Source organism: Mauremys mutica, chromosome 19 (assembly GCF_020497125.1).
Source record: "Mauremys mutica isolate MM-2020 ecotype Southern chromosome 19, ASM2049712v1, whole genome shotgun sequence".
Classification (NCBI taxonomy): domain Eukaryota; kingdom Metazoa; phylum Chordata; order Testudines; family Geoemydidae; genus Mauremys; species Mauremys mutica.
The window spans coordinates 18,870,465-18,931,412 of NC_059090.1; the positions used below are offsets into that span (position 1 = coordinate 18,870,465).

The following is a 60,948-nucleotide window of genomic DNA, read 5'->3' on the forward strand; positions in this document are numbered from 1 at the left end:
GTTTAGCAGACCAAAAAGAGATCTTATTGAGTTCATAGTAAATACTCTTGTTAGACTGTTTAAACTTCTGTGTGTGTATCGATGGAGGAACGTCCACTTTCCTTTTCAGTTCTAGTCTGTGGGGTGGATGTGGGAGCTGTGTCAATTTGGCTTCGCTTGTCATCTCAGCAGTTGGTGGGAAGAAAGGCCTTATAATGCCTATGTAAGTTAGCCGGGAGGCTTTTTAAAAAGGTTTTAATTCAAAAAGTGTATTCCCATCTTGGGCCTGCATGGCAAATCATACAACCTGGGCCTTGATGTTTGCTCTAGAAATGCCCACACCACTGCCCTCAGATCAGCCTACATGGATCAGCTAAACTCACAGCAACTTAATCTAGTCTGAAACTTATTAAATGGTTCCCCTAAATTTATTTTTTTTTTGTAGGAGGAAGGATCTCCTGGTCTCGGTTGGTTGGTGGTGGTGTGATCCAGATCTTAGTTGCTGCCACTGAGATTAACTTCCTTAGGCCAACGGGTCTCTGTTCCAAAATGGACTAGAAATTTTTTAATGTAGTGATTGACACCAGAATCTGAGACTTGATTTGGCATGTCTTTATCCAGACAACACTGCCTTAACTCAGGTCTTTCCCTAAAGTAACCTAGTCATCTGGAAGACTTGTAGATGATCACTGTCTCCATCAGCTACAGTGAAAATTCTCCAGGAATAGCTTCTGTGTTCCAAATCTCTCTCCTCTCTTAGCTGTTTTGTGAGGGGAAACTTGGGAACATATTCTCTGAAGACAGAATGTCGTTCTCTCCAATAGGGTCAGCAGTGTTGTCTTAGTGTGTAGTAACTCCTAGTTCAAACTGCAAGAAGGTTCTTCTGGATCATCCTAGGGTGGTGTCCCCTCCCCTTCAATTTTCCCCCTTCCTCCCCCTCCCCCCCCACCCCCCCAAAAAAAACCCCTCCAAAAACACCTGTGGTGGCTTCTGCAAAACTTGGTGCTTGCAGTAAGAGCCTATTGATTGGTGGTTAATATGGGCAAAACTTCTAGAATGGAGTGAATTCTGTTGTAGGGCAAGGTGACTCCTAACTCTCAAGATGAACCAAGCTGATTGTTGAAAGTAACATGCCACTGCTTTTTGTTTGCTGTATTGGGAGAGGGGAGAAAGTGTTGCTATTAATTGTGAAATGACTCAATGACCCAGGCTGACTTTTTCCTGAAGTAAAAGTCCTTGTGTCTGTAGACTGTGCAAAATCCAAAGTATACCTAACTTTGTAATATTGATAGAACCATGTTGTAACTAGACAAGATGTGGTGTCATAATTTATTTCATGTTGACAGAAAACTTCCAATCTGGGGGTGAGGTGCCTTGGACTAACCAGGGCACTTTGGCCACTTTTGTCTATACAGAACTCCACTTTTGATTCTAAAAAGGAGAATGTGTTTGTTTTCCAAGCATGAGTCTGATGTGAACCTGTTCACACTCTTCTGTGGAGCAAGAGATGTTCCCTTCATAACTGCAATTGCTCAAATACCTTTTTATTTTTCAAACATTAAAGGTGAATTGACACATTTAAAAAGCTTCTAGTTTCTTTTCATACCAGACTTACAAAGTAAAAACAACACTTCCATACTTAGCAGAGCAAACTACAGAATGCTTAGGGCAGAAGTCTCCAAAGGCATGGCAATCCAAATTGGCTACGTTATTTGTAACATTTAATGTTAACTGTTTCTCCATATCTACTGAACTCTGTAGATCAGGCAACACTTAATACTGTTTGTATGGTTGAGTCTCCAGCTCATCAAATTAGCTGCTGACCATAAGCTGTTGCTTTCTGAAGTGAGTTTGTACCCTCTTCCAGAATGTCACTTGGCTAGTCCTGAGATAACCTCATTAGGCTGAGGATCCTAACTGGATGCTGGCTGTCAGTGGTATTCCAGACATGCTAGCTGTCGAATCACTTAATGACAATCCTAAACTGCTCTGCCGCAGACTACATTGATGCAGCAACCAAAGCTTTCATTAGCTACTACAACTAGTCAAGCCTTATGGAGCATTAACCCTTCCAAACTAGTCCTGGCTCCTTCTTGGGTTTACTTGTTAGATAAATAGGCTCTAAAGGACCATTGAACTTTTTCTGTGCTACCTCCTCTGTCCAAAAAGGTAATCCAAGTAGTGAGAGGTGTTAGACTCTTAAATTTAAAGATTTAATGAGCTGTCTTGTAACTTAAAGCCAGTGGTTGCCTGGAGGAATTGGCTTTAAAACAAACACTCCACATTTACGGGGTGGAAAGGGGGAAAACAAGAATATTAAGTTGCTTTTAAAATATGGCTCTTAAGCCTTGCACTTCTATCAGCATGATTCTATGCTGGAGCTTCTGGCCCTCTTACTGTGGGGGATCCATCTTCAAGGTCTCATATACAAACCCCCCTCCACTATCCCATTGGAGGTCACACAACATGCTTGTGGCACCTACATTACTTTCTTATGGAAGAAATTGCTGTATCTTATGCCCTGGAAATAAGGAGAAGCAGTCCTCTATGGAGCACCTGTAGACTTCAGTGTGAAAAGTTCCCCTTCTTAAACTAGTGTAGAACTGCTCTAAAGGCACTGAGATAGAGAACTCTTGACTAATGCAAGGGTGTAACTACTCCTTACGCTGGAGGATTGACACACCACCAATCAATCTTGCCTGTCACAAGGTGGGATGCTCACTTGAGGTAGCTAGAAGTGATTCATTCTCTCTCTCTCTCTCCCCCCATCCCCCCTTCAACATGTGCTGCTCATCTTGGAATGGCCTAAATGCCCCTTCCCAGGTGGAAGGATGGTCCTCTACAGGGAAGTACAGCCATGTGAATCTAGACACCTGTGTTCCAGAGCCTGCCTGGTCACACACTTCTGACATAATTTTAAGATAAACAGTTTACCCCTCAATTGCAAAAGGAGGAGAATACTTCGGCTGTCAGGGCTGCTGGGAGGTTCAATGATGCTGGGTAGCCCAAGAAAGTGCTTTTTCTGGAGGGTTTCCAAACTAACTGCACTGGGCTTTACTCCCGTGACTTTGTGTGGGGGAGACTAAAAGCCAAAGCAGGTGCTCCTAGCCCACGTGCTACTCTTATCTGACCTATGAATGTCACTTGAATGAGCAGTTGCATGCTGTCCAAATCTGCCAGGAAAGGAAAACCTCCAGGGTTAGACTCTAATCTACAAAACAAAAAAACACCAGTAATTGGGTTTTTTTTTAAATCCCAATTCAGTATTTAGCTATACAATCTTCCTACTGGAAATCAAGAGACTTTAATAGGTATATCAACTCCTTTAAAAAATTAATTTGGGGGAGAAAGTGGGTTTATCTAAACCTACTTCACATCAAACTCAGGGGTCCCCCACTTGCACATATTATTAAATAGCAAAGGAAAGAATCCTATTGATTTAAAGGACTTTGGCTCAGGCCTTCATTGGAGGAGGTAGTGAAAGTGATGAATAAAACCTGGTTCAACCACCCAGCCCACTTTATGTGGTTATGTGACCTCCATGACAGGTTCTGATCCTGCTCACTCTCAGCTTTCACTTTAAACAATTAACTCTGGTTCTTACACTTTCAAAGAACTTTCAGAAACATAGGCTGCCTCTAAACCAGGGGTCGGCAACCTTTCAGAAGTGGGGTGCCAAGTCTTCATTTATTCACTCATTGAAGGTTTCGCATGCCAGTAATACTTTTTAATGTTTTTAGAAGATCTCTTTCTATAAGTCCGTAATATATCACTAAACTATTGTATGTAAAGTAAATAAGGTTTTTAAAATGTTTAAGAAGCTTCATTTAAAATTAAATTAAAATGCAGAGCCCCCAGACAGTGTGAGTGCCACTGAAAATCAGCTTGCGTGCCACAGGTTGCCTGCCCCTGCACTAAACTAAAGCAGTGATTTTCCCCCAGGGCATCAGACTTCCTGAAGCTATAGTTCTGTGAGGTGTGAAGTCACCTCACTGGGATGTCAACTTTCTAGCTTCCTGATAACACTTTCAAGCTCTGACTTTTTGTCAGTGCTGCGTACCTGCTGCCCTCATTGCTTTCAGCTAGAATTTGGGTACTCTGCACCTTTGGCAATCTGGCCCTTAATGTTAATTATTTCAGTGCTGATTAATTCCTCAGATGGAGTGGGGAAGAGGCACTTGCTGCAGGGGCAGAGATTCAAAGGAGAAGTGATATAGGGAAGGGGGAAAAGAAGAGAAGAAAAGGGCAGAAATAGTGATGGTCAGTCATAGACCTGAGCAGATTTTCCCACTCAGTGATGGCCAATATTTAAGTCCCTTAACATCCAGGGTCATAAGGGACAGAGGATAATAATGAAGGGTCAGATTACAATAGCCTAAGCACTGAGCAGTGCTGTACTCGGGTGTCCTGTTGACGCCTGGTGCAGGGTGCAATTCAGTATCACAGGCTAGCCCCAGAGCACTGCTGCTGCTTTTCATACCAAAGTTGTTCTTTGGTAGAACATAGGTAATACTATCAATAAACTACTGGCACCCAGTCCTGGTCAGTCTCACGTAGAGGGGAAGAGAACTCATACCTGGGAGTGTTACCTTTGTAAACAAAGAACATTTATGGAGGGTGATGGGGGGTGGGAAGCGGGTTAATAACATTTTTTGGGGAAAGCAGGGGATTGGAAAGCATATTTCTCTATCTTTGCTTTGCAAATCTTTTGGGAGCCGGACATGCTGTGTACTGATATCAATGTTGTATCCCTCCCTGTTCTCTTGGATGTTACAGCTTTTGTTTTTTGTATTTAGGACCAGATTCTGATACCTTTACTCAAGTTGAGTAATAATAATGCCTAGATGGTAGATATAGTCCATAGATCTCAAAGGGAGGAAAATATCATCTCCATTTTCCAGGAGTTGACAACAATCCACATTAAACAAAATTCAGAATGGTTCTCCCCTCAGGGCAGTGTCCAGCTGAGGATGAATCGTAAGTCACTACCAACTAAACATGTAATTGTTTATCACCAGGTCACTGGATTGAAGCCAGCCTAGCTCATTAGTGACCTCAAATGTCCTGCCCAGCTGATGACTGTGCCATGGTCGGTATGGAAGTGGGAGGTCTCGGTCCAGTGTTAAGCAGAAAGCTATCCATGGGGCAATGAGAAGCAGAGAGAGGCTAAGGATGCAATAAGCAGGGCTAGCTAACTACCCACTCATCTGTGAAGATGCTCTTTCCAGGTTAGGAGGAAGGCATATGGGTAGGGCAGTGTGTCTGCGCCACTCTGCCCATGCTCTGCCTGTTTTGATGACCAGGGGCTTCAGACTCTGGGACCGTCAAGTCTTTACATTTTACCAGCACTAGCCCATGTTACCCTAAAAGGGGGAAAGTCAATTTTCTTCCTAAGAGCAGAAATACACCCTAGCTTGTCTCTTGAAATCTGTCTCCTTTATGGCCCTTATCACCATAATGTCTGAGTTACCATGGATAGCATCAACAGTGCCTTTTTTAAACTGGATTTGGCTTCCTTTAGCACTCAGTTAACACAGCTCTAGGCTCATGTTTAACTGCAGGAGTCACTTTCCTATTCTGTGCACACTTTGCAACCTGTACAGCTCTGGTGGCAGCAGGTACAGTCCCATGGAAGCCAGAGGAGCAGCTGCCTGTTACACGAATGGGCTTGAATTTGACCCGCTCTTATGCTCAAAGGACAATTTTATATCCATCTCTCATGTTGCTCACCAACTTTTGGTTGGGATGGAGATTCTCCTTCAGCGACTTCCTAAATCTCCTCTTGCACTTTTATGTGAGCAGGGCTGTGTGTGTGGCAGGGGGTGGTCATCACCATGCCCAGGGAGTTATCAAATCCTTAAAGGCATGTAGGCAACTAACTCCCATTGGTTACAATTGGATGTCATTTGAATGGGAATTTGGTGCCTAAATACTGCTGAGGATCTGGGCCTACGTGCTTAAAAGCTCACCTATGGAGCTTACACTAATTAGCCTTAAACTTACCTAGCACCTCCGCGCTCCAGAGCACTTTACAAACCAAACGTCCTAACGCTCCTGCGCAGCAGGTACTATTATTATCCCCATTTTACAGGTGGGAAAAGTGAGCGACGGGAGTAACTTGCTGAAGAGACTTGGTGTCGGTACTTGGATTAGGATCCAGGAATCTCAGGGAGCCGGTCTGGCTTTCAGTTCCGCTAGGCCACACCTCTGTCTGTCAGACTATGACCTTTTATACGTTTGTCTCATTTAGGCCGTCAGCTTCTTAAACGGCCTCATCACCAGAAATATGTTGACATATGTGATCACTCACCATTAAGCTGAGCCACTTTTTGGGTTAGGGGGAAGGGATGTCCTGGCATGTTTTTACCATTCAGCTGGCTTCCAGCGCACAGATATACTCAGTGGAGAGGGTCAATGTCGAGATCAGTAAAGCCCAGGATTTAAGCTACATTTTCCTCTACGTTTTGGTTGCCGGGTTCATGTAGCTCTCCAGACACATCCTAGCTCTGGTTATCCTGCTGCCATGGAAACCTTGAGACAGGTGAGCACAGCCTGGACTCCTGGTTATAGAGAGTCGTGTGGCCTCTTGAAGGCTGTTAGCCAGGCTGCTGCAGAGCTTAGGAGCTGTGCAGAGTGCACTGAAAATGTGGGCTACGTATTGAACACGGTAACAAAGAGATTTGGTTCCCTGTGCTTTGGATAATTGAGGCTTGTGCGGATAGTGCCTGTGTTTTGCTTCGCCACCTTGCAAAGGGGAAAATATAAAAAAGCCCCCCATGCTGTGTATTTTCAGCTAAAACAAATCAGAGCAGCCTGTTGTCCCGAGCCCTTGAGCATTGCAAGGGGCATCAACACAGCCCTTGCTCAGGACATGGATTGCCGCTTCAGGCTTCCCAAGTTCACACGCTAAGCAGCAGTTTGCCTAGCAGAAGCTAGCATGTGTCCCAAGAGTCTCCCTTGTTGGGCAAAAAGCCTAGATCCCAGTACCAGATTGCAAATTTGAAGCAGTTTCAGTAACGTGGGGCTAACAGGAGGAGGATCCCAGAGGATCTGAGCATCTCCCCAGCTCCTATTTCTTGGTCCATCATAGACCTCCATATAATATGCATTGTAACCTTACTGACCTGGTTACACGTCTTCCCCTGTCAGCCCCTGCTTCCCACCAGCCTCATGAAAACTTTATCCCTGGGTGCAGCTGCTATGCTCCTTACTTCTTCCCCTGCTATGGCATCCTTCCATTTCCTTTATTGCCTCCAATGGAGGCAAGTCACAGTGGCAGATTTACAGCTGCTACTCAGCTATCCAGATTACAGATCACCTGCCTTCCTATATCATCTGCTTGGCCCTGCACCCCAGCTCACCCCCTAAGCTGCAGCATTACAGGAACGTCCCCACATTTTTCTTCCCACTTCCATACTATTCAGAAAGGACTAAAAAAAATCAAGTATAAACTATATAAAAATGGCCCTGTTGTAGCATCCTTTTGGAATGTAAATGTGTGTGTGGCCTTTTGTTTTGCCTCTAACTTTCCTCCCTCTCACTTGTCTTTGAATGGAATGATTTCAGGAGTGGGAGGAGCTCCCTAAGAGTTGCTATGTGTCCTGACACTGTTTATGACCCATCAAAATATCCCAGGAATTCACCATGGCAATTCCTAGCTTCCATTCTTCCTGAACTTCCTCGGCTTCATTTAAAGCCAGTTCCTGGTGCCACAGTGTATAATTAGAACAGTCAGCATTTATGCCGTGCTTTCAGTCCTGAAAGCACTTTGCAAGCATTCTTCAAGCAGTCTATTTATTCTTATGATCTATACAAGTAAATTCCAACCCCCTCTTCCCGGTCTTGTATAGGCAGTTGCTGTTGTAGAATCATAGATTTGTAGGACTGGAAGCGAGCTCAAGAGGTCATCTAGTCCAGTCCCCTGCACTCATGGCAGGAGGACTAAGTATTATCTAGACCATCCCTGACAGATGTTTGTCTAATAGACAATAGGAAGCGTTTTCTAGACATTCGAGCAGAATGCTGGGAACTAAGAACCCAAAGTCAGAGATGACGAATAGCTAGTAGATCTTCCTGTGCCAGGTTAGCTTCTGAGCTCTAATTCTTGCATTGACACCAACGCCTCTTGTAGCCTGGGAAATGTCTCTGAACCTTTGCTATTATTGTTGTCAGTCCTACCAGCCTCAGGGCCCCATTGAGCTAGTGCTATATGTGGGGAGAAACAGTCCCCGCTCCAAAGGATAAACAATCTGTGTAGACAAAACAGGCCCAGAGAGGCTGAGTGAGTTGCTCATGATCCTGTTACAGCTCTGGAGGAGAAATTGGTATTAGAATCCAGGTCTCCTTGGTTCCACTCTATTGTTCAGTTCACCTGACCAATACTGCCTCAATTTCCCCATCTGTAAAATGGAGCTAGTGGCCCTTAGCTACCTTATTGTGGTGTTGTGAGGTCTACACACACAAGTTGTACTGCTTTAACTATGCTGGTATATCTCATGTGGTAAAACTTCCCTGGTGTGCCCACAGTTATATTGGTATAAATATGCTTTATTCTGGTATAGCCATTAGTAGGAGAAGCGAATAACCTATATGGCACCTTTTTCTTGCTGTAACTGTGTCCACATTATGTGGGAGGTTGTACCAGTTTAAAAGTGTTTGTATAAAAAAAAAATCACGCCCCTCCCCCCCCCAGCCAAAATTGTTAAACTGGTATGAAAAGCATGTGCAGACCAGGCCATGGTTAGCATTCCAAATTCTGCCCCCATTTATACTAGTATAAATGAAGAGGAACTCTGCTGGCTTCAGTGGAGTGACTCTGGATTGATGCTGGTGTTCAAAAGAGAAGAATATGGCCCAACCTTGGCAAAGTACTTTGAAGATGCAAAGTGAGACAAAACATCAAGTATCACTATTAATAACTATAGGTAGTAATCACTGTTCCGTGCCAGCCACCCTCGAAATGATCCTTCCAATAAAAAGACTCTGCAAAGTCAAAACTAAATTAAATTGCAAACATTGGCTCTTTGTAACTAAATATCAAGGTTAAGCAGATTTATGCCAAGTCATGATAATATAAATGGAAGTAGTTTAGCTGGTAACGTGGGATGTTTCAAGATGATGCTAAATAAACAGAGATCTAACATGATTCTCCATAAACAGGAGCAGAGGAGTGGAAATTCCATGTTAAAGAGATGTTTTGCACTTGGCATGATGTTAAGCATTTGATTACACTTTTTAATAAATGGAATACTTAATATCATGCCCAGCTAGTCAGAACACTACAGGTCTGGTCTGTTACCCAGTCAGCTAGCCCTGATGTATCTAAGGGTATGTCCAGACTACCCACCAGATCGGTGGTTAGTGATTGATCTATCGGGGATCGATACATCGCGTCTCGTCTAGACGCGATATATCGATCCCTGAACACGATCCCGTCGACTCCGGAACTCCACCAGGGCAAGCGGCAGAAGCGGAGTCGACGGGGGAGCCGCGGCCGTCGATCCCGCGCCGTGAGGACGGGAGGTCAGTCGAAATAAGACACGTTGACTTCACTACGCTATTCCCGTAGCTGAAGTTGCGTATCTTCAATCGACATACCCTCCCCCCCGCCCAGTGTAGACCAGGCTCTCCCATAGCTCCAACAAGCCCTCTCTCAGAACTCCAGCCATGGGGTGTTCTGGATCCACTGGTTACCTCTTCAAAGAGGCACATGGTAGATGTAGCACAAACTTTGCACAGCATTCCGAAACCCCATTGCTCTTTCTTTAATAGCACAAGAACTGCAGAGTTTAAACTAGTAAGAAACTGTACACGTTTCCCTGCTTCAATTTCCTCACCACTCTGGAGCATTCTTTGGGCTGTGATCTGGGTCCACTGGGTGTGTCCAGGACCCCTCTGCTGCAGCTCATGCCTTGACTTCTGGGCCACAGAGCCTCTCTCTCCTGCTAGATCAGCTTGCTTCCTCTGACTTCAGTTGGTCTTCAGCTAAACCAGCCCCGCCCCTGCTACAAAAACTGTCTGTTTCTTCCTCTCCTGCCCAAAGATTTTCCATGTGGCTCTCTGAGTCTTCCCCATTGTGAGTCCTTTTTAAACCTCCTGTTTTGTCACCTCAGTCTTTTTATCTTGATTGGGAATTTTCCATTCTCCGAACGCCAGCAGACAAGTAGGATAAAACTGGTTTTCCTAGCTTCTGCTAACCGACAGTTCCAAGATGCTTCCACCTGAGTAGGTGGTCACTGAGGTCTAATGACCTCCCGTTGTACCTGGTCTGGGAGGGACGTGATACAGCCTTTGTCAGCCTATGATAGAACCACACAGAGAGCTATTCAATGATATTGCAATTTTCATAAGAATAACTTCACAGTATCAATAAGCTGTACAGATGGATTCCCCAAATCGTCACATCACGTGACCTGGGTTTGATGGATTAACATCTAGAGCCACTGGTTTTCACATTGCAAAACTACCCCCAGAATTGGACATTTTAAAAGAGAGGCCAAGATAGATGCATCAGAGGAACTGAAGGCTTCAGTCAACCTCTAGTGATGATTCCCTCCACCACAGGGCCGCAGCACGCCGGCAGGAAGGCAGCGCAAGAGAGTTGGAAAGGCCACATGCATTTTTGTAAACAATAATTAGCATTAAAGGAGAAAATATTTTGTGACTCGGCAGATGCTCAAAGCCGAGCCATTGTTTTCATGGTTCTGATTGTACTTCAGCAGAAGTGACACAAATGCGAGGCAAGAACAGCCTGGGCCATCTGAAGATATTATATTACATACAATAATTTATAGAAAATCATTAAACAATTAAATCTGGCAGATCTCTGAGCAAACAAAAAGCAGCCTGCAGTTTGTATGATAAACAGGGCAATTCCATTTTTTTCTTGGCCGTCTTCTTGGAATCTAACTTGAATCCTTATTTCAGAATAACTATAATTATCTTTAATTCCCATTATTGTTTAACATTTTTTAACATTTACAAGCGCAAACTGTTACAGTTTTCCATGCAGATACAATCAGAAGCCAGGGCTCGCAATGAAAGCAATTAAAATGCTGCAATCATTACAAATATGTGTGTATGTTCAAATGCGTGTGTATTTTCAATCTGCATAACTTGCCAGTATGTAGGCTAGAAATTCAGATAAGTTTAGCATTTATTTAGAAATTCAGCAAAGCTGGTATTTCTTACCATCTCCAGTGATTTGCAGCTATGGCTCTTTTTGGAAGGGCAAGAAGGGGGAAAAAACACTTTCTGTCTTACATCCTTGGAGAATACATAGCAAAGATAAAATTATACACATGAATTATGCATATGAACGATGATTTCACTTCTGCTTTTGCTAGGGATTAGATCATGTTTGGTGTTAATCCTTTGTGAATATCTATATGTTCTGCAGCCATCTGAACATCCTCTCTGAATGCTACCAGCTCACAGTAATTTCAGTGGTAATGGCTGAAAACTGCCACATTTCACTGGTAATGCCTTTTGTGTGGGCAATAACCTCAGATGGAATTTCAGATCTTGGAAATCAAAAGTATTATTAAAGGTGACATCCTGTGTTCCCTAACTGATTTCAGATCTAGAGCAAGTGATTTTGCTGCCTCAGTGTGAGATACTCCTTCCTAACAAACCAATCCACCAACAAAAATACATGCAATAGATAGAAAAAGATTTAGCAATAATAATAATAATATTAATTAATTAATAATAACAACAATAACAACAACGCAAGTCTTTGCTATTTTATATAGATGCTTGGGAAAAACTATTCAACCCTTCAGGCAGATACTTCCTACGCCTGTGTAGCTTTGAAAAATCTCAGCCTCAAAGTCAGAAAGATGGCTAGTACACAAGAAAGTCAAAAGCCAAGGAAAGTTAATGTTACTGCCGCCTCTTCTGGGAAGCAAGATCAGTGGTAATGAGAAATATGCCAGCATAACCTGGATTATACAAAGATAAAGCCCAGCAAAGAGGATGCTAAAGGAAACCCATCAGATTAAAGCACATGCAACATAAATGTAAAGTATTTATGCAACAGAGTACAGTTCAGACCCAACAGCTTTTACTGACATAACTCAGGTAAACATATAGTCTAGAGCAGTGGTTCTCAACCTATTTACCACTGCAGGCCACATATGCAGCTCTCTATCTGTCATTTGGGCCACAGCCGCACAATATATTTACTACCTGTATGGCCCTGAGACTGTCACATGGGCCGCAGCTGCAGGAGCGGCGCCAGGGTTTTTGGCACCCTAGGCGCAGGGCTGGCTCTACCCATTTCGCCGCCGGTCCCGCAGCTCCGGTGGACCTGCCGCAGGCGTTCCTGTGGAGGGTCCGCTGGTCCCGGGGCTCCGGTGGACCTGCCGCAGGCGTTCCTGTGGATGCTTCACCGGAGCCGCGGGACCAGCAGACCCTCCACGGGCACGCCTGCGGGAGGTCCACCGGAGCCGCCTGCTGCCCTCCCGGCAAAATGCCGCCCCCCCCAAATCCTGGCGCCCTAGGCAACTGCCTAGGTCGCCTATATGGAAGCGCCGGCCCTGCGCAGCTGTCTGCTGATTGGTAGGGTGACCGTATTTCCCTCTGCTGAATATGGGACACCTGGTAAAATGACTCATATTCAAGCGAGTTCAACAGCAATCAGTCGTACAAACGTTCAAATTAACATCAAGTTGACTGAGCCCCAGTTAAAAAGAAATACTGCGTAGTTGGATTCTTTTTATTTACCTTCTTATCTTTAAGGCTTTAGTGTTCACATGGGGAAGGGTAACACAAACACACCCCTACTCACTCACTCACTCACACACACACGGAGGGGTAACACACACACACTCCTGTATACCTCTCTCACACGGGGGAATGAGCGACCGACCTGACCCTCCCTGCCTGGCTCTCTCCACCCTCCGTAGCTGGCTGGGCCCCCAGGACGGACCCCGTGTCTTCCTGAGGCAACACTTGAGGGGGGGATGCAGGGTCCCATGCTCCTCCTCCCCTGATTTCTGCCAGGATTCATACCAGAACGTGGCCAGCAGCAGCCTTTCAACACTGTGCGGGAGGGAAGGGACAGAATCTGCTTCCGGCTGCTGGGGAGCAGGAGGAGGGGAAGGGATGACCTGGCCTGTGTTTTTGCAGAGCTCATCTCTTCCCACCCTGCACTGCTCCTGTGTGGCTGGAAGCAGCTTGTCCCTTCCTGCCCGCACTGTGTCGAAAGGCAGCTAAACACCTCCACCGACATAACCCAGGCGCCTCCTGTCCTGTCCCCCGGCTACAGCGCGGGCAGGAAGGGGTTAAGACGTAAGGCTGCATTGTGCGCCAGGGCCCAGGGAACCTGACTGCAGGGCCTGGCCAGAGAGGTGGCTCAGCAGGGGAGGGGACAGAGGGGACAGAGCAGCTCTGCACTCCCTGGGGGCAGGACCCGGGGAGGGGCGTGGAGACTAAGGTGACCAGACAGCAAGTGTGAAAAATCGGGACAGGAGGTGGGGGGTAATAGGCACCTATAGAAGAAAAAGACCCAAAAATCGGGACTGTCCCTATAAAATAGGGACATCTGGTCACCCTAGGAGAGGGTGCTAATCCCCTGCCCTGGGGGCTGCTGTGGAGCCTGCAGGTTCGGGGCGTGAACAAGCTGGAAATTGCTTTCCCCCACCACTCCAGAGCTTAGCTGAGGGGCAGAGAGACTTTCCCCATGCCAGCGCTGTGCCGGGCTTTAGCACATGCCGGGCTCGGCTCCTCCTGGCCAACACCCTGGGCCAGAGGGTTTTGGGCTTTCCCGGGACGCCGGCCCAGCCAGAGGCAATGGGGGAAGGAAGGAGCCTGCCAGCCAGGCTGTTGGTGAGCTGAGCGTGCAAACCGGAGTCTGGTTCTCCACACTGCGCTGGGACTGGGACGTGCCCCGCTGGGGGGATATAGAGGAGCAGCTGGGTTGGCGGGGTGAAGGGGCAAAGCAGGGGGAGGACAATGAAAGGGGAAGCATGTAAACGGTCCCACCACCAGCCTTGCACACCCATCCCCATTGTTAGCTAGTGGATCCCCCCCATTCACCGCTGGCGGGCGGGTGGCTGCCGAGCAGGGATCCGGCCTCCAGTACTGATGGGGCGAGACAGAAAATATGGGACAATTTGCCCGTTTTGAAGAAATAGTTGGGACACCTGAAGGAGGGCTGAAGTATGGGACTGACCCTTTAAAACCAGGACATCTGGTCACCCTACTGATTGGGCTGCGGGTTGAGCACCGCTGGAGCATGTACCTATAGAGATGATGTTTGCTTATGTTTCTACAGAAATGTGTTGAAATGTAAGCAGGCCCAAAAATCTATTTTCTAAAAATAGGCTTGACCACAGTCAAGTGAGGCCTAGTAAACTATGAGTAAAGAGAAGTGGGACAGTTTAGAGGCTAGTTGCAGGTAATTTAGGACATAACCCCAGACCATGTTGTAGACATATTTTGTCCTAACTGGTTTTCACAAGCATCTTAGATAAAATGTTAATGTCTTGGAAAATGCTATCTGTATTGACAGTTATTGGTGGAATTTACACAGACGCTAATTAAAGATGAGCTTAATGTTCAATGGCCAATGAGAAAGTAGAAAATATTTAATTGTGGTTAAAATGGTGGATTTAATGTTAATTGATTAAAGAGCATTACTATAATTTATTATAAAAAGGGTAGCATGCTAATTTTAGATTGGGCACGCCCATCTCCCATCAGGGTACCATTAGAGAACTGGTTATCCCCATTCTCCTTATTTAGGGACTGATCACCCCATAATGCATCATTTTATCTCATACTGTGTGTATCAAGGCAGTGTATGGTAATAGTACGATGCTTGTTTGCTTAGCTTACTATTTTATATTCAATAAAGTCTTTAATGACTCATTCACTGTGTCATTCACAGCCCTCCAAGAAATTCAGTGTTGATAAATGCAAAGTAATGCACATTGGAAAACAGGTCACAATGCCCAGAGCAGGCCAAATCTGAGTGAGTAGTATTGCAACCTGCTGCACAGGGTTGCCCCACCACTCGGGTTTGGCCTGTCTGTCATGCCCCTCCTCACCGGACTGGGATTAGGGTTGTGGTGCCGGGTCGGAGGGTGCTGCTGCCCCTTTAGCACCTTGGTCTAGTACACCCACTGAATCAAGAGGCTACATCGAGGGTAGATTATTGCAGTGTACTGTACCTAGGGCTATTCTAATGAGCTGGTGAAGGAGTTCTGCAAAGAGAACATGGGGTCGGGGTCTGTCTGCCAGTCAAATAATTTTAACAGCGAGAATTTGATCTCTTGACAAAAAAAAAAAAGGCAAAGTGTGACAGCTCTGAAAATCTCAGCTGCCTTCAGGGAGGAACCCCCAAAATGGAGGGGCTCAAAATGAGAAGCTACTTTTGCAAATGTAGGTCTAAGTGACTTGTGCACAGTGTGTCAGTGGCAGAACCAGGAGCAGAACTTGTGTGTCTAGACTCTAAGGGCAAAATCCCAGCTCTATTGATGAGAGTTTTGCCTTTGACTTGAAAGGGGACCAGGATTTCAACCCTTGTCTCTTGGCTCACTCAGGGATTCACTATTTCCTTTGCCTGTCTGGTCTTTTCAGATTGCAAACTCTGTCTCTGAGTTCCTAGCCCAATGGGACCTTGATTTTGTTTGAGGCTTGTAGGTGCTACTATTAATACAAATAATAATGAATACATCATTTTTTTCATCTATGGTGTAATAACCCATATATATCATTATATATGATTTTTTCAGTTAAAAAGTGTTCCTTTATGCAGTATGGAATCAGTGCAGGACACTCAGCCAGGATATAAGTAATTCTCTACCTAATCTGTACTCAAATCTATGGGTGGGGTTTTCAAGGAAGCTGATGGGAATTAGACATCCCATTGATTTAGGCTCCTTTGACAATCCCAAGCTAAAATGTTAATGATAGCCCAGTGTGATACATGTGCAAAGAACCCACAGGCTTTGGATAGTAAAAGCTTTGCTCTCCTGAGAAAGGAGTTTTGATGATTTATTAAGACTTTCACTTTTAACAATATTATAGCAGTTGATACTGGAAGATGGTCACACAATTAATGAAAATTTCATAGATTGACTGGGGAAGAAAGAGACCATTTTATGTCCCCTACCAGATGGCTTAAACCAGCTGCTCACTTTTTTCTTTGAACTGTGAGTCTAATAACTGTGAAACTTATATGTCCTTTGAAGTCTGTTTCTCTGCTGCTGAACCAGATGTATTTACATGAGAGTAGCAGAGCTTATTCAACACTTGCAAACTTCTGCCACTCTCCCCCCCTCCCCACCACTGGATATTGGGTCATGTTTGTTCTGGTTTTTTTGGTCTTGGAGGGGAGAGCAAACATTGACTGATCTAGCAGACATCGGTGCAAATTCATCCCTGGTGCAACCCCACTGGCTTCAGTGGCATTACAGCCACAGTGAATTTGGCTCAGTGTCTTTATATGGCATGATGTCTGGTTTTGTTTGTTTCACGAGTCCACAGAATGTTTCAGTCTTGTGCTCAAAGATTTGAGTCAGGGAATCAGTGAACTCAGAGGTAAGGGATCCCGGGTCATGAATGTTTAAATGCTCATTTTAAGCAAGAACACTGAAAAGACAAAAGGAACTCTGTGGTTTCAAAAGCAGAGAAGCCCTTGGGCCCATTTTCAGCTGGTGCAAGTCAATGTAGCTCTGTTGGAGTCAACTGATTTACATGAGCTGAAAATCCAACCCCCTTATGCAAGTAGCCCATTGGGTTAAATGAGGTTACTCACATAAGTAAAGATTGCTGGACCAGACTGTAGAGTTGAAACTAACAAGAAAGAATGCTCAAATTTGTTGATCATGAGTGTTGACTTGACTACAGAGAATTCTGACTTGGTTTGAAGCTTTGTTTTCGAAGATGTGCCTGAGACAGTCTATAATACCCTTATTTTCATCTTTTTTTTAAAAAGACTTTAATAAATGTTGTATAAAGTATGCAGTGTGAGGTATCATTTTAAAGTTCATAATCTGCTGAACGTTATTGTCCTGGTGAAATATGTGTGGCAACATCATATGTAAAGTTATAAAATTCTACTGTATAAGACATGTTCCAAGTCTATGGAAACAGCTTCAAATCAATTCCCCAGAGACAAAAGGCTAGCCATCACCTTAGCCAGGTATCAGCATAATCAAATGGACTATCACCTGATTAAGGGGCCATTCTATGCCAGGAAAAAGGGTGTGAGCAAGAAATTTACATCTTGGCAATGGAACCTATGTAAACAGACTGGCTGTTGCCTGAACCACTCCTTTCTCTCTATCTATGGCAACCCCAACACCCGAGGAACAAAGAAACAGCTTTGAACTGGGGGGGAATCCTGTCTGAAAGGAGTTCAGCAAGTAACACCGCTAAAGCATGTGGTGAGATAACTCTTTGCTTTTAATTCACTTTGGCTTGGTACCTTAGGTATTAGTTGCGTTTTACCTTTTATTTCTTTGTAACCAATTCTGACTTTTATGCCTCATTACTTGTAAGCACTTAAAATCTTTCTTTCTGTAATTAATAAACTTCTTGTGTTGTTTTATCGAAACCAGTGTGTGTTTGGATTGAAGTGTTTGGAAAACACCATATGAGATAACAAGGTTTGTGCATATCATTTTCTATTAATGAAATGACAGACAAATATGAGCTTGTATTGTCCAGGAGGTACTGGGCAGTACAAGATGCACATGTCTGGGGACAAGTCTGGGACTAGGAATTGGCTGGTGTCACTCTGCAATATAATTCAGGAATGGCTGGCTAAAAGCACTCATATTACTCAGCTGGGAGTAATTTACATGCTAGAGGCTGTGTGTGAGCAGGCCAGGAGTGGTTGCTCTCACAGTGAAGCAGTGTAAAAGGCACCCCAGGTTGGAGAATGGAGGGACACAGCTGTTCAACTGTCCAGATTACACCCTGGGGAATGTCACAGTGCCTAGAAAAATTATTTTTCTTTCTTAAGGGGGGTGGGAGACAGGGAGAAGATGGCACTGAACATGTATTTCAAATTAGGGATTGGAGAGAGTTGTTAACTGCTGCAGAAACAAGCTCATTAAAGCGTATTTCCTTTCTGAGAAATTACTCTGAACAAATAGCATTCTGAGGTCTTATATCTATGACTCCCAGAGAGAATATGCTCAATTTCCGATAAAAAAAAGTAGCTGCCAGCCCTGGAAACTCAACTTGTGAACTGAAAGTTTACCTTGGTTTTTCTGGTTTATGCCTCACCAACAATTGCTATAATCAGAACTTAGTTTACACTCATATCAAAGACGTGTGAGCTGTCTCTGTAGCTGTATCAATTTTTCAGTGCCAGCAGCAGTTAACGGAAGTCAAATCTTATTTTAGTCAGTAAAGTGAGCAGAAATGACAACAGATACACACAGGGGTTGGGCAAGAGGTTGCCATTTTTGCGTAGTCACTTTTTAGAAGCGAGCCGGGCCGCATTTGATGTCATCTTCTGTTATTATTCACGAATGTGTTCTGGAGTTTGATGAAGTTCTTCTGTGCAGTTTATATAGGGCCTCATCCAACTTCCTTTGACATCAAGGAATATGAACCCTCACAGGTCTTAAAATTAAGACTTTGATTGCTGCCTTATAGACAAGGCCCTGTTCTAGGTGTTAAATCTAAACAGGCCTTTATGTAACACCCAAAGACAATGCTCCAAGAACCACAGATCAAGATTTTAATAAGTGACTAGTGATTCTAGAGCCTTCAATGTTTGGGTGGCCAACCGGAGGCACTTAAAAGGGGTCAGCTGCTTAGGACTGTCTGAATATCCGGTTCCTTTAGGTTTGTGTCAACTTGGGCACCCAAAATCTCTAGCATATTTGAAAATGTTGGCCACAAGGTTTAGACTAGAGGAACGGAACACTGTACTCAGATATTGAGCACAGACAAAAGAACCGCTGCATGTCATCTTTCCAAAGTAAAGATGCCAGTGTTGTAAGCCAGGCTTACAAAAAGATTGTCATAAAGAAATACAAATCCAGGTGCTTTTGTTATATATATTTTTCCTTTTTGCTTACTTGAACATAGTTCATGATGTATAATTTTCCAGCTGGCAACATACTGATCTTGTGTAACTTGAATAAGACTTTCACTTTATCATCTTTCTTAATTACCCCAAAAGCCATGGCATAGGTGTGGGGAAAATGGGGCTCTCACTAATTTCAAAGTGACATGCAGGGAATTAAGCAACTTTGGTGTTACTGGAAGTTGCATAGCTAAATTCCTGCATACATGGCATATGAGACTCATAGATATTCTGAAAAGAAGGAAAGGAATGACACATGTTTTGGTGTTTAGTACTTAGGTGTTTTTTACTGTAACATGGTAAGCCCTATAGATCTCCATTCCCAACTATTGTACTAGAAATTGTTCCTGATCTCTGTCCACGGTGAATATAGTATTTGCAGAGTGGTATCTGGCTGGATAAAGCATTAACAACTCCCAGAAACAATCTGTGAGCCCTACAGTATAAATCTAGCGCTATGTTTTACAATACATGGCTTCTATCCAGATTTAGAGCAGAGAGGATGCAGTCTTCCATGCACTATTTACAAATGTTGCATCACAACTGAAGCACAAGAGATTTTAAATTGCTACAAAATAAAAAGAACTAAGCCTGAGTGTGTATATGATTAAAATTAGCCTGAGACAAAGTTTGCACACTGGCAGAGGTGGCTATATGCTCTGCTTTCTAGTCTGCCTCCCAGCATATTTATGTTACAGGAAGCAGATGCTTCACCTAGAGCAAGAGTCTGACTGGGAAGGTAAAAAGCTCACTAAAATTGCCTTCGTATAACGTATTAATAGTAAGGTAGCTCCTGCGGCAGAGGATGTTTTTCATTATGTGTTGTACAGTCCCTAGCACCCTGGGGCCCCAATCAGGACCTTTGGGTGCTACTGCGGTATAAATAATAATTATAATTACAAAGGTAATTAGCAAAGAAACAAAACAACCCTCCCCCAAAATAAAAAGGCAAGAACAAATTGGAAAACAATGCAACACTTTTGGTGTTAAATCTTGTGCTGTTATTGTTTGAGATGTCTGGTGAATTTAAGGCAGGTGAAAGCCACTGAATCTGCACCCATAAATCCAGGGGTTGAACTGAGAAGGGGGGGAAAAATGTAGTGATGATCCCCCAACCTCTATCCAAAACCCAAGTTCCACTCACTTGTGACACCAGAGATAGTCACAATACATATGTCCCTCTTCTTTCTTGGTTCGATCAGCAGGGAAATAGTTAACCACGTCTATGTTTAACTTGTTAGGCTCCATAGTTGACATCCCATTGAAATGAACAGGAGCAGTTCACAAGTCTCAAAGCTGTTGTTTCAGGCTGTCTGCGGGTTCAGGAAGGCCTAGGTTCATTGCTTTATGCTCAGTTCACATTTGGAAGGTTCTTTTTGCAACCATAAGGGCTGGAGACTTTTTCTTTTCAAATGGAAACTTGCCATGAGCTGGAGCACGAGCTAATGGCTACCACAAAACAAAACGAAACACCAGCTCACTAAACCACTGCAAGGTGTCCAGTTCCACGTCTGCTTGAATTCCTCTATGCACAGAGCAGGTACAGCATGATTGGTAGCAAGTACAAGCTTTGCTTTAATAGGCTTTTTAACCTAGAGGGATAACCGCCCCCCCTCCCCCTTCTTCAATTCCTGGATTCCTGCTGAAATTTCTTATTCTCTAGGGAATGGAATGAGACCACCAATTCCCTCAATGTAACCCACCAAACAGCCATCAGAAAAGGAATTACTTTGTTAACACCTGTCTAGGCCAAATCTAGACCAATGTCCTAGAGTTGAAAGATTCTGTATCCTGATTCCAAGTTCCTTAACTCTCCAGTGCTGTGTATCTGTCACCTTTTATGAGTATATTCAAGCCAGTTATAAAATAAGGGTAACAGGTGGATAACATATGAAGCCCTGTGAGTGATGGAAGCCAACAGCCATGGACTGTGGCCTTATTTCCTGACATAATATGTATAACCTTTTGATACTCAGTGTTGTCAATTCTCCTTTTGCTACAATTAAATATAAAAAGGACTTAAAATTCCTATCTATGATCAATAGCAATATGATCCTTTACTAAACAGTTGATCTTAGAGTTGTGTCATCTTGTAAAGCAGAGAAAGGCAAAACCAGGCACCTCTCCACTTTGTCTTTCTGACTGAAATCACACTGAAGATTCTTTGTTTACTCACCTGGGGCTTTGTGACAGTACCGATGGGAAACATAGTCAGTTAGTGCCACCTACTGTAGATTTTTCTGCAGATGCTTGAACCTAATCTACCTATCAGCCACAACTCTGCCACTTTGCAAACAATGCAAAAGCCCTGCAAATAGTTTGAGTCCTTTCTTCTCATCATCACTGGCTTCAGAATCCCACAGGGAAGCACCCATGTTTCAGCTGAGAAGTAAAACCAGGATCCTGATCATTCAAGCTCATTAAAAATCCTCTGGTATTTTTTGTGACAATAAGGGTGTTAGCCCTAACATCAGAGCTACATTCCAGTTCAAATACTTGTTCTTCTACCGTAAATTCTCCCTCCAGTTTCCAATGGATAAAGAACTCTTCTTCACACACTTTCGTAAACCGCTGCGTAATATAATTGTGCACTGTTAAACAGCGGCTGGGTTTCATCCTAGGTGTGACAGGCTTTTGGTGGTGTATGAAGTGATCCTTATGTAGTTTATAGAGCAACTGGTTAATTGATAAAGCACTTTGAGATCTTTACAGTTTGGGAGTGATAATATCCTATATGTATGGTACATTAGCTGTAGCAACGTAGCTGCGTATAAGACCCTACATAGGAATGTAGGGCTCTTCTGTAGTATCTCCCTAGGCTTTAGGTGGTAAACCTTGCATTAAGATTCATGGTACATTGCTGCTGAGTCATGTTGCAGGCATGTCCATTTGGATTTAACCAGGATATAAAGAGGGAAGGAGTGGTTCTTTGGGCTAGGGAAAACTAAGGCAGATGAAGTCCAGTCGTGAAGCTGCAGGGACAGGTGAGCTTGGGTGGGAAGGTTTGTGTTGTGTTATTATTTCTGAATTTCCCAATGGCTTATCTATAGGAGAAAACTGACCAGAATAGCTATTCTGGAATAACTCCCTGTGTGGACACTCTTGTTCTGGAATAAAAGCCCAAATAGGGAGTTACTCCAGAATAGCTATTGCACATTAAATTCTACTTCATTCCGGAATAACCTATGGAATTATTCCTGATTAACTAAGAAAGTGGATTAAGATAAACAGAAGGAAAGCACTCTTAGGGCTTGTTTGCACATGGAATTATTCATGAATAGCTATTGCATTTTAAATTCATACCCTACCCTAATCGGAATTAGTTGTCAAGTGTAGACAAATCCTTACCCCAGAATAAGAATGTCCACACATGGAGTTAACCAGGAACATCAGGAATAACTCCATGCAGAGATAAGCCCTAATAAATCCAAATGGCAGGAAAGGGGTGATTTTGAAAAGTAACTCAGGACGCCGTGCTCTGTTAAGGACAGGGAGGACTTAGAATGAATGGTCTATCTACCAATTACATTTATGAAGCATCCTGTTGTGCACTAACTAGATGCCATGTACCTAGAGTCACAATGCCTCCTCGCACAGACAAGAGATAGACTGTCCAATCTGTCCTTTATTTAGGTGCTTAGTTGGGCAAACTTTCAGTGGGCTGATGCTGGGTCATTCCATTGCTCTGGTCTCAGATATGGGCCTGGGTAGAAAAGAGAGTGTTGTCCCATGTTTCCTTCATATCTGTTAGCTTAGACTCAATCCCTCAAAGTAGTATGTTATAAATTATGTGTCATATATAAACCACACGAGTTGGATTTTGAGAGGTACATGAAGAGCATCCCATGCCCTATCCATTGTTTCCTACTCTCATCTCCAGGGCTTCCGCATGATTCACACCTACCACAACACCCCATTCAGTTCCAAACCTGGTCTGTTTCATTTTCATCTGTAAAACCAGAGCTATGAAACAAGACAAACCCCTGTGAAATAGTGCTGTTTAACAATGACATAAATTAGAATTCTGTCGAGGACATCAAGATGTCACTTATGCCTCGGCTTGGCAGAATTTGTTTATCATTTTGACAGATATTAATGTCTTTTAGACTTGTATTGATTTAAATTTTCCCAGTTGTGGGAAATTAGGGGTGGGACAGACAAATATTTAATGAAAGTAGACCCTGAGATTCAAAAAGTTAAAACTTCATAAACCATTCAACGATCAACATCACATGCCAAAGTATAGAAAGTAAATGTCCTTAAATCCAGACCTGTTTTTACCATTCGTTCACTAGTCCATTTGTAACAAACCTAGTGCATAAGTCTAAATCACTGGATTTTGACTCTAAGAAGTTCTCAAGCAGCATTTTTCTTTCTCTGTCTAGCTGTATATTTCAGTTATCAGTGGGATTATTGTTTCTGCAGTTTGTGGGTAGATGGGGAAATAGATGTTTACTAACATTTAATGATAAAAATCTAATTCTTCCAAGCCTACTTATGCCTGTACAAAATGACTCAAGGCACTGTTTTCAGAGTAGCAGCCGTGTTAGTCTGTATCCGCAAAAAAAAAAACAGGAGTACTTGTGGCACCTTAAAGACTAACAAATTTATTTTAGCATGAGCTTAAACCTGTCAAAGGAAATGGAGTCCTTTGCTAGCTGACTTTGAGAAACACCCTTTTGTTCTGTATCATTTACTCTAAGGTCCTTCTCCTTTTCGTGTTTGTTTTTCTCTCTCTCTCTCTCTCTCTCATCTGTTGGCAATTGATTTTTTGCTGAGGTGAGCAGATTGCCTTGTGGGCCGTTAGGCTCCCACCCAATCCCTCTGGGTGTACAGTTGGCTAGAGTTTGTTCTTTTAACCAGTGTTTGATGGTCTGGCTTTATCATATGGCTCATGATAGTTGCCCTAGAAATGGGATAGGTAAATAAACCAACACACTGACATTACAAAAATGCATAGAAACTACAAACACAGAGCCCCAACCGGAGCCACTGTAATATCCATTAGAAAAGGCACAACACAGCTTCCCTGATATCAAGCCAGCGTTGGCCTGAAAATGATTTCATTAGGGATATTTCTAATCCAACTAGGAAATATAACCAGAAACAAACATATTAAATAAAAGACCCTTTGTCCTCACAACATGTCATATGCTTTTTAATACCCTGGAAAATTACAACATCAAACACTCTATTGAGAAAACCATTGTGAATGTTAGACTGTAATCTCATCATCTAAACCACTAAACATCTGTTGGCCCTAAGAATTACTCTCAGCAAGGCTAAACACATTATTTTTTTTTCTAAATAAAGAAACAGTGTGGCATGCTATTCCCTCCAAGGTGTTTCACTAAATTAGATGTAAGTGCTATACAGACATTTGTATGAGAGCTGGGCAAATGCTGCGTAAAAGTGTTTGCAAACACTTATCTGTATAACTGCAAATTTGCTAGAATAGGAAATATATAGCATCATTGTCTACTATTGTTTGCTTCCTATGAAAAATCTGTCCCTTTGGATATATTTAGACAGAGCCTGTGGAGCTCTGGTCACGACTGGGGACTCTGCATACTATGATAATATAAGTGTTAAATAATAACTTGTGTGAGCAAAATTTTGTTCATAAGACTTTTTGAGGAAAGGGAAGATGATGTGATTTCCTGTGCAAATATGTATGAACACAGAGCATTCAAATGAAGCATTCACATGACCATCCTGAAAGCTCTTTGTGTGTTTTGAAATACTGTAATCAGGAAACAAACACTGCCATCTGACTTAAGTGACCAGTCACACAGCATGAAGACAGGTTTCAGAGTAGCAGCCGTGTTAGTCTGTAGCCGCAAAAAGAACAGGAGTACTTGTGGCACCTTAAAGACTAACAAATTTATTCTATGCATCCGAAGAAGTGAGCTGCAGCTCACGAAAGCTCATGCTAAAATAAATTTGTTAGTCTTTAAGATGCCACAAGTACTCCTGTTCTTTTTACAGCATGAAGAGAGAGTATTTAACGCTAGAGGGCACTTTCTCCTCTTCCGAACTGGAAGAGCAGTACTGTAGCATGTTTCTGCTTTCCTTTCTTGCAGGCAGATGGAAATGTTAAGACACCTTTTAAGAAAGAGGCATATGTTGCTGTAGCTTGGAAAAGAATTCTTGCTAACCTTGGGCTTACCCTTGCTTCCAAGGAAGTCAGTGTTCAAATTTACATCAATTTCGGTGACAGCAACTGCCCTACTTAACCATAGTGAGTAGCCAGCTAGACCTGGTTTAAAACATTTTTTCAATGACAAATGGCTTTTCTTTATTTTTTGGAAGTGTTCCAGCCCCCCCCCCCCACTGAAAACCCCCAAATATTTGGTTTTCACCAAAAATTGAAAAATCTTCACTTTCTTTTTTCCCTCTCCCCTTTTACTTTTCCCCCTTTTGTTTTAGTGACACAATGGAAAAGGGAAACAATGAAACACCCAACAAGGGGAAAAAACAAAACCTGAAAACTCAGAATTTGGGGTCTGGTTTTTTTCCTTTACAAAATTCAAATTCTTTGGACACTTTGGCCCAGATCCTCAAAGGTATTTAGGTGCCTAACTCCCATTTAAATCAATAGGAGTTAAGGGCCTAAATACCCTTGAAGCTCTGGGCCTTTCTCCCTGCAAACGAAGGATGAGGACAGTTCTGACCAGCTGCAAAATATTGCTGGGGAATACAACCAGGAAGCAGCTCAGCTGTCAAGGGCAACATGAACACTAGCAAATATGGCTGCGTGCACAGATTATTGATAACAAATGTGTATGTGAGTGTGGTATCTGCGCTCCCAGAAAGCTGTCCACAAGTGTCAGGGTAGTTGCAAACTACAGGTGCTCCTGTCCTCCCCCCTGAAGCATATAGGTTCCTTTTAGTATCCTGTGCTCTACTGCAGATCTGTCCTATAATAATAATACCTAGCTTTCATATAGATCTCAAAGCGTTTTACAAAGGAAGTCAGGAGCAATATCTCCATTTTACAAATGAGGAAACAGAGGCACAGAGAGGTGAAGTGACTTGGCCAAGGTCACCAGCAGGCCAGTGGCAGAGCTGGGAATAGAATCCAGGGCTCCTAAGTCCCAGTCCGATGCTCTAGCCACTAGGCTACACTGCCTATGGAGGAGGACAGCGTCGTTTTAGATTTGTTTTAAGGCAGTTTTTAAAGTCTCTGTCTATTTCCTTTCTCCCACCGTTCATCTGTCTTGTGTATTCAGACTGTAAACTCTTTGGGGCCCTCTTACTCTGGATAGAAACCTCCAATGATGGGGATTCCACAACCTCCCTGAGAAGCCTATTCCAGTGCATAACTATCCTTATAGTTAGAAAGTTTTTTCTTAATATCTAACCTAAATCTCCCTTGCTGCAGATTAAGCCAATTTCTTCTTGTCCTACTTTCAATGGACATGAAGACCAATTGACCACTGCCCCCTTTATAATACCCCTCCACTGCCCTCTTTATAACAGCCCTTAACATATTTAAAGACTGTTATCAGGTCCTCCCTACGTTTTCTCTTCTCAGAACTACACGTGCCCAGATTTTTTAACCTTTCCTCATAGGTCAGATTTCTAAACCTTTTATCATTTTTGTTGCTCTCCTCTGGACTCTCTCCAATTTGTCCACATCTTTCCTAAAGTGCGGTACCCAGAACTGGACACAATACTCCAGCAGGGGCCTTACTAGTCCCAAGCAGAGTGGGACAATTATCTCCCATGTCTTACAAGAGTGTTGTATGCAATACACTCTCGATGATATTAACCTCTTTTGCAGCTGCACCACATTGTTGGCTCATGTTCAATTTATGATCCACTATAACCCTCAGGTCCTTTTCTGCAGTATTACTGCATAGACAGTTACTTCCCATTTTGTATTTGTGCATTTAAGAACATAAGAACATAAGAACATAAGAAAGGCCGTACCGGGTCAGACCAAAGGTCCATCTAGCCCAGTATCTGTCTACCGACAGTGGCCAATGCCAGGTGCCCCTGAGGGAGTGAACCTAACAGGCAATGATCAAGTGATCTCTCTCCTGCCATCCATCTCCATCCTCTGACGAACAGAGGCTAGGGACACCATTCTTACCCATCCTGGCTAATAGCCATTTATGGACTTAGCCACCATGAATTTATCCAGTCCCCTTTTAAACATTGTTATAGTCCTAGCCTTCACAACCTCCTCAGGTAAGGAGTTCCACAAGTTGACTGTGCGCTGCGTGAAGAAGAACTTCCTTTTATTTGTTTTAAACCTGCTGCCTATTAATTTCATTTGGTGACCCCTAGTTCTTGTATTATGGGAATAAGTAAATAACTTTTCCTTATCCACTTTCTCAACATCACTCATGATTTTATATACCTCTATCATGTCCCCCCTTAGTCTCCTCTTTTCCAAACTGAAGAGTCCTAGCCTCTTTAATCTTTCCTCATATGGGACCCTCTCTAAACCCCTAATCATTTTAGTTGCTCTTTTCTGAACCTTTTCTAGTGCTAGAATATCTTTTTTGAGGTGAGGAGACCACATCTGTACACAGTATTCGAGATGTGGGCGTACCATGGATTTATATAAGGGCAATAATATATTCTCAGTCTTATTCTGTATCCCCTTTTTAATGATTCCTAACATCCTGTTTGCTTTTTTGACCGCCTCTGCACACTGCGTGGACATCTTCAGAGAACTATCCACGATAACTCCAAGATCTTTTTCCTGACTCGTTGTAGCTAAATTAGCCCCCATCATGTTGTATGTATAGTTGGGGTTATTTTTTCCAATGTGCATTACTTTACATTTATCCACATTAAATTTCATTTGCCATTTTGTTGCCCAATCACTTAGTTTTGTGAGATCTTTTTGAAGTTCTTCACAATCTGCTTTGGTCTTAACTATCTTGAGTAGTTTAGTGTCATCTGGAAACTTTGCCACCTCACTGTTTACCCCTTTCTCCAGATCATTTATGAATAAATTGAATAGGATTGGTCCTAGGACTGACCCTTGGGGAACACCACTAGTTACCCCTCTCCATTCTGAGAATTTACCATTAATTCCTACCCTTTGTTCCCTGTCCTTTAACCAGTTCTCAATCCATGAAAGGACCTTTCCTTTTATCCCATGACAGCTTAATTTACGTAAGAGCCTTTGGTGAGGGACCTTGTCAAAGGCTTTCTGGAAATCTAAGTACACTATGTCCACCGGATCCCCCTTGTCCACATGTTTGTTGACCCCTTCAAAGAACTCTAATAGATTAGTAAGACACGATTTCCCTTTACAGAAACCATGTTGACTATTGCTCAAGAGTTTATGTTTTTCTATGTGTCTGACAATTTTATTCTTTACTATTGTTTCAACTAATTTGCCCGGTACCGACGTTAGACTTACCGGTCTGTAATTGCCAGGATCACCCCTAGAGCCCTTTTTAAATATTGGCGTTACATTAGCTAACTTCCAGTCATTGGGTACCGAAGCCGATTTAAAGGACAGGTTACAAACCTTGGTTAATAGTTCCGCAACTTCACATTTGAGTTCTTTCAGAACTCTTGGGTGAATGCCATCTGGTCCCGGTGACTTGTTAATGTTGAGTTTATCAATTAATTCCAAAACCTCCTCTAGTGACACTTCAATCTGTGACAGTTCCTCAGATTTGTCACCTACAAAAGCCAGCTCAGGTCTGGGAATCTCCCTAACATCCTCAGCCGTGAAGACTGAAGCAAAGAATCCATTTAGTTTCTCCGCAATGACTTTATCATCTTTAAGCGCTCCTTTTGTATTTTCATCGTCAAGGGGCCCCACTGGTTGTTTAGCAGGCTTCCTGCTTCTGATGTACTTAAAAAACATTTTGTTATTACCTTTGGAGTTTATGGCTAGCCGTTCTTCAAACTCCTCTTTGGCTTTTCTTATTACACTCTTGCACTTAAGTTGGCAGTGTTTGTGCTCCTTTCTATTTGCCTCACTGGGATTTGACTTCCACTTTTTAAAGGAAGTCTTTTTATCTCTCACTGCTTCTTTTACATGGTTGTTAAGCCACGGTGGCTCTTTTTTAGTTCTTTTACTGTTTTTCTTAATTTGGGGTATACATTGAAGTTGGGCCTCTATTATGGTGTCTTTAAAAAGGGCCCACGCAACTTGCAGGGATTTCACTTTATTTGAGTTTTCCTTTCTATATAATAAACTAATAAAATAAGAACAACAAATATTTTTGGACTGGGTGTTTCCATGAGGAATATAAACTCTTCCGAGCATAAAACTGTGAGCTGTGTAAGGGAAGGGGTTGTGTAGTCATATGTGTGAGGAGATCTTTGCAGGATCAGGGCCTATGTTTGTACATAGATGAGTTGATTAAAGGTCTGGGATTTTATTCCTTGTTTCAGTCATTGGATTCCCAATCAAAAGAGATCTATCTGCTGTATTAGTTGGGCAGTGTGTTTTCAGACCAGCCAGATTGGACGGGTGTCCCAAAACTTTTTGAGTGTCCCAAAACCTTTTTCCGCACTAATATGGGGCCACAGTACAGAAAAGGTTGAGAATAACCGAGTTAGGGACCAATCCTCTGCTGTGTGCCCAGAGAAGGGGATTCTATTGAACAAAATTATGGGTGCCCCAAATTTTAATAATCACAAATAATGGGCCCCCCAAATTGCAGGAACCCTAAGTGACAGGTACACATGCAGAGCTGGGGTTGACCTCCATTGACCATGTGTCCAGTGGGGGAGTGATGGGGGGCTGCGGCCTATGGGTAGGGTGACCATACGTCCCGTATTGGCCAGCACAATCCCTTTTTTAAGCCCCATCCCAGCCGTCCCGACTCTTTTGATCAGTTGGCAAGAGCAAATGGGACAAATGCCCACTTTTGTCAAAAACGCGGGGTGCAGAGGAATGGTGTGTGTGTGAGCAGCAATGCCAGCCTTGGGCACGGGAGGGAGGTAGGGCTCGGGCGAGCAGCAACACCAGTCACAGTCTTTGGGAAATACGATCACCCTATCTAGTATGTGCGTCGCTGCTCACCCAAGCCCTGCCTGCCCCGCGCAGGGAAGGGGGCTTGGGAGAGCAGCTCGGGACAGTCCCAGGGTGGGGGGCAGAGCTCAGGCCAGCCCTGCAGGGAAAGATGGTCACCCTACCCATGGGGGTGCAATTGAGCTAGGGCATATGATCGGGACTGGGGAAGATGGAGACCCTCAGGGGCATTGGAGCTGGGGGCTGGGCCCCTGGGTGCAATGGAGCTGGGGGGTGATGGGGATTGGGCCCCTGGGGCCCAAGGGAGCTGGGGGGGTGATGGGGACTGGGGCCCCCTGGGGCCCAAGGGAGCGGGGGCCAGAGGCGCTGCGCCCTTAGGTGCAATGGTGATGGGGCCCCGGGGGGGGGCAGAGAGCTGGGGGCGATTGGGGACTGGACCCCGGGTGCAAAGGAGCAGATGGCGCCCGGGCACCCTGACCCGGAAGTGCTTCCCGGTTGCCATAGCGCTGACGCCGGCCCGGCCGGGGAAGATGGCGGCGGCTGTGTCGGTGGCGGGGCCTGGGGAGGCAGCAGCGGGTCCTGAGCCCGAGCCCCGCGGCTCCATCCGGCGCTACCTGGCCCGGCTCGGCGCGCTGCGGCCCCTGCCCGGCCCGGATCCGGAGGGCGAGAGCGGCCGCCGCACCGAGCTGCACCTGCTGTTCGACCAGCTCATCTCCGAGAACTGCGGCCCGGGGGCGCCGGGGCCCACGGGGGCGCCGAGCCCGCAGGTAACCGGGGGGGGGGCGAGCCCGCGGGTAATGGGGGGACGAGCCTGACATGGGAGCGCCGAGCCTGACGCGGGTAACGGGGGAGGTATCCGAGCCCGCAGGTAACGGGGGGGGGGAGGCGAGCCCGCCACGGGGGGGGGGGGGCGAGCCCGCGGGTACCGGGCTGGGGAATGATCCCGACACGGGGGGCAGGGACCCCGAGAACAGGGGGTAGCTGGCTCGCAGGGACGGGGCTGGTGCGGGGCCAAGCAGCTCCAGGCGGGGTCGAGGGATCGGCAGGGAGAAATGGGGACCAGAGTGGGGTGGGAAGGGAAGAAGCTCGAGGGGGGGGGCAGGATGGGACCCAGGTGAGTGTGGGGTGGAAGCTGGGGCGGGGGCAGGGAGGGGCTGCACCAGCTCTGAAGGGTTGGCAGGAATGAGGGTATGGAGTAAAGGAAGCTGGGTGGGGTGGGACTAGTAAAGTCCTATCTCCTAATACTCTGCCAGGCTATCACTCAGGGTGCTCCCTTGCCGCCACCCCCCAGGTTTGCTCTCTGTGTGGAAAAGCCACCTGCCCCCAGAGACTGATCATGATTTAAACCATAACACGGAGGGGGATGAGTGTTGCCCCAGTTGAGTATAATGGTTCAGTACAGGCCTGTTCTCAGCCCACCTGTAGGAAGGAAACGTTCAGAATGGCCATGCCTACGCTAGAAAGTTGTACCTCTTTCCTGCTATAACGGTGTAGGTAGTGGTACAGCCGCTAGTCTGGATGCACTTCTGTCAGGATAGTTGTGCTTTAGATCAGTATAGCTATTCCCATGTGGGAAGGGGAATAACTATACTGGCATAAGTCGCCTTTATACCAGCATGGCTATGTCTAGCGCTTTTACTAACGAGTATAACTGTTTAGGTAAAAAAAAAAATCATCCTCCAGCCAGCATAGTTATATTGGTACAACTTTCAAGTGTAAACCAGGTCATTTTGGCGATCCACTGTTGAACCAGTTTCCTTGCTGGTGTAGCCCCACATTCTTGCTGAAACACGAGTCAGGAAATTGTAACATTAACATTAACCTTAGCTGTGCTTCTGTGCTGGAATTGAAATGGGTCAGGTGCCCTTTGCCCACTTCCAGGTGTTACAACAATGATAACTCTGCCTGCTTCCCCCCATCTACCCTCTACATATGGCTAATAGATCTACTTGCTTATCTATAGGTCACAACATGCTAGAGCTGCCCAAAATTTGGAATTTCCAGTTCATGGGAAATTTATCATTTTGAAGTTTGGTTTCAGACCAAACCTGATTTTTTTCAAAATTTTCCAAGAACTAGAAGTTCCAAAATACCTTGTTTCTGAAAGGAAGTAAGTTTCCTGGACCCCAGCAGTACAGTACCTCTGTGAAATTGACATGATTCATGTCAGTTTCACAGTCCCCCGCCCCTTTAGCAGGCTCTGGCACAGCTTGGCCATGCCCGCTCCCCCAGGACTGGGGATCCCAGAGCTTCCAACCTCCTGGGTAAGTTGGCTCCCTGGGCTGCCGGAATCCCATAGCCTGGGAAGCCAGCTGGCCTGAGAGTTGGGCATTCTGGGGAAGCCCAGCTCAGTAGCAGGAATCCTGGAAGTCCTGAGAGCCCCAGCTTGAGTTTAGCCTCTCAGGCTCCCCATTGTCATGTCAGAAGCCTAGATCCTGAGGTTCTGTCTACACAGCATCTGGGAAGGTACTTCAAAGTGCCTGTAGACAGACATGCACTAGCTCTTGCAGGCTAGTGCTCAAAAAATAGTGGTGTGGACATGGTAGCGTAGGTGGCAGCTCGGGCTAGGCACTCAAGTGAGTACCCAGAGGGTCAGGTGGGCTTATACTCAGGCAACTAACCCAAGCCATCACGACCATGCTGCTGTTTTTAGCATGCTAGCTCAAGTCTGTCTATCCATCCTGGGTAGCATCCTCCCAGCTGCCATGTAGACATACTCTGAGAGTCACAGCTTTTAGGAGTGCCATGCTTCCAGCTCTTGCAGCAGGGAGTCTGGAAGCCATGGCTGAGTTGTGTTATAATAGTCACGTGCAGTGGGGTAAGGTCAGTGGTAGCAGACATCTCTGGTTTATATGCCATGGATAGGAGAAGATGATGGACATAATTAAGGTGGTTGTTAGGACTTTCTTTGACAATTTCCTGTCTCTGCATCATTTAGATTCTCAATGACTGCACAACATCGTAGTAAATTGTTTTGTAGGGGGAATAAATTAACTATGCAGAAATGAAGATAATTTATTGTGGGTCCATTGTATATAGCATGCTACTCTGACATTAAATCAGTAACAATCTTTAATTACCCATTAGTCTTCCTATTTGTTTTTCACAGCAGTCACACAGCTTTTCTTTTCATTTTGGGAAGTGCTTATGATGATCTTCTCCTTTCACCCTAATATTTTAGATATTGCTCCTTTTTTTCTTTCCTCTGTTCCTCCTCTTTTTTCTTTGGCCTTTATTATATGTTATACCTTGGTCTTTAAATATTATTTCTCTCAGTGCTAGATTCTTAAGTGGTATTTTGCATATTTAGAGGCAGATCACAGAATCATAGGACTGGAAGGGACCTCGAGAGGTCATCTAGTCCAGTCCTCTGCACTCATGACAGGACTAAGTATTATCTAGACCGTGGATCCAGGTGTTCTGCCCATGCAAATCCATTTGCACAATTGAGACTTTAGCTGGTGGGATGGTCTCTACTCTGAAGCCACAATTTTGTATTGTCTCAGTGATAAATAATCATTAAGGCTTCTGCCTCTTTTTTTATCCAGGATGTTTGTGCTCTACTTGTTCAAGCCTGTCAACTGGTTCATCTCACTCAGGAACATCTTGTGAACAAAGTTTGTCAACTCATTCATCATTTACTTAACAGATTCCAGGTATGGAAAATTTGATTGTTCTGTCCCTACCCTTCCAAGCATATGGATGTGGGCCAAAAGGGTTCTCGCCTCCATGAGACAGAACCAATAGAGAGAACCTAATATGACTGCGCTTGGATTTTTACCTTCCTATTCATCCTGCCATTCTTCTGATCTACAGTCCTAGCTTGGCTATGCCTGGCTAAAGGGTTGCTGATGTAAGAACTACATGTGCTGACCCTCTCACAGGAGACGGAAACTTTTGTGTATCATGCCTTCGGTCTTGGGGAAAACAAGAATCCCATGGTTGTTTCATAAATGTAGGCTGTTTCTGTAGCAGCATGAATTTCTAACAGCCAAATCAATTGAGTCACTACCCAGCTAAATGAATGTTACCCTGACTTGAACAATGTGCAATATAATAAGGGATGCCTTTTGGAAGTTCTTTTTAAATTCTGTATTTTTATGATGACAGGTAGTGGTTGATGAACAGAATTTGGATTTTCTTCTGTCCTATTCCATCTCTGCTCTCAAACAGTGCAGCTCTTGGACACACACTGAAATTCTGCAAGCCTTAACAGCTCTTGTCTACAACAATGGACCTAATTGTCAGAAGGTAGGTTGAAAGCTGTGCTGAATTTATTGCTAAGAGAAAGTGAACTCCAAAGCCTCAGATCCCTACACTCCCTTCCCCTTCCTTTCCTCCAAAAGAAAAGAAAAATGTCATATTCCCAGACACACATACTCTCAACATTAACTCCTAACATAGTGTCAGTAATTGAAGGGTAAAGCACATTACAAGGATGTTGTAATAATTCCATAATCAAGCATTACAAGTCCAGGAAATTCAAAGTTAAGGTTACACTGAAGAGAAATCCAAACATATTAAGGTAAGAAATTCACAGTTAAGGCACCAAACAACTTTAACTTTGCCCTGTTGTGAGGCTGTACAATAACCATAGCGTTATGTTTTACTGTTTGTTGTTCCAGATTAGATTAAACTGTTTTAATATACCCTTCAGATTTTTTCATATTTTTTTCCACTTTTAACATCATTATAGGGCAAAGTAACCCCAAAGCAGCCAGAGCACATGAGCCAGTTAATCTGCTGGTACAGCTGCTTAGTGTCGCCAGATCAGCACAAAGCAGCTACAGCACACTGGTGAATGTGGACCTTAATTTGAAATTGACTTATTGGTTTAGATGGTTGGGTGAAGGCTGGCCGGCCCATGGTGTCTCCATCTCAGCCAGATGGAGAGGTGACCCTAGACAGAATTGCCCTTCTGCAGCATGTGCACCGCCTCCCTGTGAGAGCTCATTTCCTGCTATAAGGGCAGATTCCTGTGCAGGAGTGGGCTTTGGATTATGCATCACTCTGCAGGGTGTTCATCACACTCCCTCGGGGCTTCGTGTGCTCAGCGGGAACTTGAGATTCACGCAGCAGCAGGATCAAACCCTCATTGTACAATGGAGCCGAAATAGCAGTGCCATGAGAGCCTTTCACGCACTGATGCCAAAGTTAGCATGAAGCTATAGGCTCTTTAAAGAGCAGTGACAGCTGCTCTAAGTGGCCTACCACTGACTCATTACGACCAATACAATTTTTGCTTGCAAATTAGCTGTAGAGGAAAGGTATTAATGGGTTGAGTTACCTGTGATGTCACAATGATACCTCTTAAGAGTTCTAGAGCTGTTGACTTGAACCTGTCTGTAGGCTGTATAACAATAGCAATTAGATACAACAATTGTTAATAACTTATCTTAATTACAACCTAGTGTCTTCAGATATACTCTGTGTACAAGGTATTAATTAACTTTAATTATCTGCAAAATGTAAAGTGTTTATGTTGTTCCATTGTTAAGATCTTTCGGGAAAGAGAAAAGACTGCCGCAGACAGTACATTTCTTATAGAACACATTTTTAAATTAATTTTACTTTATAAACTAGTTAATGGATTTGCTTTCAAATGCTCAGAAAATTCAATCTATACCCAAAGAGATTGCTGTAGATTTGGGAAGGGTGTGCTATATTTTTCATACAAAACAAGGAGGTTGCAGCTCTCCTTAAGTACAAAATGGGACTGAATCTGAACTATATGACCCAATGCCTCCATAATATCGAATGACAACTTTGCAACTGAACATCATTTCTAATCAGAGGATATAGAAATCTTAGTTCTGTTTGAATATCAGTCAAACCTGTTCTGTAGTTGGTATATCTATAACTAGCTATAAGATTTAAGGAGTAGCTTGATTTATATCATATTGACTGTAGATCTATTGTTCTGAAGTAAAAAGGGAATTTGCCAAATGATTTGCATTCACCAGATATGACTGTGTATCCTGTTGGCCCATAGTGACTGTTAATGGTTTATTTTAGTATCTCCCGGATTTGCTGGGGAAGAGCGGATTGTTGGTACAGTTCAGTGATCTTGCTCAGCCTGATGTGGAACTCAGGAGGGCAGCAGTACACAGCATGGCAAATCTGTGTCTCAGGTATTAAATCAAGTCTTTTCAAGTGATTTGTATGCGTGCTTTAAAAGATGGGCATCTGGAAATGCTGACAGCCTGTTCAGTCCACCTGCTAAGCACAGTAAAGGTGAGAGCAATGCGATGGTTTCAGGGCCACGTAAATAGGTCCCATTGCATTGAATTAGTCCCATTGATTAATGGGACTTTGCCTTTTGATGAGAGCCAAAAGGAGATTTTTTTTTCCCCCAACAGCTTTGTTTTGTGCTACATCCTGGAAGTTATAAACATGACTTGTGTGTGTGAAAGTTTAAACCGCAGTGCTCCTAGCCGTTTTCATACTCATTTGGGGAAAACCAGGAATTCTCAGATTTCCAAAACTAAAATTATTTCTAAAGACATTTAATTTAAGGGAGTGGGGGAAAAGGCAGGTATGTTGTGCTACCTGGTCTGTGCAGCAGTAGTCAGTCGGTTAATGTGGTTGGTAATGTTTATGAAACAGTTGATTGCATCTTGAATGGTTGGTCTATGAATGATTTGTTATAAGATTCCAAGAATTAGTAAATTGATGCCAGAGCAAGATCTCATTACATCCGAAAACCTCCACTAAACTATTCAAGTACAGAGGGAAGCTTTTTCTTGTTTGTCTATGACAAACTTAGATTGAATAATCAATCAGTCTAAGCCAGCAGGAGTTTAGACCTGCTCTAAAGAGCTTTGCAATTATGAAGGAAGGTTTGATGTCCCATGGAATGGGACCCTTAAAAAGGAAGAGTCTATCGAGGTCCTGGATGAGGTCACTTAGATATGAGCAAAGTGCAGCGTCTGGTGTTTTTGAATGTGATTTTTCTAATTGGATTCTACTGTCAGGAAAATCACTTGCAGTATTTGAGTCTTATTGTGAACATTATCAAACTTGCACTCCGGTGACTTGAAGTAATTAAACATATGGGCACCAGCTGCTGAGGGATCCAGCACAAAGAAAGTTGTTTAATGAGTCTAGAGCCACTGCACTAATGGTCATGTTATGATAAGCTGATATGCAGGTAGCACAGGCTGCAGTGGTGTAGTGATTGCCTTCTTTATATTCATTAGTAAAGGAAGATGGGTGGCGATTTAAATAAAAAAAAAATGTCGCTGCATTAAGGCAGTCTGTTTTTGTGAAAACGAAGGAAAATGTAAAAGCCTTTCAGGGTCATATTAAGGGCTAAATTGTATCCCAAGATATACGCATGCAGCTTCATTAATTCACCTGGGCACCCGTGTCTGAGGACATTCCCAGCAGAATAGTGACGCTGCTGCTGCTGGTGTCATTCTGCACCTACTCGCAGCCTGGAAAACCAAACATAGGAATCCACTTCAATCAGGCAGGAGAAGCCAGAAGTTAGACTAAATTTAAGGTGTACTGAGATTTTACTAACCAGTGTTTCCAGATAGTATTTATGGTGCTAGAGTTTCATCCTTTGTAGGTGCCAAAGTGCAGTCCCACTCCATGTCTCTGCTATGCTGGGGCGGGAGAGATCTGAGCTTTTGTAACGTTATCTGTAAGAACAATTTGTATAGCTTTATATTGAGAGCCACATCTTGACTAGCTGCATCCGTTTTCATTTTAGTGTGCCTGGACAGCCATACTTAGATGAGTCTTACAGAAGTCTGTGCTTTCAAACTTTCCTAAGTGTGTTACAGTCTTCAAAAACTTCAGATGTAGATGACATCACTTTTTGTATGGTATGTATGAGTCTAATCTGCTGAAATACACGAATTATAAAGTTATACTACGTTTTGCAGTGGAACATCTAGACAACTTTTAAAATTTGATTTGAAAAGAGTAAGTCTGTTATAATCAAAGGTTTCCTGTTTGGCAGAGGCTGTACACATCTTGTGATTTGGAATATTGCCAGCTGAGACTTCGCTAATATCTCTAACCTCATTTTACTTGAGTAATATGAAAATAGTTCCAAGTATCTCAGTGGTGCTAAGCAGTCATGTTGTTTTGCGCTATATAAGATATGAAATTCATAAGTTGAAAGATGCTGTATTTGTGTGTGCTGCCTAACTCAAAGTTATTTTCAGCTGTTACAGAATGCGCTGAAAGGTATCCAGTCACTTTTAAACGGTGGGAAGATGAAGCTAATGCAGACTGATCAGCTTGGGTCCCTTCTTGCGGTATTAAAGGTGAATAGTTTCTTGGTTTAAATCCACATTTAGAGAGACAGACTATAGTGTGTGCTCCTGTTTCACTTTAAGTGGGAAAAGGTAGAGAAGACAGGAAAAAGAATTAGGTGGAGAGCTGATGTGAGGAGAAGGAGGATAAGATTGAAAAATGGAATGAAGGACATGGAAAAAGGGGAAAAGTTCTCTCTAGAATATGATAAAGCCTTCAGTTCTCTGACTTGTACTTCCTCTCACAAAGAAAGGGGTGGCAACGCCTTGATGGTTAAGAGGCAAGTCTCCCATTAGCTTCAGTGCTGGACCCTTGCTAAAATCCTTCTAGAAATAGTTGAATTTGGTTGCCAAATATGTCCGATTAGAGAATCAGAATTACTATACAGGCATTTTATTGTGCTATTTGAGTCTCTTCATGCTGACTTACCTGCCATTGGCAGCTTGAGTGTGAGCTTAGGGAGACAAGACCCAGAGAAGAAAGTCATAAGGTAAACTGAAAACAATTGGTGAGCACCTGAATATACGACAATTCTGTGCACATTCAAATGGACCAGAACGCTGGTGTTCTTGTTACTGTTTTAGAAATGCATGTTCTATGGGCTTCCTGGACTGAACGTGGAAATGCCTGCAGTCTTGTACCCTGCTCCACTTCCTCAGTATGATGGACGATCACCTGTCAAACCGGAGCAGTTGGAATTGAGCACCGTTAAGCAAACAGGGGTAAACTTAAATTATACCACATGTTGATTTTTGTGTGTGTTTATTTGTTTTGACTGTATATTTCCTGTTCTGGTGTTAATGGCTGCAAGTTCCTTCACATTCTCAGCGTGTGGTGTATTTCATGTTGCTTGCCTTAATGGCATTGATTATAAATTTCTGCACGGATTAACAAATTGCTCATAAAGTCAGATGACTAAAACGTAGGATTCTGCAGAGATTGATTTGATTGACTCTAGCTGTGTGCATCAGTTATTCATTTGTAGTCAAGAAGTTGTGGCCTGCAGATGTGGGACTGATGGTGGCAGACTAGTTGTGGCATTTTCCGTCACATGTTACGTTACTTCTCTTCTAACACACAATCATTTTTACTTTTTCCTAGGGAAGTCAGGCTCATCTAAAAATGAGTTGTCTCCCTTGTTTGTGTATCTCAGTTTCTCTCTCCCTTTGCTGTTTATTATTTAACCCTGTAAAGCATTTTGGGTTACAGATTACATGAAAGACATTAGACAAAATAAAGCTGTAGTGTCATTTGGTTGGCTTGTAATCTTCTTTTAAAGTTAATGAGTATCTCCTATAAAGCCAAAAGAGCTACAGGAACACGTACATAAAACACCTGAAAAGAGATCCTACCGTTAAGTGTCTCAATGTAAAAATACTTTTTTCTAAAGAAAAATAAAGGAGAATTGTGGAAATTCTTGTAGTTACACTGATAGTTGGAGGTTAGCATATATATCTAGAGGTTTGCATCCAAAATGTCCAAGCAAACCAGTCTTGTAACATGTACCTATGGGACGTTAAGATGTTAGTAAGTTTATTTTGTCTTATTAATAACTGGAGTATGCAAGCTGAAATCGATTAAGATCTGATTGCCAGTGTATGTATAATTCATTTATATAACACTATTTCATAATAGTAACTAAATACCTGTGACCAAAACTTTTTCTTTGACTGGCTAAAGACAATCTGTCTCCCTACAATAAGCCATCTAGGTGCTTATAAAATATGCATCTCCATGTTGGTGAACTTAAGTACCGACCACGCTGGAGTTTATTCATTTATGCTACTTTTTGGGATTTTATAGTCTCTCTTTTTCTCAGAAGTGATTTTGTTGTCATTCAAAGAGATTTTTCAGAATAAAAAAATCTTTTCTTGTTGCAAAATTCTTACTTTTGTCTCAGCCTTTTGTGTTATTTTTTTTTCTCTTAACACAGACCCGAAGGAAAAAGTCCAAGGGGAAACAAAAGAAAGGACAATTGGGGGAAGAAGTGAAAGAAGAATTAGAAAGTGATGTAGGAGATGGAGCAATCCATGGAATGAATATATTTCAGTTACATTCAGGCAATGCACAAAATAGTCCTTGTCTAAATCCCTGGAATCGTACATTAGATGCTGCATACATGCCTGCTGGAAAGGATCTCTTATCATCATGCTATCCCAGCTGGAAAAGGATCAGCAGCAGTGAGTCGGAGTATTCTGATGCTGAAGGTGGAATACAAAGCAAAATGAGGTTATTGTTGTTCATGTCAGTGTAAAGCATGGAAGCAAATAATACTGTGATTCATAACAATCGTGCTTGTGTGACATGTTAAATATTGCTTTTTGTAGATCTGGCACCAGTTTTGCACATGTGCAGTGTTTTACTCACCCTCCCACTTACACAATCCCAGTACTGGATTCTTAAATGAAACTCTTAGAGAAATCATTTAATGTGATTTATATAATTTATTAACTAAGAAAGCTGAAAGGTGGTAATTAGTAGTAGTTTGAAAGTAAACTGATACTTTTTTTTTTTTTTTTTTTACCTTTTGGCCTTAGCTATTCTACTTGAAGTTCTTATAGCTAGTCAGGAACCTGAATAAATGAGGTCAGATCAATTATTTTTTCAGAGCTGCTATTAATTCATCTTTTTGTTTCATTAAAGATCTTATCAAGCCAAAGTTCGTCAAGGGGCTTTAGCCTGTTTCCTTTCCACTATCAAATCAATAGAAAAAAAAGTTCTTTATGGCTACTGGTCAGCATTTGTTCCTGATACACCTGGAATAGGCAGCCCACAGTCTGTGTCCTTGATGACTATTGCATTGAAGGATCCCTCTCCAAAGGTAAGGGAATTTGCTGTCCCGAAAGCCTTGTTTTTCAAGAACTAGTCTTCAGATTTGCCTTCCTTGAACTTTAGTATACTAGAGCAGTCTTGCTGGGGTCTTTGTGGCCTGTCGCACTGTACCACAGGACTAAGAGAGGCTGCATTATTAGGATAACAAAGGATCTGTTATGTATTTAGACTCTAAAATTATGAGACCAGGTTATTGGAGTTAAACTTACTTTTCTTGGAGAAGATTTTGAGGTGACCAAAGAGTTTCCAAAATGTATGAAAGGGGTTGGTCAAATTAGAAGAGATAAAAGAAAACTTTTCACACTATGGTAAGGATTTGTCTACACAGGAAAGTTTGTGTGCAGCAAGCTACGGTGTGAATTTAAAGCACAGTAGCTACTCTGCACTAATTCCGCATGTGGACACTCTTCTTGCGCACTAAGGGTGCCCTCTGGAGGTTTAGTGTAGCACACTTCCAAAGTGTATTAAGCTAATGTGCACAAAGGCACTCTTACTGCGCACTCAGTGCGTCCACATAGAGAATTAGTGTGGAGTAGCTAGTGCTCACCAGCTATTGTGGGCGTTTTCTCTATGTAGACAAGCCCTAAGAGGTTCAAAAAGTGGGGATGGTCCCTTCAAATTGAGAAATGGTGGCGCTTCTCTCATACACAAGATAAATGTATGGACTGCTGTACCGGGGAAGGCAACTGAAACAGAATATGAATGAATGTGACGATATCTCAGTTTGTTTCTAGAGGAGGTGGCCATTAAGGTGAGTGGTGAAAAAAGCTGGAAAGTGCTGAGTAAACCAACCCCCAAAAAGGACAGGTGTATTGAGCTGGATGGGCACTTTCCCTTAGCATTTACAAATCGCTAGTTGATGCATAGTAAAGATGTGCAAGGTCCAAAATCATGCATTTTAGGATGCCCTGAATTCCAGATGTGAATGTCTCTGTGGTGACGCTGAATGGTACAGGGCAGAACATTTATAAGCTTTTGCTAGGAGAAAACCTGAGGGACGAGGTGTTGAATCCCAATACTCCAATAATGAAAATAAATGGACGCTGAATAATAACTGAGTTGCAAAGCCAGGCCTGTGAATATCTGCTTTTGACCTGCAGTCATAATATTTGTGCAGTTAACAGAGTACATACTCTGCATATTAACATGGTTTTTGGAGGCCAAGGACGTTTTGTCTTAAGTGTGTTGCAAAATGCTGTCATGCTTCAGCAGAGCTGGGTTCCATGATGTTAGCATATCCTGCAGCCCGGACACACACAGTAACTTGTTTTTCCCAGCGAGGAGAAAGGTGCTGTGTAACAGGCACACACAGAATGTGAAGAAGCAGGATAAGGAAGGTTTGACATTTTCCCACAGTTTCTTTGATTGAAACAGAATTGAAATATTGTATCATTTCAGACTCGGGCCTGTGCTCTTCAGGTTCTCTCCGCCACCTTGGAAGGTTCTAAGCAGTTTCTTTCTGTTGCTGAAGACGCACATGACCATAAAAGAGCTTTCACTCCTTTCTCTGTAACGATTGCTTCCAGCATCAGAGAGTTGCATCGCTGTCTGCTGCTAGCCCTGGTGGCAGAATCCTCCTCACAAACCCTTACACAAATCATCAAGGTACTTATGCTTACTTTGAATGGGTTTACGTTTTGTAAGTGTCTCCGATTCAGCCTCAAAGCAATTTTCTAATGACCTTCAAAGCAGACCTCATGCTTTCCAGACGTGATTGAGACAGGGCGATTATGCAAAAATCCTGAGAGCTGCCTGGGTCAAAACAGCAGTTTTTTCTCTTTCTTACAAAGCTTGGCAAATTGAGTCTGCCTGGAAAGTCCCATTATTTCTCTTGAACACAGTTTTCTTGTTTCCATATTTCTCTTATGGCTTCTGTGCTGAGCAGATGTACAAAATAGTGCTGTAGAACTCACTATCGAAAAATAGTTGTAAAGGTTTTTGTGTTTTTAATGGCAATTTTGATTTGAGTTTTTAATCTAAAATATTCCTTCCCTAGCTCGATTTTTATGGTTGGTCATGTTTGATCACAGTAATTGTTCTAGAAGCAAAGCTTTTGGGACAGATTTTCAAATACTGACCGGCTCTCTTCAGTTATTTGCAAATTTAATCAATGTAGCTGCCTAAATGACCTAACTCTCAGTACAAAATGAGAGAGCCACATTTTCAGCTTGGTCTCTATCACCTCTCATCCGGTTATCTTTTGTGTGTTTTAGTGCCTTGCAAATTTGGTATCGAATGCACCATACAGCCGTTTAAAACCTGGTCTATTGACAAGAATTTGGAACCAGATAAAGCCATACATTCGTCATAAAGGTTTGCATTGCACTGGGCTGGATTCTTTTCTCGCTGTATGTGTTGATTCTTAACTCAGCACGAATTCTTAATTGCTAGTATTTTTTTTATTTTATTTGTTTGGTTATTTATTTATTTAGAAAAATTTCCCATGATTGGTAACTATGTAAATAACTCCACTGCTCAGTGGTGTTTACCTTTTATTTTATTTTCCCATATTCTCTTTAACAGATGTTAATGTCCGGGTTTCCAGCCTCACCTTGTTAGGCGCTGTCGTATCCGCTCAAGCGCCTTCACCAGAAGTACAGTTACTTCTGCAACAGCCCAGTTCTTCCGGACTAAGTAACAGCGGTACCGCAACCCCTCGTCGCGTCAGTTCCTCTGAGTGGTGGAGAAGAGCACCACCTTCGCAAGGGGATCCCACGGACAATTGGGAGAGTTCATCTTCAGAGCCTTGTTGGCTCATACGTCTTTGTATCTCCACTGTTGTTCTGCCCAGAGAGGATTCCTATTCTGATAGCGATACTAGCTTCACAGCTAGTACTGTCTATGAACCATCTCCTGTTCGACTGGAATCTTTACAGGTAGGAATGGACAACTATTAGAAGAGCCAACTAAATGTATGAAACTAAGAATAAATATCAAATCTCACCAGTATCGGCCGGTTCTTCTGCCCTTATGATTTGGTAACCTCGTTTGATGATGGGGCATGTATGCATCTGGTAAGAATTGGGAGTATTCTCTATGTAAGCCTCTCTTTCCAGTGTTACATACAAGTTTAAATCTTGACTAGAAAGATCTATAAGTGAAATACTAACAATAGATGACTTTGGCCTGAGTGAAGCACTGAATAGGAAGATTGAGACTCACCTTTGTCTTTCTTTATGCAACAGTGTAGAAAAGTATAATTTTGTCACTTCCATCCCAAGGAAATTAAGCAGCCTCATTCCCTTACTAGAGTCATGGATCCTTGTCACAGCTGGCTTCATTAACCAGGACAGCCAAACTACAGGAGATTCAAGGCTTGTCACTTTTGCAGATTCTTTTGTGCTTAGGTAGTAGTTAGCTACAGGAGAGTTCACTTAAACTTGAGCAATGAATTTACTGCGAGTTCCTGCTTGATAGTGCTTTCAATATGTCCTGTTAAACAGGAATAGAAGCTACAGGGCCCAAATATCTTTTGTGTTCACTAGTTTGTGTTGTACTTTCTAGCGCTCATGTTAGAGTTTAGTGTGTGGTTACTGCATTGACTAAAATGTTCTCTCTCTTTTCATTTTGGTAAATTCCATTCAGTATTTATTTTTTTTCCTACTCTGCAGGTCTTGGCACTTCTTGTGAAGGGCTATTTCTCTGTGGCTCAGAGCTATTTGTTAGAGCTTGGAGAGGTGGCTTGCAAATGCATGGAGGAAACAGATCCATCCATTCAGCTCCACGGTGCCAAAGTAAGAGCTTGGAGAAATGCAGATAGCTTTTTACCGAGTGTTGCTCTGTACATACGCTCTAAAAGTATTTGTAATTAATCTTGATGTGAAAATACCTTTATTATAAGTCAAGACAATTGTGTGGAAAGAGCTCTGACTGCGCTTCTATGTTTCTATTTCATGCAGTATACTATAAACAAGACCTATCCCTTCTCCATACTATAGCTACTTGTGCGTTACTGTACTCTAGGACATCAAGAAATATATGTTTTGGCCCCAATCTTGTATTCTTTTCGCACTCACAATTCCATTGAATGCTGTGGAAGCATTTCAGAATTGGACCCTTACTTATTACACTAACAACAGTTGAGTTGGGAGTTTTCATTTTGTTCTGGATACCATAAGACATTTCTGTCCATCTCGGCACAGTTGTTCGCCATGTCGCCCTACTTGGAGACCTTATTTAGGAGGAGCTTTTTCACTAACTCTGAGCTAGCAGTCACAGAGTGTAATATAAAATAACGTTAAATTACAGATTTCATTCATTGTGTAAATGACTGAGGTTTGTGCTAAATATTTCCATAGTCAAATATTACTTGAGTTTGCTTTGATAAGGAGCCAATTCATTTTCTTTTTTCTTGGCAGCTTCTGGAGGAGCTGGGCACAGGCATAGTACAACAGCACAAACCAGATTCAGCCATTGCTGTCAATGAGAAAGTACCTGTCAACTTGGTAGGTATATGGACCTTAGGGGTGGGATTCCACCTAGTTAACCCTCATGTCGTGAAATCTGCTGCAAAGTGATTGAACCTGAATGTGGATATAACAATCTGATGTAAAGTGGAGAGGGAGTACAAAGTATCTTGAGATGCTGGTATGGTATACACTGAGTCAGCAAGCTATGACAGTGTAAAGATCTACAAATAAGCATGGATTGTAGGATTTTGTTCTGATAGGCTGTTTCCTGCTATTAAAATGAACTGACAAGAACTGCCGTTGTTAATACTTATCATGTGAACACTGTGTGTGTTCGTTCGTGTTCTATCCTACGGCAACCTTTGTCAAAGCCGAATAAACCTCCTGGTAAATATCAAGCTAATTTAAGAAAGCGACAGCGAGTTATGAGGGGCATCTCTTGTCTGACTACTTGAGACAGAAATTTTATACATAAAGGGCTCTGTCAAGTTTGGGTTAGGCCTAAAATTAGACCTCCTAGCATTGTTTAGATTTGTGGACAAGTGCTTTTTATATGAGACAAGTATTGACTGTACGCTTTCCCTTTGCTCCTGCTTTCTGCTGTAGCTTTGGGATCAGGAAGAATATTGAGGAGCTCCGATACCACATATGATAGGGGTGCTATATAAAACCCTAGATAGATATGCACTACAGCCTCAGTGTCATTTCATAGTAAAGGGCTCCAAGAGCCTGTGTCAATATTCTGCCTGCTACAAGAACTGAGTAGGTGGCTGATACCCCAGTGCATGTGATCATAGAGAAATCCATTGCTTGGGGCTGTTTTTGTCAAGCTCACTGAAGCTGAGAAATTGGGATTCTGGCAATAATGTAGGTCTGTTGAGTATTCTTTCTGTGAACTGAAGGCTATTTTAAAAATAATTTTAGGGAATGTTAATGAATAAAACAGAAACGAAACAAGCAGATCGAGCCAAAATATTATTTGTACAACTAACTATTTTAAGATTTCCAATAGTTGTAGTAGTCAATTTCATGCTTGTTTACACTCACTGATGTGATACTAGGTATGTTTTAAAGATGATCTTAGAAAAGGCCATCCATTTCAGAGACATGGGCAGTATTGTCAAGCTCATCTGACATCAGCATCAATTGTCTAATGGTTTTAGTTGGTAAACATAGTTTCTCTGCTACAGGTTGTAACCTTTTGGACTATGATGTTAAATGGCCCTTTACCTGGTGCCCTTCAGAATGCTCAACATCCTACCCTTCAGACAAGTGCCTGTGATGCTCTTTCTTCTATCTTACCGGAAGCTTTCGGCAGTCTGCGGGTAAAATACGATATCTTTTTTAGTAGTAGAGTCTTCTGCTTTTATCCCTCTTAACTATATTAATATTGAACCTGTGTTAAATTCATATGAAGGATGGAGTCACTGTTTTTTTTTATATCCAATCTTCATACTTTTTTCATATTAAAAAACCCTGTGTAAACAATCACCGATTAAGATTGGAAAAGGCATGCTTGGGAATATTCAAAAAGTTTGATTGTGGAGCGTTTTAGGAGATGGCTACTCAAGCAAGCGCTAGACTGCTTTGAGGCCTTGAATATTAATGGCCTGGTTGAATAGCTTGGTTGTGTTGCATGGCAAACAAAGGCCTTTAGAATCTTGTTCTGTGGGTGAGATGTGGAAGATACTGCTATTTTGCTGATAAAATTCAGCCAAGCATGCAGACAGCTGAACTGAAGGCAGTGGACTGATGTTGTTCACACACTTGGGGTTGTTTTTTTTTTTTTTTCATTTGGCTGGCTAGCAAAATGTAGCTGAAACTGTAATGTTTGCTCTCTCAATTGCAACTGAGGCTGATGGCATTACTCTCCTTTTACACAATGAAATATGCTTCTGTACTTTAAAGCCTTGGCAGCATATAGCCACTGTATTGTGCAGCTCCATTCATGTCACTGTGCCCTGCTTGCCTCAGAGAACCCTGCCAGGTCTCAGTTACAGAGGAACTGCTAATGCAGCAATATCCCTGGAATTCTGTTGGTCCGACTTCTCCAAGCACAATGTGTACTTCATCTCTCTGGACTTTGATCCCACTTCCCTTTCAGACTTCGGTGTCAGTCATTGCCCGCTCTGACCTATGGCTCTGATGCAGCACAGTTGACTTGGCTGCAGGCTTGTATACTCACAGACTGTACAATGTGAACGTTAACGTGCTTTATGATCCCTCTTTAACGCTTTCACACTGAAGAGTGACTCTCTCTCATGGCATGTTGGCTCCCCTACAATTACAATCGTTCCTGTTCTATCCAGGTGGGTAGTGAACCTATTGTCTGCCCCAATCCTTTTTGTTGCTCCTTTTTCCCCAGCACACATGTCCTAGCTGGTTGCCACTGTATCACAAAGATACAGCTTGGTGAAATCAACAACGCCCCGTTTACCAGCATGGGGTAATTTGTTAAAAGTGGGGAGTACTCCTGTCTCCTGTGTAGCATCTAGATGCCAGCCAGCTCTTCCACTTATTTCCCGTACAGGAATACGGGACGTTCTCATTGCTTCTGCAGACTCCTGGTGTTCGTTTTTTAAAACGCATGTCAGTTCTTAGCTTTTGCTTTTCCCCCCCCCAAAGAGGGGGCTCTGCAGTACAGTATTGTCACCACTGCTCTCTCCATTTCCGTTGCTAATTGCAGGATGACCAGCAGATACTGTGCATCACGCTACTGCTGGGGCTGAATCACAGTGAGAATCCCCTGGTGAAAGCTGCTGCTGCACGAGCCCTTGGAGTCTACGTCCTCTTCTCATGTCTTAGGCAGGTTAGCAGTGGTCCGTTATTATCTGACTTGGAGCTCTTAACAATGCATTTGTTGAGCAGCAAGCTGTAGAGCACGAGGTTTCTTTGTGGGAAACAGGCCTCTCTCTTAGGCCAATGGTAATACAACACGCTGAGATATTAGCTGGAAATATTCTGGCAGTTTGCTGGTGCTTCTTCCAACCCTGACGACTCTGTTCTATGGGCACTATAGGCAATGGAACCCGTGCAGTTTTGCTGTGTGAAATGTGGCAGGAGGGGGAGTGTCTGTAGGTGCAGTGCAAGGTCCTCACCCCCCCACCCTCCACAGCCCCTTTGTCAGGTGAAAGGGCCAGCTAGGTAGGAGGAAGCTCTTAAAAGCCCTGGATCTGGCTGGGAGAGGATTGCCTCGCTGCAGGAACTGCAGAAGGCAGCTGTAGGGCTGAAGACTCCTGCACAAGCTCTCGCTTAGGGGGTATGTGGAGGGTGGGGCTGGAGCAGGAGGGGCATGACAGGGATAGGGTCACAGCACGTAATGCTGCAGAGTTTCCAGGCAGTGTTGTGGCCCATGAGCAGCTGGGGATAGGTTGCTGTAACTTAGGCCTAGAACTGTCTGTTATGACAGGGGCTGTGGAGCAGCCCAGAATGGGGAGGATGCAAAGTTAGTTAAGAGCGACGATCGCCCCTGTCAGGACTGCGAGTTCTGTGCTGTGTCTCTAAGAGGTGCAGCTGAGTCTGTCCCTGTGTACTGCAAAGCTCCCTTCAGCACAGCATGCAGCGGGGCCTGGGAGACGTGTGTGCGTATGGCTGGTGGATTTGCAACTGTGCAGGTGGACCAAACTGCCCTTTGGAGCCATGTTAACCCGTCTGGTTGCAAGAGAGGATTCCGTCGTTTTTGCAGCATGGTTGTGAAGTCTTACATGGGTGACTATTTTGACAAACTTGAGCCGTAGCTGAAGTTGAAATTTTAGTCTAAAATATTTTGAAAGAAAAGCTTTAATCATAGGCAAGGAAATGGAAACGAAATATAACATGCCACAAAAGTGAAGATTAGAGAAGACAGCTCAACAGGGAGTTTGGAGAAGCAATTACTTATTCGACAGTGGCATTTGATGAATATGAGATTGTCAGTCCAGGTAATTATGCTTAAATCAAAGTAACTAAAGTACCAATGAAATTAAAATATGCAGTGAAATCATGTAGAAGCAGTCACCCAAGAGAGGAGCAAATTTGGACACTTTAGAGTTAGATCGTTAACTAGAGATGAAACAAAGCTGTACTGGGAACATTAGAGATACTTTAAAGCTGTTAGCACAGAAGGTTGCTTTAATGGAGCTGGTGTTTGTGCAGATTTCACTGTGATGATAAAGACAATGAAGTGTACAGAGCTAAGGAAATCCACCCATCTTTTAAAAAATAACTTCCATGCATTTTAAAAAAACAACAAAACTTTTAATTCTCTAGGATGTGATGTTTGTTGCTGACACAGCAAATGCTATCCTGAATTCCCTCCAGGACAAGTCTCCAAACGTCCGTGCCAAAGCAGCCTGGTCCTTGGGCAACCTTACAGACACGCTGATTGTCAACATGTAGGTAGCAACATTTTGGCTAATAAAACTTTATAAATGGCTCGAGATCTTTATTATTAGTCCCCCAGTAATATATGAATTGCCATACCTGAGCAGACCAATAGTCCAAGTAGATCAATATCCTGTATTTGACCGTGTTCTCTACCATAATTGATGGAGAAAGGTGCAAGAACCTGTGTAGAGGACACATTATGGATTAATGTGCCTGTGCAAGAAGCTTCTTCCTAGCCACTCTTAATTAGAGTTTGCCTTATGCCTCAAAGCGTGAGGATTTGTATTCCTACCTTCTGTAACTTGTGGATGTTTTCATTATCCAGATCTAATCCATTTTTGAATTCCATTAAACTCTTAGTTTCATATCTTCCACAGGTTATGTACTGCATAAGAAAGAGGTTTCCTTTTATCTTTTTTATATTTGTTACATTTTGATTTCATTGAATATTCCTTTATTCTTGTGTTACATGAAAGAGTAAATAGGATCATGAATATATTTATTAATCAACCCCAGTCTTAGTACAGAACGATGGACCAGCCTGCTGTTAACTTTTTGCCATATTGAGAATTTACCATTGATTCCTATGCTGTTTTCTGTCTCTCAGATAGCAGTTTATGAATGTCTGCATTTCATTAGTCTTATTGCACTACCAGCAGGATTTCCTGCAATGATGATTTACATTTTAAATTAGGTGTAATATATGCTTTTACTATGCTCAGTGTTTGTCTTACATCTCAGCATTTTAGTTAAAATCAAGAGTATTGTCAACGTAGTCAATTATGTACCCTATATAGGGGGACTGTATCTTATCTTGACAGTAGGATTGACTCTGATCTGGTCTTTTCTGTTTCTGACTGCTCTGATCCTGGATGGTGTGTGGTTTATTTTGCTAGGGAAATGATCGGGCAGAGCTTCCAAGAGGAATTCTCAGATCTCCTACTACTGAAAATGTTACGATCAGCAACTGAAGCATCCAAGGACAAAGACAAGGTACGCTGCAGAGGGTCAGGGAAAGGAATAAAGCCAAAAGCAAAGTTAAAATCACCCATTACTTACTTTTAACTTTTTATTACAGCGTGTTTTATTTGAGTAATCCATAAGAATGGAATAACCAGGGAAGCTGATGGTAGTACTTGCATATAAACAAATCCTATTTGCTGTATTGCAAAATATGTTGAGACTCCACCAACTGGCATTACCATAATCCATATCCACCATTAGATTAGTGTAGAATAAAATAATACTATCTCATCTGGAGATGTGGACCGCTGGCATTTAGGTATTTACATTGAGTGAAGTGCAAAGTGTAGCTTTTTCTTGTCTGTTGGACACTGCCTAAGTTGGTTGGCGTTCCAGGCATTTTGTAAAGCCTGTCTTATTTTCCCAGGAACTTTTTGAAGAGGCAGTTTAGGGGTTGTTTTTTTGACAGGGTATGAGAAGGTGTGGTTTTTTCAGTTATTTAAAAAAAATTACTTTATTTCAGCACTATAGGTATTTAATTACTTTTCTATATGCACCGAGAGGCCTTGCCAGATGCATGTGTATAAATTGAAAATATAATTTGTGCTTTGTGTTTCAGGTAAAGAGCAATGCAGTCCGGGCCCTAGGAAATCTGCTTCATTTCCTTCAACCATATCACATAGTAAAACCCAGATTTAGTGAAACCATTAAGGAATCCATTCAGGCCCTTATTTCTACTGTCCAGAGTGAGGCTACCATGAAAGTACGGTGGAATGCATGTTATGCGCTGGGAAACGTATTTAAAAACCCTGCCTTGCCACTTGGTAAGTAAAATCTTCCTTTTTTAAACATTTTCGCTGACCTCTTTGGGAATGCACAATGAGCTGTGCAAAAAATGCTCTGCTTGCATCCGAAGAAGTGGGTATTCACCCACGAAAGCTCATGCTGCAAAACGTCTGTTAGTCTATAAGGTGCCACAGGATTCTTTGCTGCTTGTGCAAAAGAAGAATCTTAAGGTTGTGTTTTACTAAGAATTGATCTGGCATATGTATGTGTTTGGAATTGAGAGAGAGAGAGAGAGAAAATAAATCCTCAAAGGGCTGAATGTTTCTTTCACATTCAAGGGAAGAATCTGGCCCAGAATGTACATTTGATATTAAATAGACCTAATTCCTGCAAACACTTATTTACATGCTTAACTTAACTACATTGATTTTCATATGGCTACTTATGGTACTAAGTATGTGCATGTTTGAAGGATCAAGGCAGCAGCAGGTACTAGATATGGGGGTTAGTGACTCAGGATAATGTAAAAATATTGGACTTGCTAATAAATTTCATCCTTCAGTGAAACCAAAACAAAATAAATTAAGGCCTCTGCCTTGTCATGAATGGCATCTACTCAATCACTGAGGTTCCAAAAAGTATAATTCTGATTATCTGGAAGAATTGTTATATAAGCTACACAAGTGGAGTCTAAATGTCATGTCACTTGAGTATATTTTTTTCAGATATAGAGGAAAAGGCTAGAATATTAGTTTTTATTTCAATAAATCAAAACGCAGTTGATAATTTTCTGTTTATGGCAGAAATCCTGAGTCTTCAAATGAAGACAAGGTTGATCAGTGTAATAAATGTTTGTGAACAGTTGCTTTTGTGACATTGATTTTGTATATTTTATTGACTGCAAACTTGTGCGCTTCCTAGGAGAAGCTCCTTGGACTGCACAAGCCTATAATGCTCTTACATCAGTGGTGAAATCATGCAAGAATTTCAAAGTCCGAATCAAATCTGCCATGGCCCTCTCCATCCCTACCCAAAGGGAGCGCTACGGAACCGCTGAACAGTTTTCCCAGATCTGGAGTGCATTGGTTATAGCTTTGCAGAAGAGTGAAGACACCGAGGACTTTCTGGAGTTCAAATACAGTGCCAGCCTAAGAACGCAGATCTGCCAGGCTCTGATTCATTTGTTAAGCTTGGCAAACAGTACAGACCTGCCATTCATTAGGAAAACTATAGCAGAAAATGGGGATGTGATCAGATCCTATGTCTTGCAATATATGAAATCGGGGGTTGAAGAAGATGAAGCAGGAATACACACAAACTCCCATGAAAGAGACAGATTGTTGAAAAGAGCTATTGAGCATATTTGTGGTATTGAGGAACTGTCAGAAGGCAAAGCTAAAGTAGTAGTAGCTGCTTATCTAGAAGATATCTTGACAAACCACATCAACTCCACTGAATTAACGGAGGCTTAGGAAGAGAAATCCATTGCTTTAATGACCAGTAAATTGTGCCTTCTGATTATATGCAGAGGGAAGTACGCTGCTTTTATGTATGCAAGATGTCCAGGAGAGAGGTTTCCTATTGGCAACATTAAAACATTTATTTCAAACTTATTTGAATCAGTTGAAACTCTTGAGAAAAAGTTCTACAATGCTGAAAAAAAACATTTAATCTCCTTTACTTTCCTACTATTTAGTTCGTTGTAAATTGTCTCCATTTGGTTTGGCTGATGACTGATCTGATATAGAGTTATCACTCTGAAAACAAATGTCTTTTTATTCTTTGTATATTTTATAAGAACAGAGCCTTTTATGAGCTCGTTTCCAAAGCCTTTTATCATGGTTGGCTGCTATCTTCAAAAGCTTACCCCCAAAGGACACGGGCAGAATTGGTATTTTTTGCCTTAGCTTTTCTGGAAGTCAGATTGATCATAAATATGGAGAGTTGGTATACTCTTCTCAGCATGACATTTTGTCACATTTAATGCACTTGTACAATAAACTCAAATATCAGTTGGAATACTTGAATAACAGCTTGATGTAAATCAATTCACACACACTTTTATATCTACTCTGGCCGCCCTCCTGCACAGGAGGACTTCTTCTCCGGTGCAGGGTCACTGACTTCCCCTCTTCTCAAAAATAAACTCCTACCCGAGTCTTGGATTTATAATCCTAAGTCTGATAGTACAGTACAGCAACCAAGATGCTATTCTACTAGCCCAAGAGCTGCAGCTGGTTTCTTGAGGGTAACCATGTTCATAGAATATGGGCTGAGATTTTGGCATAGAGGATTTGGGAGCCTAACTTCCTTAGGCCGTATTGAAAATCCCAGGCATAGTTTGTTTGTTTGATCTCTGCATATAGTACTTAATCACGATGCGGTTCTGTCTTCCAGATTTTGTTCCTATTTGGTGATTTAGCTGGACACGTCATCTCTTGAGTATAAATTATTGGGGGAGGGATAGCTCAGTGGTTTGAGCATTGGCCTGCTAAACCCAGGGTTGTGAGTTTAATCCTTCAGGGGGTCATTTAGGGAACTGAGGTAAAAATCTGTTCGGGGATTGGTCCTGCTTTGAGCAGGGGGTTGGACTAGATGACCTCCTGAGGTCCCTTCCAACCCTGATATTCTGTGATTCTGTGATTCTGTGATTCTGTGAAACTGCGCTGCTGCAGCCCAAAAATTATTGCTGTCAAGCATAACCATCAACCTTGTTTTCAAGAGCTGCAGCCAGGATCTTTTATGGAAATTATAATCCGATGCTATACTTCCACCCACCTTAAAGCTCTTACACTGCCTGAGAGGTGTAAAGGGCTTTAGTGTTAATGCAACGGAGCTTTTTGTCAGCCTACTTTCTAGTTTCACCCTGCTCTCTAGGGTGAGAAGAGAGACTCAGGAAACTTCATTAATCCTTGCTTTCTCCATAGGTTTGCTCTGAGCTTTGACCTGCAAACTAACCTGCAGTTTCTCATATCACTTGTAGAAACAAACCTGTTCTCTCTCTTCGTTTGTTTATAAAACTGTGATTGGACAGAAGGGGACAGTACTGAGGCACACCCAGGATTTGTGAATGTTTCAAAGCTGAAAATGCAATGCATATAATGCGTGGGTTGAAATGTACAGAGTGGCCTGCTCATGGGCAGAAGATGGAGACACAGAACATAACTTGAGATTAGTTCCTCTCTCTCTCTTTTTTTTTAACACTGAGTGTTTAATCAAAGATCGTATTTCAAAGGAGCCATTGGCTTAAAAAAAAATCCCAAACAGCTGCACAAACATTTCAACGATTTAATTAGTGATAGGGTTAAAGGCGGACCCACAGAGGCTCAACCCCCTGTTTCTGTACAAATAACTTGAGGTGCACATCCCAAGTACTTGCTTGTGGCCAAAGCCACAAGAGGTTTCTCATTGTTTGAGTGCCGAGTGGGCGGTAGGGCCTGTACAGAACATAGAATAAGATGTGATCCCCACTCCAAGGATCTTTCCCTTGACTTGTCCCTGCTCCCCCATATTTTAGCAGTGATGCAGGTGGAAAAATAGGCTGAGCCATGAGTTGTTCTGATGGTTCAAGAGTGATTAGTGTTTAGACACCCAGTGATAGGTAGAACGGCCAAAATTGCATGCCAAGTTTCGGACCTGAGGGAATATCCACAGTTGACTTAAAAGCCCATGAATAGATTCCTTTAGACAAGTTGCTGTTACTTTATTGCTAAGAAGCGACATGAGTTGCAATCTAGAAAAGCATGGCCCCTTTCGGGCTGTCCCCTGTTCGTAAAATAAGGCAACGAGATGGGGCTTCAGTTCCCTTTAAGGCAGGGGTTCTCAGACTTTTGTACTGGTGACCCCTTTCACACAGCAAGCCTCTGAGTGCGACCCTCCCTTATACATTAAAACCACTTTTTTATATATTTAACACCATTATTAATGCTGGAGGCCAAGCGGGGTTTGGGGTGGAGGCTGACAGCTCGCGACCCCCCCATGTAATAACCTTGCAATCCCCTGAGGGGTCCCGACCCCCAGTTTGAGAACCCCTGCTTTAAGGTTTGTAAAAAACAAATCCCAGAGGAGCATTAATGGAAAGCTGCATATTTCTGTTCAGCTCCCTGAAAACTGAACAAGGAGACTCCTCTGGAATGTGCCCACGGCTGTTTATTTTTCTTCCTTGCTGTATCACCCACAATCTTTGGAAGCATTATTTCTTTACCACTACACTGCACAGAATGGGTTCACAAACCTACAGTACATGACAGCCCCTCCCCCATAGAGCCTCAGGCCAGATTTTCAAAGGTAGTTTATGCACCTAACAATGCAGTTGGGTGCCTAGTGGCATTTTTAAAAGCACGTAGGGGCTAATTGCATCTTTAGAGGCCTATACAAATCTGGCCCTTGCCCTCTAAGGCTAGATATGCACTTTGAGTGGGCAGGTCGAGTACGGATGCTGCACACCCACCTAGCATGGCGATAAATGGCAGGGTAGATGGGGAGGCACTGGTTAGGCGAGTAAGGTAAGGACGTGTGATCTTTAGGGTATGCACCCTACACAGCTCTCTACATGCCCAAGCTCTACTTTCCACATCTAGTGTCCTGCTGCCTCCCCATAACATAACATAAGAACGGCCATACTGGGTCAGACCACAGGTCCATCCAGCCCAGCATCCTGTCTACCGACAGTGACCAATGCCAGGTGCCCCAGAAGGAGTGAACCTAACAGGTAATGATCAAGTGATCTCTTGCCATCCATCTCCACCCTCTGACAAACAGAGGCTAGGGACACCATTCCTTACCCATCCTGGCTAATAGCCATTAATGGACTTAACCTTAACTAGATAAATTCATTTGTCTAGTTCTCCTAAACCCTGTTATAGTCCTAGCCTTCACAACCTTCTCAGGCAAGGGGTTCCACAAGTTGACTGTGCACTGTGTGAAGAAGAACTTCTTTTTATTTGTTTTAAACCTGCTGCCCATTAATTTCATTTGGTGGCCCCTAGTTCTTATATTATGGGAACAAGTAAATAACTTTTCCTTATTCACTTTCTCCACACCACTCATGATTTTATATGCCTCTATCATTTCCCCCACTTAGTCTTCTCTTTTCCAAGCTGAAAAGTCCTAGCCTCTTTAATCTCTCCTCCTATGGGACCCGTTCCAAACCCCTAATCATTTTAGTTGCCCTTCTCTGAACCTTTTCTAATGTCAGTATTCCCACTGCAGGGAAAGACTCTAGCAGAGGGTGGGCAGCTGCCAGAGCCTTTCCCCCCTTCCTCCCCACCACCAGAGCCTTTCACTGCCACGTGTAGCTACACAGTGCCGTGTGGATACAGCTTCCTGTGGCGTGTAGCTACACCTACCCTATGCGCTGCCACCAGCACACGCAAGGCCTAAAAGACGAGACATCACAGGTGGCTGAGCCGTGCAAGTGAGAAAGTTGAGAGTAACAAATGTAAAAGAACATTTGCAATTCTTAGCTAATCATCCGTGTCAGTGCAGCAGATGCCACTATGGCAGAAAACCTGGCTGCAGTGTTTTTATGTTCAGCATATCTCGCTTTATCTATTTCCACAATACACACATTAACCTGTGGTTATGGATCTGCTAATTTTCCTCAGCAGGGACGATAAGAACATTTTTATCTTTGAAAGATTACTCAAGGTAGCTTTTCTAAAATACCACCTTCAGTAGAGCTGGTATAAGCCCTCTTTTCCCTTATCAGCCATCCTTTTAATGAGGAAGCTGACTTATTAGCTATTGATTAAAGCAAATTGGTTTGTTCAACACCTTCCCCAGCAGGGATCTGCCAGATGTTATGCAAAGCACTGAGAACGTGTACCTCAAAATCTGATGCTGGCTTATGCCTTTACTATGGGAACAGAAGAGGGTAGGTTAGCACAGAGTGGTGGTATATTAAGTCCAGAGTAGGGTTTTTCTGTTTTGTTTGGAAAGGAATTCAACTTGCATCTCTCTTCCTGATTATATTAGAAAAGTGTGTGTGCCACTGAATTTTCCAACACAGAATGATGCATAGTGATGGTCCAGGACAGGAGAACCTATGGTGCAAGGCAGAAAGAACCCCTTATTATTAAGAAGCATTGTGGGGACACATTAGAAAGTAGAAGATGCTTTGCCTATAGCCACAGACCAGTTCCATCTGCGGGGTCATTTTACATGGACTGACAAGCTAATACATCAGAGCTTGGCTTGAGCCGAAGAGCTTGCTTGTCCCAACAGTAGGAGCACTTCCAGCTGAGGGCTTGTCCCATCTTTAAAACAAATAATGTAGATTTGAAAATGTCTTGTATTTTGATGTAGGGCCTAAAGAAATTTAACTGGGGTGGGCCAATCTTTCTAAACAGGAGATGTCAGGGCCTGAATCAGAGCACCAGCAAACCACATGATAGTGTCTTATCCTAAATGAGCTCAAAGCCCTTTACTAGTGAGGACGCTGATGCAGCACAGGGTTCCCTCCACACAGAGCTCCTTGCTGATATGCATGCAGCACTTCTCACCTCTGCCCAGCTAGAGCGACGTTAGTGTAGCTGTGCTGGGACTCAAGCCAAGCCTGAGACAGAAAATACTTGGTTCAAGGCAGCTTCGCTTTGTGCAGAGAGGCCCAAACATGTCAGAAGAGCCAGAGAAGTTGAGTCGATTACTGGTATTACACATTGCCTGGAGGTCTCCTGGAAGCTGTTTTCATCAGCTCTCTACTTACTGAGTTATTGTGAAGCCTCCCAAGGTTCAGCTCAACCACTAACAAAGTCCCGTTGAGACATTCAGATCATATTAGTCCCGGGGTAAACCCACAAGGATGCTTTTATATCCAGCTTTTAATCTGGGGCCAATTTAAAGGCAGCTCAGAGGAGGAGCCAGACCTGTAACCACCCCCTAGTTAATAATCTCCAACCGTGAATGTGTTTGTAAGGCAATCTAGAGCGCAGAATAACCCTCCCAGAGCCTCCACAGCAATCATGTACTTCCCTTCTGCAAAGAGAGAGCCTGTAACACCAACCACCTGTCCCCAGGCTACCAGGTAAAGGAGAGGCTAATCTGTCATCCTCATCATTAGCAATCTCTGTTGTATCTTTTATCAGTGGGGTCTAGGGCAAAATCCTCTTCTTGTAAAAAGGGCTATAGGATCTGTAATGGCCATACAGGCGCTCGGTTTTTAAGATGGGCTGTGAAGCAATCCACCACCCCTGTAAACGATATGCCCCACAATGTATCTATCTAGAAAAGAAGGCGAATGCTACGTTGGCAGGGGCTGGGGAGGAACCCATGGAGTTGCTTCATAAAACACTCTAGCAATCCCCCTCAGGATGATCCAGCCAAGGCTACTAGCACTGACTGGCTCTGGAAAGAGCTACGGCTCATTTCTCTCAGCCAGAAGGCCAGGGAAGGGGAACAAGGAAAACCAAGAAGCTCCTCTGATCATAGAGGCGTCGGCCTGCAAGGTGCGGGCAGGCCACGGTGATGTAACTGGGTGGCAAATGTAAGCTTTATTGGCAAGACTGCTGAATTGTGATGGGCTGAACACGCCCATCGGCCCTGCCTGGCGTGAGAGCAAGCCCCATGCTGGGCGGCTGGCCAGGCTGGCCTGGCTGCAGACACTCCATTGTTGACGCTAGAGAAGATGTGGTGGTGTTATCCTCCGCCGTCTCTTTGTTTTATAGCGGGTACATTGTCCCTGTGCAAGGAATGTAGGAGCTCCCAGGGAGCTGATGGCAAAGGCCTCTGTAAAGCATCTCCAGGTTCCACACCCCTTGCCCCGTGGTCTGGAAAAACAAGAGGCGTTTAATGGCCAGCAGAAATGTAGTACCCTCCCCGCCCCAATGAGGTTTTATTGTGCTGCCTCTTTATTGTTCCCTTTACAAGCCAGGCTTTTTATAGCTTTCTCTATGAATTGTTTCAAGGAGAGGGTAATTACCTTATCACATGCAACATGATTTATAGCCAAAGAAGTGGCCAGGGACATTCAAGCTACACATCGGCTCTTTGAAAGGCAATCTACATGTTTTAGCACAGAGCTTGTTTTCTTCTAAGTTCACTAAGTAGATGGAATATAAAAGGGTGTCAGTGTTCATACCTTCTTCCATCCAACTCTGTGATTAGTTACAGGGCTGGGACTCTTCTGCCAAACCTACCGTACCTGTCGGTAATTGGACCAAATACAAGGTGGGAATTAGGGCGTGTCTATATTGGGAAGTGGACCTGAATATTTATTGAAAAATAGTACCCTGTGTGGATGCTCTCGTAGCTTATTCCCCAGGAACTATTGTGCTCAGTTTTCCTTTTTTGTAGACAAGCCCGTATTGACTTTAATACCCAAACCTCGTAACTGATAATGAAATGGAGTATGGGGCTAGATACTTGGATTTTTCTACAGGTGCTGACTGAAGTCTTTTGCTTGAAGAATCATTTGAGGGTCGTTCACCCCAAAAGAGGATATCTAGATGTGAATATACGAATGTAAACTACCGGATACTGCCCAGGGGCAAAATTCACCCCAGTGGAACGGGCCATACACAAGACCATGTGTATCACTTAAGGACGAAATGCTGCCCTCATGTACATTCATGCAACCCTCATTGTCATGAGTGGGCAGACCTTGCAGGTGTTCCTTAAGAGCTATATAAGGCCTGGAGCAGGCACTTGAGACATACTCACCCCTCATTAATTGGCGGTGGACATCTTCATATGCACTTACCTGTGTTGTACTGAATAAGAGGTTCACTGTGGCTGTACTGGAGATGCCAGCATAGCCAATTTTCTCCCGCTTCTGTGCAGATCTATTTCCACTGTAAATGAATCTCCTTCTACTTAATGGTGCCATTGTGTCTGCTGAATCCCTTGGCAATTTTATTATATTTTAAAAATCATGATGTGCCAACGATTTGTGACATAGGCACTGGGGTTTGTGAAGTAATAAAACTGGCCCATACAACTCCACCACTGGTGCTGGAACTGACCAACGAAGAGCAAGATGCAGAAGCCACCTTCAGTGGAAGATGATCCTGAGATCTTAGATCAGGAGTTACTCTCTTTTCCTTCATGGCCGTCAAAATGGCTCTGCCTGCATTGTTAGCTCTGTGTTCCTAGTGGCACTAGTATGCAGAAGAGGGGCGTTCACAGCATGAATGTGAGGGTTATTTTTAGAGCTTGGCAAAACTCATCGGGAGAAGTGTGTCCTCATTAAAAACTCACCTGGTTTCAAGTTTTGTTCCAGTCTTGAAACTCAGCCTAGATTTGTTGAATGTTAATGCTCCCCCCAGGAGAACCTGGGCCCAGTTTTGAGCCAATCTGGGGAGATCCAGCTATGGTTTTGCAATGGAAACCATGCAAAA

At 43.1% G+C, this 60,948-nt stretch overlaps 2 protein-coding genes and 1 long non-coding RNA gene across 5 annotated transcripts in view; 2 read left to right on the forward strand and 1 right to left on the reverse strand.

Moving 5' to 3' along the window:
* Positions 1-933, forward strand: part of DYNLL2 (dynein light chain LC8-type 2) — a 6,992-nt gene extending 6,059 nt beyond the window's left edge. Inside the window, exon 3 of the mRNA XM_044993981.1 lies at positions 1-933. This exon is cut by the window's left edge and continues 465 nt beyond it. The gene's annotated coding sequence lies outside the window, so the exon portion shown is untranslated.
* An 8,750-nt stretch (positions 934-9,683) lies between these two features.
* LOC123353153 lies at positions 9,684-13,043 on the reverse strand. Of its 2 annotated transcripts, none has more exons than XR_006574408.1 (3): positions 12,994-13,043; positions 11,170-11,244; positions 9,684-10,277 (listed from the first exon to the last, which is right to left on the reverse strand). It is a non-coding gene; the product is annotated as an uncharacterized LOC123353153 (long non-coding RNA). The 2 variants fall into 2 exon arrangements; XR_006574409.1 differs by lacking the exon at positions 12,994-13,043 and adding an exon at positions 12,851-12,987.
* Positions 13,044-30,482: 17,439 nt separating this feature from the next.
* Positions 30,483-53,226, forward strand: HEATR6 (HEAT repeat containing 6). Of its 2 annotated transcripts, XM_044994062.1 has the most exons (20): positions 30,483-30,757; positions 33,539-33,646; positions 34,101-34,241; positions 36,006-36,121; positions 37,708-37,822; positions 38,168-38,269; positions 38,843-38,980; positions 40,192-40,487; positions 40,902-41,079; positions 42,489-42,695; positions 43,304-43,403; positions 43,614-43,966; positions 44,702-44,824; positions 45,449-45,535; positions 46,690-46,824; positions 48,186-48,308; positions 49,748-49,872; positions 50,761-50,857; positions 51,447-51,651; positions 52,535-53,226. In XM_044994062.1, exons 1-20 carry the CDS (start codon positions 30,521-30,523, stop codon positions 53,083-53,085), a joined length of 3,537 nt encoding a protein of 1,178 aa, XP_044849997.1. In that variant the 5' UTR covers positions 30,483-30,520; the 3' UTR covers positions 53,086-53,226. The 2 variants fall into 2 exon arrangements, with proteins under 2 accessions (XP_044849997.1, XP_044849998.1); XM_044994063.1 differs by lacking the exons at positions 30,483-30,757; positions 33,539-33,646; positions 34,101-34,241 and adding an exon at positions 35,305-35,428.
* The last annotated feature ends 7,722 nt before the right edge of the window (positions 53,227-60,948 follow it).

Excerpts from the sequence above, each read along its gene's own strand:
- HEATR6 (XM_044994062.1), top strand. The coding sequence starts at position 30,521 with ATGGCGGCGGCTGTGTCGGTGGCGGGGCCTGGGGAGGCAGCAGCGGGT. Across the intron at positions 42,696-43,303 it reads CCCTTACACAAATCATCAAG|TGCCTTGCAAATTTGGTATC; the intron begins GTACTTATGCTT and ends TGTGTGTTTTAG. Across the intron at positions 45,536-46,689 it reads AGAAAGTACCTGTCAACTTG|GTTGTAACCTTTTGGACTAT; the intron begins GTAGGTATATGG and ends TCTCTGCTACAG.